This window comes from Oncorhynchus gorbuscha, linkage group LG15, assembly GCF_021184085.1.
Source record: "Oncorhynchus gorbuscha isolate QuinsamMale2020 ecotype Even-year linkage group LG15, OgorEven_v1.0, whole genome shotgun sequence".
Taxonomy (NCBI): Eukaryota; Metazoa; Chordata; class Actinopteri; order Salmoniformes; family Salmonidae; genus Oncorhynchus; species Oncorhynchus gorbuscha.
This window is the reverse complement of record NC_060187.1, coordinates 55273995-55346083: the sequence shown is the minus strand read 5'-3', so window position 1 is coordinate 55346083 and position 72089 is coordinate 55273995. Positions and strand designations below refer to the sequence as shown.

Sequence of the window (72089 nt, the reverse complement as noted above, 5' to 3'; positions counted from 1 at the left end):
ATACCCTTTGTCTGCATCGAAGTAGTGGTCCTTGTACATAGCATTGAGCATGGTGGCAACAGTAAAGAGGCTCAGAGAGAATGACACCGAATCGCTTGTTCACAGCCTCAAGTACTTTCCCAAATTTATTGCAGACATACTGTGGGGTTATGTTGAGCAGGCATTTCAATGCCATGGTAGGGTATCACTTTGGCTGCAGACGTAGTTGATTAGCTTATTTTGAGTCAGTTGTACAAATGGTGCTTGGAGTGTGTTCATGTTTCAAACAAGTTCTCAAATGCCATTGAAAATGGCAGCAGCAGGATGAGAACCAGCACATCCGAGCATGCAATACGGCTTTCCTCAGTATGAAATCTCGTCGATCCACTGTGCTGTCAGACTCAGCATGCTCATGGTGCTGAAGTCGCTGGTCCAAATGTCAGTCGTGAAGCAAATTGCAATGGCACCCATAGCAAGTATGGTCAATCTTCCAATGATATGCCTACAAATAAGTCACAATGCTGCAGACACCTTGGGGAAACGACAGAAAGTGTAGGCTCATTCCTTGCGCATTCACAGCCATATAAGGAGACATTGGAACAAAGCGCATTCAAAATCTGGGGCATTTCCTGTTTGACATTTCATCTTGGTTTCACCTGTAGCACCAGTTCTGTGGCACTCACAGATAATATCTTTGCAGATTTGGAAACGTCAGAGTGTTTTCTTTCCAAAGCTGTCAATTATATGCATAGTCGAGCATCTTTGTGACAAAATATCTGGTTTAACAGGAACGTTTTTTTATCCAAAAATTAAGAGTGCCCCCTATATCGAAGAGGTTAATTAACAAACATTTAACATCTTCTGGCTTCCACACAGCTTAACCTATTTTGTATTGCCTTAACCTGGGCATCATTCAAAAATGATAATGTATAATTCACAAGAAAAAGGCTAATATTTTCACCCATCATACTATTTGATTTAATCTTGTCTATACATATAAATTACTTTCCTAGTTAAAAGGTTTTTCTTTTTATTGTTTGAAATGTGTTTTGATTTAGAATGGACCATTATCATGCACCCGACTTAAAACAGGGGCAAAAAAAATACATGTCATCTGTGCACTTAAATAGCGAACGCTTTTCCTGTGGTTCATTTTCATCCCAGCCAGGTAGGCAATACACCTGTTGTAAAGAAAGCAATGTGCTTAATATTAGGAAAGTTGAGAAATAAGTAGTAGGCTTCGCCTTTAGAAAGCTGGTGGGATCCTTTTTTATAGAAGCCATCACTGTTTTCTCACAATTACATAGCCTATAGAAATGTTGAGCAACAGGAGTCCTCATGAAGTGTTCGATTCGATGTCAGAGTGATGAGGCAATAGTGCCGAGTACCAGGCAATTAGCAAGTTTGGTAGGCTACGAATGACCATCAGCAGCATCAGAGCTTGGAGAAGCGTAATTACTGTGACTAAGCGGCCACATGGAATTTGACTGCCTTCATGACTGCCGGTGTGGTGGTAATATGGTCACCGTAACAGCCCTAGTCTTCACCAAGACCCCAGGTTCTCACATCCACAACTGCCTTGCAAGATACAGGAACAATGGCAAGAAACACCACATATCCAAATGTAAAGATCTACATTGTGCCTTAAACCCTTTCAAAAGAGACAGCATTATATTACTAGCACCAACTTTGGGACCAAAAAGAACAAAGAAGCAATGGAAATTGACAAACTCAAGATCCATGTAATTGTTTAATTTCCTTAACCCATCATCAGAAACAAGGCAATAATCCAGAAAGTGAGTGACAGAATTTGGCTAGGCCTAAATGATATTTGCTTCCTGGAGATTTTAAGTTGAGGGCAGGCCTCCTATTAAGCATGTTGGCAAACAGTGCACCTAAGACAATTCGGAATTGAAAATAGCTGTAGCACAAAAAGTTAGAAGTTACATTCACAAGGCTTCAAATTCCCATTACAATGGTCAGTAGAAGATGCCTGCTTTGATAAACAAACATGTCTCAAAACCAAACCTTTAATAAACAATTCAAGATTGGCAAGTGGATGAAAAGTGTCCTTTGACGAACTGAACTCACTCCTGCCAAGAAGCCAAGTAAAGAATGAGGACTTGAATTTAACCAAACTATTTTAATTACGGCAAAGTCAGCGCCATTCTTAACATTCACCGCAGCATTGTGTATCGGTCTCCTCGTCTGCTGAGTTAATGTAACCCTAAAGCAACTCCAGGGAAATTGATCCAAAAAGTAGGCATATAATTTTTTTGGATTACCATCTCAATTTAACACCACTTGATTCATTCATTAAGCCTGCAAAGTCAGACAGCAAGACCACTACTCTGGGAAATCATGAATTGCAAAAAATAAAAAAGGCATTGTCCATGATTGACCATCTATAAAATGCAAACGACAACTTCAAAACCATCCATTGGTTAAATAGTGGGACAGGAGGATCAAACTCACCTGGTTGACTGCATCTGTTTTGTGGTCTCTGGGTCCTCAAACATCTTCACAATGGGCTCCGTCTCACCCTGCAGCTGCTTCAGCTGAGCCACCACAGTGATCCTCTTCTCCTTTAGGGCTTCACATGGACAGAGAGAAACCATTAGAGGCTTTGACCAAGGCAATACCCGGGAGAATACCATTACATCCAACATTAAAGATTTGTGTCTGTTTATACTAGTTTTTGGAACAGGGTTGTATTAAGCATGACTAAAATGTGAGGGGGATGGTGTGCAATCAGTTTTCACCGCCATCTTGTGATTTATTGATGAAACAGTGTAATCACTGAACAATACATAATCATCACTGTACAGCTTTCTTTAAAAAAAATGTTAGGAGGTAGACTACGCAGTGTGCAGGGTACTTACTGGCGGGGATCTCTTTCTCAGGGAAGAGGTTTTTGTGAACATCCATGGCAAAGTCCACCATGTTGGTCTCGCTAAGGAGATCCAATTTTCCATGAAGCAGTTCCTTCTCATTGTAGATCTGAAAGTGGAAATAGTTAAAGGGGTAAATGGGGTTATTTTGTCATGTACAGTTTCAAATTCTTCACTTTATCTACCCAGTTTAAGAGAACTGCTGACAACGACAAGTTCAGGAGTTCAGCTACTAAGCTGACTAACAAAGTTAGAAAACATGTTTAAGCTGTAATGGATGCCTGGTTGTTAAAAGGCACCCAGAGGGCAATGCCACCCTAATTTTGAAGCAATTCCTGCCCTAGAGGGTAAATGCCCTTTGGTTAAAAGCTACCTGTAAATATTCACGAATTGGAGCTGGGAAAGAATGCTGTGGTGATTTCCACACAGAGTGGAGAAACATTAACAAATAGATTACTGTTAGTGTAGCTAGCTAGCATGCGAACCTTAGCTAGACATCTTGCTAATTGTATCTAGCTAGCTAACATTCTCAGTTGCTCGTTTAAAAAAATTATACTTTTTCTTTTTAAATACACCGTATACAAAAGATTAACCAGCTGTCTAGGCTGAAATCTTTGCCACAGATGGAAACTAGCATCTTTGACTTCACCATCAATTGTGATTCTCTTGGCCTCTTCAATAAGAGACATGCATTTTTTTTTTTACATTACACTGCACACGGTGCAACCTTTGGTAGGTAGGTTGCAGTACAGCAAATCAAAATCAGCTCATGGTTCTCAAAGGGGAAGTGAACTGATAGGCATCAATGACTGATGCACATCGCAAATACCTTGAGGAGCATCGGACACGAAACACCAATACAGATTTAACAGGCCAACAAAATAGATACAAGTTCCTTTAATTTATTTTGCGGGTGCCTGTTCATTATAAGATAGACACTTGTGGTTTAGCTGCACCAATCAAAGCGGCGAAGCATGTCGTGAAGCAATAGTTTAGTGGTCAAAACCATTCATCTTGGGGCGACCAGGGGATCAGGGTTGTAAAAAGCAATCATATCACGCATTTATAAAATGGTCATATATGTTTGAGGAATACAGAGCAGCAAAATAATAAATGGATACTTTACCAAACAAGTTTACACCCCTTATTGCTCCATGGCTAAGGCGGCCAAGTGCATGCTACTTCAAAAAGCATTTTGCTCAGTTGCAACTTGAAGATTAAGAACTTGCAGGTGTTGCTGATTAATAAAAACAATGCCATGCTGGTGGGTGGTAACATTCAAATAAAACCAAAGACCAGAAAATTAACATGGACTGAAAAATATTAGCACATCATATCATGGGAGAAACACAGAAAAAAATCTCATGTCCCCACTTCGGATTTCCCACTTCAAGCCCAAATAAATCATACTTTGACTAAAAACAATAACTTACATTTTAAGAGCTGTCCACACCAAGGACCACAATTATATTATTTTTGTTATAATAATTCAAATGAACAGGAGAGTTCACACAACTACAATAAGAATTGAGAACGATAATGATAGCCATCATTTGGATCCACTTTCAGAGTGATTTTTTCCCTGTCCCTCCAACGACAAAACAATGACAACCAATCAAAAACGGCTTCTATTTTTTTTATTATATTTCACCTTTATTTAACCAGGTAAGCTAGCTGAGAACAAGTTCCCATTTACAACTGCGACCTGGCCAAGATAAAGCATAAAATTTAAGTGTTCTTGGTTCTTGCTGCACGAGGCTGCCCGGAGAGGAGATGAAGCGGAGCGCACCGTATGCTTTCCTGAATAACTGAGCATATTTGTGGACACATTAATTCTAGTACGATTTGGTAGACTGAGCCACGACAAACAGAAGGCCATATTTTCCGATGATAACCCCATCTGTTAACGCCGATACATCCTGACAAAATACACATTATGACTGTCCTGCTAATATGCCTTTCTGGACCTGGTAAAATCTTAAAATATCTAGCTTCTTACTTCAGCTACAAATCTCTAGCCTCTTTTCCAGCTGTTTCCGTGCACAATACGCTATTCAAGCCTCTCCGCTATTCCTCTTAACGTGTAATCTCAGGAAAAGCCATAGGATATTTATTTGTTTAATTGTTTATACTAAGCCTAACAGCCTCTCTTGAGTGAAGGAGGCTTGCCCTTGCTAAATGTAAAATAGTCCTAGGCCAAATGAACTGTCGCATAGGTCAGACATGAGCACAGCGAAAAAGAGCCAAACAAATGGACAGTCATTCGAAAAATGGAATTCACTTGCAAACCAAGCTTTAGTGGCTAAACTGTTTTTGCCCCATTACTAAATTTAAATATGAGTTTCTATATAACATTGTGGCGAAATCTGCTCGGAGCCTTCACCGTGCACTGCCACTTTAAGAGCGCATGAGCAGTAAGGAAGGAGGAAATAAAGAGAGCTCTTCAGCTCTTTGGGGAGGGGCTCTTGGGTGGCGCGACAGTTTGATTGTGTGTGCTGCAGAAGTTTTGTTTGTTTTCCGCGTTTCTAGTTTATAAAGTATTTAACTCAATCATCGGTGTGATCGCTTTAGATCGTGGTTGTTTTTGTTTGGGACCACGCCAGTTATGGATCGCATGGATTAGTAGCAACATTGTTGCGAAGCTTTACAAACAAACCAACAAACCATCGGACAGTCATACATCAGCAGGCCTGAAGACCACAGCTAAGATTTATCTTTTTCTCTCTCTTTCTCTTCCCTCTCATTCCAGTGCTTTACCCTGCAACAGACTATTTTTTTTAAATGCACTTCCCATTGAAGTTCATTAGAGCTGGACTTAATTCCCTGCCAGAAGTATTTGGATGGACATTTTAGTAGGTTACTTGCAAGTTGTATATTATGTGAACTGTATTGAGGTGGGATGTACTAATGACATGTGGCCGAGAAGACTGGACATTAAGGCCTTTGTTGTGTCGATGAACACCCCCCACATTCATACCCTCTGCACTCATCCACTAGAAAATACAGATTATTGCAAATCCTATGTTGACGACTGGGTTCGTTCTTGTATGAAGTTGCTGTTGAATTGCTCTGCCATTATTAGTATTAGTATTATTGTATGAGGTATTCTTGTTTGGGTTACCCCTGTGCTGTGATGTGGATTTCATATGGTGTGTATTCTCTTTTCTCTCCACTGGCTATCTGGTAAACAGGCTACACCCTAGGCAGTCTCTTCAGCTGATGTGTGTGGGTCTGGTAGTGGTACTCTCTATTCTACTCTTTTCCTTTCGGCATGGTTAATACCTGCCTGGCGCCCGAACAATCTTTCTTTACCCCTCTCTAAAAAATACCGCTACAACATGTACATTGAAGTATTATGTGCAGTTGTGACTAAGAACACACCCTGAAGCACTGAAGTCTTGATATGAATGATAAATAATCTGCTGCCCGTTTCATAATATTACCTTATGTCCCAGCTGCTTGCCATAGTTGAAGTAATCACACACAAAGGCCTTATTTTTAGGCATTTTTCACCCTGCCAGCTCCTATTGGTTCTATTGAGTACCAACTCTCCTTCCGAACGTTCTATTCCCAGCCTAATGTTCGACGTCACAATGCCTGCTTTGCCATTGTTGACAATGGGACCTGCTGGTTGTTAAAATGTAAACAAATTACTTGTGGAACTCTGTCGTCCCATTGTTTCCTATAGGGAAATATATGCATGTCTTTCTATTTCTTGCAATGTGTATGGATATTGGATATTTTCAAATTTTACACCATTTTAAACATTAGAATCCCATTCTGATTATGTAAGGCTGTGCAGCATACTGTCACCAAATGCTAGCAACAAAATACCTTTTGCCCTTGGAACGCCGAGCTCCCCCCATTGTTTTCCTATGGAAAGGAAGCCGGTATATTTCGCAAAATCTCGCAATGCGTATAATTCAATTATTTTCTACCTTCTTGCCCTTTGATGTTGTCTGTGCCCAATAACATTTGTATCGTATTGTGCTGCTACCATGTTGTGTGGTCATGTGTTGCTGCCTTGCTATGTTGTCTCAGGTCTCCATGTAGTGTTGTCGCTTTTGCCGTGATGTGTTTTGTCCTATTTATAATACCACCACCATCCCAGCAGGAGGCCTTTTGCAGGCTGTCATTGTAAATAAGAATTTGTTCTTAACCGACTTGCCTAGTTAAATAAAGGTCAAATAGAATGCAGATATAAGCTCACTTGGCACAATCGAGGTGTGGATGTTTAAAGGAGCGCCAAGTCTAGGTCCAATAGGCTTCTAAACAGCTTCCATAAGCCATAAGACTCCTGTACAGCAGGTCAAATGGCTACCCAGACCATTTGCAGTGCACCCCCACCCCACTTCTACACTCTTATTACTGATGCATAGTCACTTTAATAACTCTACCTACATGAACATACTACCTCAAATAACCAGTGCCCCCCTGTATATAGTCTTGCTATTGTTATTTCACTGATGCACTTTAATTACGTCTTACTTTTACCTCTTATTCTTAACTGTATTTTTTAAAACTGCATTGTTGGTTAGGGGCTCATAAGTCAGCATTTCACTCTAAGGTCTAATACATTCGGAGTATGTGACTAACATCTGATGCTTACCTTCTACACGAGTTATTATTTTTCAGTTTAGTCCTAAACAGATTGTGGTAATATAAAAAGGGATCATTTTAGGCGTAACGGAACTCTGAACGTCACTCCAGTTATAACAGACTCCGCGAACGTTCATTTGCTATGAACTCGCGAAAGTGTTCCAGCTTAGCCAACGTTCTTCGCCCATTTTTCAGCATTGGATGAATTTTGACTCGTTCTATTGTCCAACCTACCGCTGGCGTGGATGCTCGCAAAGTTTTATAGCTATGTATAATTTATAGTTCTTGGTGTGAATAGCCATTGACTTAAATCGTTGTGCAACGTCATGGGTAAGCTCTGGTCATCGTGAATTTCTGTTATTGCCTTGTGGTGAAGTTACTTTAAGGCATACCTAGTGTTTATAGTTAACGTTACCTAGAAAGGTTGATGACTAGTTAACGTTACTAACTAACAATAAGAGTTAACGCGTTTGCTAGTTGAAAAGGACACTAGTTAAATACATTCTCGAGACGAAGATCTAGCTAGCATCTAGGAGTCATGTAACTAAGATCTTCATATATATCAATGTTAAAGTAAAAGCACAATACATGTAGCAAGCGTTTGTATACTAGACTAGCCAGAAAACTTGTTTAATTTAAGATGCAGACGACAGTAAACCCGGTTAACGTTTGGCAACTAACTACTGTAAGCCTAAGTTTTAAAATAAAGTTAGCTAGTTTATGTAGCGCGCTGCAGTTAACGCTAGGCCATACGTTAATATAAAGCAAACTGACACCCAACAAAGCGTTTACTAGATCACATATATAGCTAGCTAACAGAAGAAACATATGCTAGTTAGCAAGCTAGCTTGTGCTGCTGGACCTGAAACAGCGCGAGGCCCCAATTCATGGGCGACTCTTTCACGCACGTGGTATTAACATGAGTTATCTACACACTTCTACCGAAAATCTAGATTGTATGTGCAACCTAACATAACACACGCATTTACCTCTTTGACAGAAAGGAATTCCAGCAAAGGAAAGACGAGATGTCTGTCCAAAAAATGGGCAATTTTGGTGGTGAGGTCGTACTCCGCCATTTTCACTGCGAGAGGGGAGGAAGTAGACGCGAGAACGTGTTACGTAAATGACCAATCAGCGTCACTTTCCGCTTCAGTACCTGCACGGATTGGTCATATTGATAACAATTATACTATTTTAATGAGCATAACGACGATTATGACCATGTCTAATTATACTGTACATTATCTGACCTGGCTGTTCCAACAAAGCGAATTGGAGGCATATTGTAGCATTCAAGATTAATTGTAGCGTTCAAGATTCACATTCAATGTTTTTTTTCTTGGACAGTTTCGTAGACAATATAAAAATAAATGAGTGGATTAAGTAGCCTTCAACTAATAAAACAAATGTCCAACACTGATAAAGTACCTCGCGGGTCAGTGCAAACACTGTCTCACAATTTTCAAGTCCTAATTTAGTCTATTTATTTTGAATTGTTCCTGATAATGGCATGTGCATGAAAGCATTTGCTCCTAATTAGACCTTGCAATTAGCTTATTATTAAGTTATCCCTTTGGCAACCAATTTGTTAATATTGTTTCACTTTTGTTGTGAGTGTACAACTCCTTCTCTTGTGACTCACAGGGCTGTCTCATGAAGATGTTGTATAATGTGGTGTGCACTACGTGCACGCTCATATGGAAATGTATATTCAGCTTTTCTCCTGCATAGGCCCACTCAAAAGAAAGCATGACTGTGTAGTAAACCATTCAAGACTACCATAATTTCACTGTAGTGTTGATTCTTTGCCAAGTGAAAACATTGGGCCTCCCTAGAACCCACCAGTATTTCTCCAACAGAGAAGTATCTAATAGAGTTCACCAAGCTCAAAGACTGTGACTCTTCACAAGGAAATAAAGCACATGGGAAAACACAGAGATTCAAATAAACATAGACATGATTAAATAATAATAATAAGGCTAATTAAACATTTTGTTTTTCTGTCTGTCTAAAAAGTTATTGGTTGTCTTGACGAGCCTTTAAAAGCAAACCAGATTTGATTTGATTTGAAAAGCAAACCCTTTTTTCCCTCACTTCAGCAGATGCCTCATAAAGATGCCCATGTGTTGGCCATATCTAGCAGTGAAGAGCCAATATCAGATACTAAAGGGCACATCTCTAATAGGTTCCACTACAACCTTGTTTGCTTGACAACCACATGGCACTGTCCTATAGCACCAAACAATTGTCCCCTTGTTACTCGGAAGCTTTCTCGCTCTCTCACTGCCCTCCGACTGCAGGTAGAAATGAGTCATAAACAGACACCACTCACCATGGCCGATGCTGTTTCAACTGAGGCTTCATACACAGCCAGCCCTGGCATAAATCCAGTACTCTTTAAAACTCGAAGAAGATGAATAAGAAGAAGAAAGAATTCAGCAAAACAATAGCACTGCTCCTTTGTGTCCTCTGCCCAAGAGTTTTGAGTGAGGCTTTTGTTTGAGTGAAGGATCTTTAAGATATTTTAATTGTGTTGTTAATTTTATTGTTTTTGCACTAATTTCACTAATGTCCCTGTATATGCTCTCTAGTTTGTTATTTTGTCCAGGGAGTGATTTAAACCTTTAATTTCCTTCAAGATTTTATGTTGAGCTCTCACAATCATCAATAACTGACACACTGATCATTTCGCATTATTTTGGCCAATGGTAAACTATATTTACCCAGCCAGTTCTGAGGTGGATAAAATATTTGCCAAAGAATAGATCCATCTTTCAAAAAGACAAACATGCCTCCATTTGGCAGCCACGCGCCTCCATTTGGCTCACGTACTTGTAGGCCTAGCAGTGACTTCACTATGAAAATATCTTTTTTTTGTTTTATGATATAGCCTAACCTTTTTAGCATTTGGATCACCACTGACTGACTGAACAGCGTTCCTTTTGTGAAAATGGCACCAAATTACTTTTGCTTACTGCTTTGACAAATTCTGCCTATTCACGTATTTGCCAGTTTTACTACTTGGGAGTCCGTCCATGAAAATGCCTGTGAAATTATTATTCATGGATTATTATGTAGAAATGACCAGCTATTACTAAGTGGTTTGGTTTTACTCAGAAGAAGTGGACTGTTTAGACTTTTATATTTTTTATGTTAAGATTTGTCTTTCTCAGTTTTTTTAATCATAAAATATAGATAAAGATATTTTGCCAAGTGAAAGTGTAAATATTATGACAACCAACCCTAATACGATTGGTGCTTCTCTTCCAACTTTGACAGCAGATTTGATATTTGACCTATATTGTTAACATACCCATGGTTCAGAAATGTACAAATTAATCTGGAGAAGGCAAAACCTAACATTTGCGAACAACAGCCAATAAATATGTTTCAACCATAGGTTGAATACCACAAGCTAAATTATAATTGACAAAGAATCTTGTGTTTGAAAGAGTGATTCAAACACTAAATTGTTTTGTTTTCTCTTATTTCAACCAGCCACTTTTTTAATGATGGTGCCCTTAGAAGTATGTTGAAAAAATCAAGGCAAGGGAATACTCGCTCCTCTTAAGATGGCATCAGTTTTCTGTTGAAGGGAAAACATTTGATTTCAGAAGCTTTTTACATTTCCCCCGTAGTAGAACACTGAGATACTGTGCTGGATTTGAATTATGTGGCATGCACATTTCATTTCATAAAAGTCATCATACAAACTACACAATTTACCCCAAATAAACATCTATTAGGTTTCAGAGTCACACTAAAAGCTGTGATCACCTTCCCTTGCTGGACCCTTTCAGCGGGTTACTTCCCTACTCTGAAAAGCAGAATTAGGCCTATGTGTTTTACAGTGAATCATACCCAATTGTGGCTTGGTGGAAGTTTTAGGAAACTGTGAGAGCTAAGGTGATTAACACATTGAGGTTCCAACTAGAGGGAAACACTTACACAGCAAATAGGGGACCTGCCCGCGTTAGTCATTTGAGGTTACTGAACCGGAGCCTTTCTTGGACCTGAACACTGCTCTGAGGTCTATAGACTTCAGGGCAGACCACATTTTGAATGGTGTTCTTTTATAGGGCTACTGTACTTTACTAATGCACCGAGTGAGCTCATAGCTCAAAGCCCATGCTCATGGGTGCACTGTTGACATACAAAGATATATGCCCTCACTGGCGGGCTGGCTGCGACAAAGGTTTAAAGTGCTATACTGCCCAAAACTAAGGTGGTCTTGCCTATCACATTGGAATCTTCTTGAATGTTGTGTTTACTCACTGTGTATGGAAATGGGTGGTAATGTGACTGCGGAAGACAGAACTATTTTCAATAGTAGCCCTAGTAGTACCGAATGTTGGTACTTGTTTTTACTACTTCTTCTGTCTGGAAACTTTGATGTGGATTCCCCAGAGTGTACTTGTGAATGCAGAATGCACACCTATGCACTCTGCCCCTTTTTGACACCGAGAGGTGTTAGCATACATAAACGTGCACACATAATTATTTACCTCTAATTTATTATATTTTGTTCTCTTATTAGATGGGTTCCAGTCTGGACCGTCCAGAACTGGAGGGCCTAGTCCAAGTTCTTGACAGACTAGAATAGAAACTGGAACCATGGTGCCAGACTCTGGAGACCGCACCAGGAGGTTGGGGTCAACCCAAAGCAGACCTTTCCAGCTGGAGGGCCTGACACCACACACTCTGTCTGTGTATTGCAAGGCCCCGCTGCATGCGCCTCAGTTCAGCTTGTAGCTGTGGGGAGTTATTGTTGAAGCACAAAGTTGAACCTTCCCCTCCCCCATTGTTCTGCATCACACTCAATCTCTGTGGGGGAGGCAGGGTGGTCTCCAAATTAGTGATGGCGGCTGGGCTATATTTCTGACTGTACCTCAGTCTAGTCGACCCCTGCTAAGGTGCTTCTCGGTCAACCAAACCATGTAGGAAAATAAAAAACACATAACTAATGAGGAGATCCCAACAAGACACAGAAATATCACACATCCATGCTAATGAAGAAAGTGATCCAGAGTGGAGCCTTGTAAAACACTACACGAATAACTGACGTAAATACACAGACCCACTTGCTCATTTCTGTTTCCTTCAATTAAAATGAAAAGGTTGTGAATGCCTTTGGAGACTGTGTGGGTTTGTGGCCACACATGATCCATCTGTCAGTATATCCCAGTCCAGTAAAAGGATGCTGTCAGAAACAACAATATATTTCTGCATGCAGATAAATTATCCATCTCTTGATGTGTGTGTCTTTCAGAGGAAAAATACTTTTCAGCTTGTCCTAACTGGATCAACTTAAAGGGCCAATAGTGATATGCTAGGGATTCCATGAAAAACCTCAGCTCTGTAGTTCTCTGAACGCCTCCTCAGTCAACGATTCCAAGAGAGGGATAAAGGCAGACAGTGCCAAAGACACCCACCGCCAGCCTCTCTTCTCTCTATTATCTGTCAAAAAATAAATCAAAACGATCTGAAGACAAATGCCTCTGTGCTGGATGTTGCAAAGCCAAGCATCTCCTCTCAATCTGAATGCCAGTATCTCATGTGAATTTCAATTATTCTTTTAGATATGCATCACCTCGCGCGCAGTCTGTGTCAGGTTATAAATCAGCAGCCCACATTCCTAATCCAGAGCCCAATGCTGACATCAGCAGAGTCCAATTCGATGGCAGTGGGATCGGGGTTATCCACCGAGCCAGGGGGCCAGAAAACAATACAAACTCACAGGCAAGGCACCCAGTTGCACCAAGCATGGCAGAACATCTGCACAGCACATGTCCACTTTTTACACCAAGAGTAACATGTAAATACTTTTCTAACCCCAAAGAATTCTCACATGGCCATGTGTCATTATGTCTAAGGAAACAGAGGAGAAGTTGTGTGCGTGTGTTGTAAGGATGTATGTTCATGTGATGCTGAAATCCTGTAGTTAGTAGAGAATATTTCACCCCCTCGGCCCCAACCCTACAGTACCTCACCAAACCCTGTTTCCATGCTCAGTCCTCATGATATGCATAATTCTAAATGGTAAATCAAGCTATCTCTGAAAACATTACAGGGAATGCAGTTATCTCCAAATGTGTGGTCATGGATATTCTTACTGGAAAAGAAATGTGAAATCCAATAACTCCATGATCATGCCATTTAGCAATGGCTTCCGCCAAAGAAGGGATGGGATTCGTTTATACTTCTTCATCTGGTTTCAGAATTTCTGGAATGATTGCAGTTACATATATTTATGTAAGTTAGTTGAAGGCTCAGAAGAAAACCAGTCTCAAAACAATTGGAGGAAAGTAGTTATGAGTGAACAAGAGTCATAACTTCTCTAAATGGTAAACCTCAACTCGGACCCCCGGGAGGATGTGGAAGTGATCCATGTTTCAAGCTGTAACAATAGCTTTGGGCTAAAGGTCAGACCGCTACTGCTCAGGATACCGTTACCAAGAAGTATCCTCTTTAAGGATACTCCAATTTAGGCTCTATTCAGAGGAAGCATTTTTTGCCCTAATCTTAATCAGTTCCAGTATAAAGTTTTATATGAGAAAATCAACATCCAAACATGAGAGGCTCTCTACAGTAGATGACAGATTGGTCACTGTATGGGGTATCATATGTGCGTGAGAAGTCAACATTCAAAGTGAATCTTTATCCTTTCTTTAAGAATAGTCATTGATAAAGAAAAAATAATGTTCCATATTGCAGCATAATATCAAGCAACTTTTTTATTGCTAACAAAGGTTGGCATTGAAAGATGAAACATTTCTCTCACTATTGTTGAATTAAAATGGAGACCTTTAAGCCTCATACTTAATCAGGGATTTAGTTGATTTTGTACCTCTAAAATCAACCCATATCTTGATGGGACATTTCATACCTGCCTAAATTGCAGTGGGTTACTTGTGGGTGAACACACCTGGACACACACGGGGAATGAGTCTTTTGAGAGTCTTCTCTTGCCTGGTGATGTTAAACTTGTTTAAAATGAATTGAATGAGAAAGAACAGTGACATTAAATTCAATCCAGCAACACATAATGTACTGCATGTGGTAATACACTACTCTACTATGAGCAATCACACTACTACACCAGGTGTCAGGGGAGCCATACATCCTGAGCTTCTAACTGTGTGAGTAATGTCAATTACTTGTGCGGGGGCTGACATTGAGCTGAATATTGTTCTTGGCATTGAAACCTAAGGAGAGGGAGTGAGGTAGCTAAATTGTGATGGGCCACAGTTTTCCCGCTCTGGGCCTCTCACGCAGGCTAAGGGTGAGGTCAAAGGGTGCTACGGAGAGGAGATCATCAGCGGCAACGTGTGCTGAATTCATCTGTAGAGTGATTCTCAGTGAGATGAAAGCAACTTGGTCAGACAGGGGTCGTAGTCAGCTTTCAAAGCATTCACAGCACAGCTGGCTCCAGAGGGTTAAGCCCAAACATTGTTGCTAATTGCGTCTGTCTTCATTTCCCGCAACTGTATGACACCAGTGAAAAATAAAGAAAAGGCTGGAAACTAACAGGAACCTTCTCAAAACCACAGAGCACCTAAACGCCACATTAATTTTCAGGCCGTAACTGTTCATTTTAGTGATTGTCAACTCTGATTGCTTCTGTCAGAAATCAAAATATAATGCCTGTGTAGTGTTTCTACTGTAAGCTTGTCTTTTTGAAGACAAGGAAAGGCGACTGAAAGGAAAAGAATATGTACAGCGGACAAAACATTATAAACATGTTCTTTCCATGACATGGACTGACCAGGTGAATCCAGGTGAAAGCTACGATCCCTTATTGATGTCTCTTGTTAAATCCACTTCAATCAGTGTAGACGAAGGGGAGGAGACAGATTTAAGAAGGGGTTTTAAGCCTTGAGACAATTGAGACTTGGATTGTGTAAGTTTGCCATTCAGAGGGTGAATGGGAATGGTAGTAGGTGCCAGGCACATCGGTTGGTGTCAAGAACTGCAACGCTGCTGGGTTTATCATGCTCAACAATTTCCCGTGTCTATCATGAATGGTCCACCACCAAAGGACATCCAGCCAACTTGACACAACTGTGCGAAGCATTGGAGTCAGTATGGGCCAGCATCCCCATAGAATGCTTTCAACACTGTGTAGAGTACATGCACCGACGAATTGAGGCTGTTCTCAGGGCAAAAGTGGGGGGTGGGGTGCAACTCAATATTAGGAAGTTGTTTTTAATGTTTTTGACACTCAGTGTATTGACTGTCCCATGTGCCGTATGTGGGGCTCTCGGAGCATGAAAACCTACGTAAGGAGCACAATTTGGGTTTTTAGAACAGTTGCTATTGATCTCTCTTCATCGTGACATTCTAGCTGAGTGACCCTCTCCAAGGTAAACATCGAGATTGAGATTTAATCATTTTTCTTTCATTACCTCCAGATGCACCTGCATCTCATGCTGACAACGTTAAAGACAGCTTGTTAAACCTGTGCACAGTACAGAGGGCCTTTACCATCATGGCCTCATCCTCTGAGTCAGGCCCCACCATCTTTTCAGGTTGTTGGTGCGGGTCGGGAAGAGAGCAGGGCCCTCTCCTTTAACAGCACCCTGGCAGAGAAGGGAAGGCCCTTTACCCAGAAGGACAGTGTTTGCTTGTTTTAATGTGGTCGTCTCAGTATTTTGGTTTCCAGCAAAAACCCGAACATATATCAACTGACTGCCATGTGCAGACTTGAAAATTACAAGTCGATGGATCGTTTGAGCTGAACGTAAGTTCAACCGCACATAATGTTATTTTTTGTATCCCTGACAGAGATGACATTTTATAGTCCTCTTGTGCACTTGTACTTGCCCAATAACGACCATGCTCTGCCTTTATACACTGGCAGTGTCCTGTAACAAAACATAGTCCTGTTGACCTCAGACAATAGAACATTAACAAAGTATCTACAGTGCAGTGAGCGGTATTGGGGATGACATCAGGATTCTGAAATGTTTCTGTAAGTGAGTTTGTGTTGAGTCCACCTCAACAAGTGCCTAATGTGGTAGAGGAGTGTGGCATGTAACTTACAAAGTCAGAGACATGGGATCGACAGTCAGAGGCCCCTTGAGAGGGAAATCAAGAAAGGAAAGGGACAACACAGCATCTCAAATGTGCTTTCAACACAAGTCTTCCACTCCTGACATTCTGCTTAACCTACCTCGGAAGAAAATGAATTACATAACTAAGCAAGAGACTATACAGCATCTCTGACCCCTTTCCAGTCCTCCCTGGTAACAACCACAAATCTAACCAGGCCTCATGAAAGCTAGGTGTAAGATGAATATAAATTTAGCGTGAGCAGCATTGCAGAGCTCGGAAAACCTAAACCTCTGGAGAGGGCTAGCGTTACGGTTCAGGCCCTGTTTTGTGGTCAGTTGAAACAAGGTAATTTTCGGCCCAGTTACATGAATAATAACTGGAGGCAGTGTGTTAATCAGCGCTGTCAGATCTAGTACCTGAGTATGATGGGGGAAAGGGTCAGAGCAAGTGCATACATAGCTTTTGTTTACATCTAGTTCTACATCCAGCACTGTCATAACTCTTCTGCTAAACAGTCTGTTATGATCCTCTCCGCAGGGATTCAAGTGAGATTTTGGAAGTGTTGAAACTGTGGTCTGCTCTGAGAGTCAAGTGTTAAATTAAATAGACAGGGACCTGATGTATCTATGCATCAGATAGGATTCAATTACCCCAATGATTGAACAGTTGCCTCAAAGGAAACATCCATGATAGCCTTGCCTGCTCAATTACACACAGCAGTTTGAAGATGGCATGTGAGCAAGACATGCATAAAGTAACATTTTGTCCTTCTCTCTTACCATTCCCCTTCATCATACATGATTTGACTTTCATGAATCTACTCATTTCAATAAAAACTGACAGTTTACACCCCACCACTCAATCACATTACACATGTTAATAGCAGGCAAAACAATAGAAGCAGCAGAAATATTAAAGTCCATAGAAATGAATAAAATACATTGAACAGGTCTCAAAAATATGTTCGATTATTCTCGAGCTTGTACGTAGATTGAATGATCATTTGTTTTTACACTATTTAGAGCACATATGTCAGAGTCAAGGCCCGCGGGCCACATCCGGCCCGCGAGAAGGTTTTTTACGGCCCCTGGGATGATCTTGATTTATTATTAGAACCGGCCCGCAGACCGCAGCAAGCCGGCAGCCCGCAGATCTTTTACACGCACCAATACTACATTTCCCACAATGCAACGGTGACGCACCGAGCAGTAGGCTGCTTCATTTCAATATTTATTGGCACAGCAGTTGTCAGCATCACAGTCAAATTAACTTTCAGATACCCATCAAAAATGGCAAAACGGAAGGTGGACACTGAGAACCGGGGGTTTCAAACAAGGTGGGAGTCGGAGTATTTGTTCACGGAGGTAGCTGGAAAACCTGTGTGTCTTCTGTGTGGAGAAAGTGTGGCGGTACTGAAAGAGTATAATCTGAGACGACATTATGAAACGAAACACGCGGACAAAAACAAGAATATGGACATGGAACAAAGGCTACAAAAGGCAGAGGAATTAAAACGAGGCCTCAAATCTCGACAGGCTCTGTTCAAAAAAGCCAAATCACAAGGCCAGGCTGCTGTCAAGGCCAGTTTTATTTTGGCAGAAGAGATCGCTAAATCAGCCCGGCCATTTACGGAGGGGGATTTCATCAAAAACTGCATGATTAAAGTTTGTGACGAAGTTTGCCCAGAAAAAAGGCAACTCTTTTTAAATGTGAGTCTGAGCAGAAACACCATTGCCGAGAGAGTAGACCAGTTGTCCATCAATCTAAAAGAGCAGCTTGTGAAAAAGGGAAAAGATTTCATTGCATATTCCTTGGCTGTGGATGAGAGCACCGACATTTCTGACATTGCCCAGTTGTCAATTTTCATCCGCGGAGTTGGCTCCAGCCTAAGCGTGACAGAGGAGTTTTTGGCTTTACGTCCTATGCATGGCACAACTACGGGGCATGATTTGTATGAAGAGGTGTCAAGATGTGTAAATGAGATGGAGCTGCCTTGGGAAAAACTCGTGGGTTTGACAACCGACGGAGCACCTGCGATGTGTGGACACAGGAGCGGACTGGTGACGAAGATACGGGAAAAGATGCAAGAGGAAAACGCGACAGGTGAGCTGACAGCTTATCATTGTATCATACACCAGGAAGCGTTGTGCGGTAAAGCCTTGAAAATGGAGCATGTAATGAGCATCATCACGCGCACAGTTAACTTTATCAGAGCCAAAGGTTTGAATCACCGCCAGTTCAAGGCATTTCTGACGGAGTTAGAAACGGAGCATGGTGATTTGCCTTATCACACAGAGGTGCGATGGCTAAGCCAGGGAAAGGTGCTTCAAAGATGTTTCGAGCTCCGTGAGGAGATTTGTCTGTTCTTGGACAGCAAAGGGAAAGACACAACACAACTCCGAGACGAAATGTTTCTGTGTGAAATGGCTTTTCTGTGTGACATTACGAGTCATCTGAATGCAATGAACTTGCAGCTGCAGGGTCGGGATCGTGTCATCTCTGATATGTACAGTACAGTGAAGGCATTTAAAACCAAACTGACTCTATGGGAGACGCAGATGCGGAAAGAAAATTTGAGCCACTTTCCCAGCTGCCAGACCATGAAAGAGAAGCTCTCTACCAGTGCGTTCCCGAGCGCACAGTTGGCTGATAAAATAGGTATGCTTGCCGCTGACTTTCGATGCCGATTTGCTGACTTTGAAGCACAAAAAGCAGGTTGGAACTGCTCGGTAACCCATTTGCTGTTGACGTGGAAAGCTCACCACCAAACCTCCAAATGGAGTTGATTGACCTCCAATGCAATGATGCACTGAGGGCAAAATATGCGGCAGTGGGTGCTGCGGAGTTCGCCCGTTTCCTCCCCGACACAATGCCCCAGCTGCGCATCCAGGCTGCTCAAACGTTGTCTATGTTTGGCAGCACATACCTGTGTGAACAACTGTTTTCTTTGATGAACTTGAACAAAACATCACACAGAAGTCGACTTACTGCTGAACACCTCCACTCAATTCTGAGGATTTCCTCAGCTCAGAGCCTTACCCCGAACATTGATGAACTTGTGGAAAAGATGGGACACCACCAAGTATCACCCTCAACCTCAAACAAGTGAACATTACTGTGCAATCACATATTTAGAGTTTTTACTCAGTTCAAGTTTAAAAGTTAAAGTTTAATATTTGTTTTCACTGCATGTTACTTCTCCTTAAGCAAAGTGTTGTTTTTGATTAATAGATTTTTGCACTTTATTTTATTGTATTTCAATCCAATTATATTTTAAAAATATTTCAGTTGAGTGGATGATAGAAAATTGCTATTATTGTTTTTTTCTTTGAAGTAAATTTAGCCCACTTTTGCTAAAATAGAAAATATAGGCTACTGATGGTGCCTTGAATACCGGTTTCTTTCATTTAATGTTCATGTTATGGGGATTTTTATATAAAGGAAATTTGTCTTTTGTGTCTGTTGAAAATTAAAGATTACTGACAGAGCCATAAGAAAATATTGCTTTATTTATCTGATCATATTGGAATATATTTGTTAGGTTTTCAGTAGGTTCAATTAGGTTCACTAGACTATATGCGTCATTAAAAAAAAATTCAATGAACATTCGAACAGTCCGGCCCTCGGCTTGTAGCTAAATTTTTTATTTGGCCCTCCGTCCATTTGACTTTGACACCCCTGATTTAGAGTAAGGGCTCAGTGAGCAAAATAAACAAGCCACACCCAGTTCAATGACGCAGAACCTGTGCTGCCAAGAAAGATGGCGTCGGTATCAGAAATGTACGATGTAACCTGGGAAGGTAAACACAGACGACTAAACGTTTTAATGTACTGTATGACTGAAAGTGTGCTGTTAAATCCTTGTATAATTCGACGTAGTGCATTTTAACTATCGTTCAGGGGATGTAGCTGCGTATGTCCATCTCATCAAGCCAACTGCTAACTTGTTAGCTCAGCTTGCTAACACGAGAGCCACTTGGCTAGCACATTATTTCTGCCTTTCATTGTTTTAGCAACGTTAGATAGCTAACGTTAAGCATTGATTAATCTGTTATTGCTCTATCCCATTGTCGTAGCTAACAGTCCACAGCATGTGTGAGTTTACATGGATTGCACAGCAGGCTAAGCTAGCTAGCCAGCCTAGGTACCTAACGTCTGTCAGCTGATTATAACTAAGTTAGCTAGCTAGCTACCTGCTGTCATTGTTCTGCATCAATAGATGGCTTGCTAAAATACACGGTCTTGCAAATGATACTACTAATAGACAGGGAACCTGTTTTGGTGATTTTCTTGATCAAAGTAAATCACGGCACCTTTTTGTAATCTTTCAACAGTTAACTGATTAGCTAAGTACAATGCCATTGGAAATTAATGTTGTAAATGTAATTTATGTAACTAAAAATGACACTTAAAATGATGCTGTAGCTGCCTCCTGTTGACTAGACATATTGATAATTAGTACTTTGCCAAAATACTGTTTTAAAGTGTCCAAATCAATATGCAGGAACAGTTTGCGATGCATTGCCTTTGGAAAGTATTAATTATCCTTGACGTGCGTTATTTGTAACTTATTTTATACTTACTGTTTCTGCCACTGTCTCTTATGACGAAAAGGGCTTCTAGAAATTAGGACAGCGATTACTCACCTTGTGTATATAAATACTTTTTTATTTAACAAGTCGGACGAGAGGGATTTACTCCTGACACCCGACAAGGCCCTCATCTACCTACGTTATATAGGTATGCACGTCAGTTTTGACATCGGTGTTAAACTAGACATTGGGCCGATGCCGAAATGCTTACGATATATCGTGCATCCCTAGTACATACCCCAACAAGAAGCCATGGATTACAGGCAACATCCGCACTTAGCTAAAAATGTAGTTATTTTCCGGGTTCCGGTTCTGTTCTTTGATTACCCCTGGCAGTAATACATACTGTCCACATCATGGAAACTCAGATTAAAAATAAAAGAAATCACATTTCTCACTACCATTTTTGATGTAAAAAATGCTCCTAAGCACAATTTAACCAGCCACTGTGTCCATAGGGTCTGTGCAGCAGGCTGGAAGTTTGACGTCCCTACTACTAATAGATAGCTATTACTAGCTAGCTAAAATATAAGCCTGCGTGTTGACACGGAAGGACAGAGCATTGTTATGCGAGTTTTCCAGAGTTTACTTAAGCTTGCTTGCTAGGTATATATTTATATACCTTGCTAATGAGCTTTGTTTTACATGTGTATACAGTGCCTTCAGAAAGTATTTACACCCTTGACTTTCTCCACATTTTGTTACAGCCTGAATTTAAAATTCACTGGGCTACACACAATACCTCAGGATTTTTAAAATTACTATCTCATCTCTGTACCTCACACATACAATTGTCTTACAGATTCAACCACAAAGACCAGGGAGGTTTCCCAATGCCTCGCAAAGAAGGGCACCTATTGGTTGATGGGTAAAGAGAGAAAAAGCAGATATTGAATATCCATTTGAGCATGGTGACTTTAAAACTGTTAGAGTTTAATGGCTGTGATAGGAGAGAACAGGATGGATCAATAAACTTTTAATTACTCCACAATACTAACCTAATTGACAGTGAAAAGAAGGAAGCCTGTACAGAATGAAAAAAATATTCCAAAACATCCATCCTGCTCGTAGTGCTGAACGATTAGGGCTTTTTGAGTTTGATTATTAAAAATGATCACATTCCGGTTTTGTTTTAGACTGTTTTAAAAGCATTATGTGGGTTGAATTCTTTAACACAGAATAAAACAATTAATACAACTCCCATGATGGTAGTGACTGCCCATTACTGCTTACCACATGAACTATTTATTCCCATTTACATTACTTAAAATATTTCAGTTGTGTATATTACATTTGTTTTATTTGATGACTTTTTCTTTTCAATTCATCTCATCTTTATAGAGCTGCTGCCTATGCTGTCTGACAATCACATTTTTTTTGTACTTTAAAGTAAATAAGGCATACTTTTATGACAGCTGAATACCAGCTATCAATCACTTAGATCATGTATTATCAGTTAGAGAACTCACAAAGGAGCAACTGCTCTTTATCACCTCACGATCGCACATTCTTCTGTCTTCCGTAGCAGGCGAAAATAAACTAACCGGACAAGTAGATGCACAATGGATTATGGTCATTGTTGTTAATTACCACTTTTAATGCGCTAAACTATGTAGAATATGGGCCTGTTGGAAACTACAACTTCCTACTACTTCACACAGTTCGGGCATGATCCGATGTATCTCTAGAGAAACTGTGTGATGTACACAATGAGCTCACAGAAAAAAAAAGTAATGTAAAGTAATACTGCAATAAATGTGGCACAGTAATTAACTTCTTGTCCTGAATTCAAAGTGTTGTGTTTGAGGCAAATCCAATACAACAGATTACTGAGTACCACGAACCATACTTTAAAGCATTGTTGTGCAGCAACATGTTATGGGTATGCTTGTAATCGTTACGGACTGGGGAGTTTTTCAGGATAAAAAGAAACAGAATGGAGCAAAAGTGTTGTCAGAATTTCTGTTCGTCATTTCAGAGCGTTTCGCTATCGGAGCGTTCAGAGCGTACTCTGGACACTGACTGAGTAGGGTTGCTCCGAGCGTTCTGACCTCACAACGGCAGTCAAGCACCCAAGCTAACGTTGTCTACTTCCAGACACAAATGAGAATCTCACTCTGACCATTTTACTTGCCCTATCACACCTGGTTTGGATGTTATCGAGAGCGTTGGTAACTGTGCTGCTGGCAACAATTTTAATTGTGCTTCACCAGCGTTTACTGACGTTTTACCGACGTTTACTGACACCGGCCATATTCAACGGGTGTTGAGTGTTCGTAAATTCATCAGTTATTCTGTCGGAATGGGTAGCCAGAGTAAATTTACGAACACACCCCTTGTTCGGTCAGCGTTGTGTCAAGTCACTCCGGTTCAAACTGACTGGCGTATGCAGAAAGTATCCAACTGATCTGTCGATAGCGCCTGCTAAATTTGGGTCATCAATGTTGTTGAGAAAAGTAGCAAAACTTTTGTAGTTCTCGATTTCAAATGTTATATCTTTCAAAAACGGCAAGGTAGAGAGGACTCACAGCTCACGTTATAGACAGAAGCATGCTACATGGCTGACCAATCCAAACTCATCGCCCGGGATGTCCAGCCCAGCAATTATCTCAGCCAACTAATTGAACAGTCCAGGTATGCAAAGCTCTATAGGCCTACCCAGAAACACTCATGAAACTTTCTGATGACACTGTATGTCAGGAACCAGTAGGTAGCCCAGATTTTTAGAGCGGTGGACCAGTAACCAGAAAGTGTGCACTGAACTGCATACTAGAGTAGAGGGCTGCTGGGTCAGGATCATTACCATCCACTACCTTTGTGCTATTGAGCAAGTTAACCCAATTGCTCCAGGGGCTGATGGTGTGCTGCTCACTCTCGTGTGTGTGTGTGTGTGTGTGTGTGTGTGTGTGTGTGTGTGTGTGTGTGTGTGTGTGTGTGTGTGTGTACGTGCGCTCTACCTGATCCAATATGATGTTTTATGAAAGCATGTCATTTTTATATTGCCTGAATCCTGAGAAATGTTTTGATAATTGTGTTCACAGAAATGAGAGACAAGCTGCGGAAGTGGAGGGAGGATAATCACAGAAACAGTGAGCAAATCGTGGATGTTGGTGAAGAATTGATAAATGAGCATGCGTCCAAACTTGGAGATGACAGTAAGTACATATGCATTAAATCAAGAGTCACAGCAGAACAATTTCTAGTGCTGTTGTAGTAGGCAGAATCTGTTTGTACACAATGATCCACAACACTAGCCATCCATCACAAGATGTTTGGGAGACAAGGACTTGATTTGTCAATTTGGTTTCATTCTTGATTTATTTTATTAATTGAAGAAAAAGGAGCATTAAAATAGGAAGGATTTAAACTGATGTAGCCTAGACGTATAGGTAATGGAGATGTATAGTGTTTTCAGGCATCAAAGACATACACAAAGCCAACATTTACAGTCAGGCATGTTCAATATAGACAACATTTAGTGGCAGAAGGGGAAATGAATTAATAGACTGTATTCTCAGTCTGGCAGAAAACATGCAAATACTGCAATCTAGATTTAATATAGACTGCTATGGTTTGTGGTTTCACTGCAACATGATTGCTAGAACAGGTTGTACAGTAGGCCTATGACTGATTCGGTCTTGTCACAGTTCTCTGCTCAAGGAAGGGCATCAATCTCTCAAATGACTGGTTGTCCAATGATTGATTTATTCAGTATGGAATTAAGGAGTACTGGCTGTTCTTTAGTACAGGCATAGAATAGCAGGGAACCAACCTGAGCTCATAAGTATACTGCTGGAGAGATGATTAAGCCTGTGTTATGCTGTGAAGACATTGTATACATGTAGTTCTTTACTCAGTACTTTGTTGAAGCACATTTGGCAGCGGTTACAGCCTCGAGTCTTCTTGGGTAATACGCTACAAGCTTGGCGCTCCTGTATTTGGGGAGTTTCTCCCATTCTTCTCTGCAGATCCTTTCAAGCTCTGTTAGGTTGGTTGGGGAGCGTCGTTGCACAGCTGTTTTCAGGTGTCTCCAGAGGTGTTTGATCGGGTTCAAGTCTGGGCTTTGGCCGGGCCACTCATGGACATTCGGAGACTTGTCCCGAAGCCACTCCTGCGTTGTCTTGGCTGTGTCCATATGGTCGTTGTCCTGTTGGAAGGTGAACCTTTGCCCCAGTCTGAGGTCCTGAGCACTCTGGAGCAGGTTTTCATCAAGGTTCCCTCTGTACTTTCATCCGTTCATCTTTCCTTCAATCCTGACTAGTCTCCCAGTCCCTGCCACTGAAAAACATCCCCATAGCATGATGCTGCCGTCACAATGCTTCACCATAGGGATGGTGCCAGGTTTCCTCCAGATGTGACCCTTGGCATTCAGGTCAAAGAGTTCAATTTTGTTTCATCAGACCAGATAGTCTTGTTTCTCATGGTCAGTCTTTCGGTGCCTTTTGGCAAACTCCAAACGAGCTGTCGTGCCTTTTACTGAGGAGTGGCTTCCGTCTGGCCACTCTACCATAAAGGTCTGATTGGTGGAATGTTACGGAGATGGTTGACCTATTGCAAAGCTCTCATCTCCACAGAGATGCTCTGTCAGTGTGACCAGCCATGGGAGGGCCTTGGAGGGCGTAGGCCCACCTACTTGGCAGCCAAGCCCACCCACTGGGGAGCCAGGCCCAGCCAATCAGCATGCTTTTGTCTCCTCAAAAGGGCTACCCCCCCGCCCCCCCCAGACGATCCGGTTGGACAAACTGCCGACTTCTCTAAAACGACGTTGGAGGCAGTTTATGGTAGAGAAATTAACATTCAATTCTCTGGCAACAGCTCAGATTGACATTTTAGAATGACCTTTTTATTGTCCCCCAGAACAAGATGTGTGTGATCATGCTGTTTAATCAGCTTCTTGATATTCCACGCCTATCAGGTGGATGGATTATCTTGGCAAAGGAGAAATGCTTACAAACAGGCATGTGAATGGTGGTGTGCTGTAGATCAGCTCCTTTATCTTGCGGAGAGAGGGGTTGTTGTCCTGTATCCACACTGCCAGGTCTCTGACCACCTCCCTATAGGCTGTTGTTGCCGGTGATCAGGCCTGCCACTGTTTTATTTTTTGTTGTTGACTTTTTCTCCCCAAATTCGTGGTATCCAATTGTTTTTAGTAGCTACTATCTTGTCTCATCGCTACAACTCCCGTACGGGCTCGGGAGAGACGAAGGTTGAAAGTCATGCGTCCTCCGATACACAACCCAACCAAGCCGCACTGCTTCTTAACACAGCGCGCATCCAACCCGGAAGCCAGCCACACAAATGTGTCGGAGGAAACACCGTGAACCTGGCAACCTTGGTTAGCACACACTGCACCCGGCCCGCCACAGGTGTCTCTGGTGCGCGATGAGACAAGGACATCCCTACCGGCCAAGCCCTCCCTAACCCGGACGACGCTAGGCCAATTGTGCGTCGCCCCACGGACCTCGCGCCTGGTTACGACAGAGCCTGGGCGCGAACCCAGAGTCTCTGATGGCATAGCTGGCGCTGCAGTACAGCGCCCTTAACCACTGCGCCACCCGGGAGGCCTCCGCCACTGTTTTCATCAGCAAACGTAATGATGGTGTTTGAGTCATGCACTTCTTCTTGTAGCTCTTTTTGGAGCATTGGTAACGTGTCTGTCTCTGGCACTTTGAATGCCTAGTTCTCACCTCGGAAAGCTTATACTTCCCATCCAAAACGCCACAATATTGATACATTTGTCATGTAATTTGATCGATTTGTTTGCGAAAATCAATTTGTGGGGCAGTTGGCGCCTCAATACCTTGACTTTTTCCACTTTTTGTTGTTTTACAGTCTGAATTTAAAATGGAATCAAATGAGATTTTTGGTCACTGGCCTACACACAGTAACCCATAATGTCAAAGTGGAATTATGTTTTTCAAAAAAGGCTGAAATGGCTTGAGTCAATAAGTATTCAGCCCCTTTGTTATGGCAAGCCTAAATAAGTTCAGGAATACTAGTTTGCTTAACAAGTCGCATTCTGTGGCAAGGAAAAGTATGTGAACCATTGGTCATAGAATTTGATCTGATCATCTAATTCATAACCATCCAAACACAGTCTGCTTAGACTAAGAACACACCAACAGTTATACATTTTCATGTCTTTATTGAACACACCTTGTAAACATTCACAGTGCAGAGTGGGAAAAGTATGTCAACCCTTGGATTTAATAACTGGTTGACCCTCCTATGGCAGCAATAACCTCAACCAAATGTTTTCTGTAGTTGCAGATCAGACCTGCACAATGGTCAGGAGGAATTTTGGACCATTCCTCTTTGCAAAACTGTTTCAGTTCAGCAATATTCTTGGGATGTCTGGTGTGAACCGCTTTCTTGAGGTCATACTGCAGCGTCTCAATCGTGTTGAGGTCAGGACTCTGGGCCACTCCAGAAGGCCTATATTCTCTTGAAGCTATTCTGTTTTGGGTCGTTGTCCTGTTGCATCACCCAACTTCTGTTGAGCTTCAATTGTCGGACAGATAGCATTACGTTCTCCTGCAAAATGTATTGATAAACTTGGGAGTTCATTTTTCCATCAATGATAGCAAGCTGGGGCCTCCCGGGTGGCGCAGTTGTCTATGGCAGTGCTAGCTGTGACACCAGAGAGTCTGGGTTCGAGCCCAGGCTCTGTCGCAGCCGTCCGCAACCGGGAGGTTCATGGGGCAACGCACAATTATCCCAGCGTCGTCAGGGTTAGGGAAGGTTTAGCTGGCAGGGATATCCTTGTCTCATCTCACACTAGTGACTCCTGTGGCATGCCGGGCGCAGGGCACGCTGACCAGGTCGCCAGGTGTATGGTGTTTCCTCAGACACATTGGTGAGGCTGGCTTCCGGGTTGGATGTGCGTTGTCAAGGAGCAGTTGGGTTGTGTTTCGGAGGACGCATGCCTCTCGACCTTCGCCTCTCCCGAGTCAGTGCGGGAGTTGCAGCGATAAGACAAGACAGAGCACCACTACTACCAATTGGATAACACAAAATTGGGGGAGAAAAAGGGGTGTATTAAAAAAAATGCAAAAAGAATGCAGCAAGGCAGCACTCTACCATACTTTACAGTTGGGATGAGCTTTTGATGTTAGTGTGCTGTGCCATTTTTTTTTCTCCTGCCAAACAATTCTACTTCAGTTTCATCTGTCCACAGAATATTTTGCCAGTAGTGGAACATCCAGGTGCTCTTTCTACAGAGGCAAAAATAATGTTTTCGAAGTTTAAAATTAAGAGAAGGGAGGGCTAGAAATGTAATGTTTGTAAAATATTTGAAGTGGTAAGAGGATGATAGCAGTGCCAGCTATGTTGTGTGAGGATGTTGAAGCACTACATAAATTCAACAGTCACAAGATGGGAGTTCAAATAGGCCTATGGAATGTCAAGGAAACTGTGGTCTACTGTTTAAATGTGTTGAATGGAAACTGAAATCTGGACACTGACTGTAAGTCTATAACATCACCACATAACCTTATTAATAACTCATACAGAATTAAGCATTTCTTGCTGTACAATTATACACCAAATGTAGACCAAATTTGAACTTGGGAACAGGAGTGAGAAATATGATTTATTTATTTCTCTGTCTTGAGAGAATGCAATGCTCAATTATATACCATCTGTAGAGGTGCTGTCTTTATTATAAAAGCTGATAGTATTTCAATCACATAAAATATGCACCAAAGCTGAACTGAAATCTTAAGTCTTTTTCACAGCTTTCTTTTTCCTTCCATCCAGTCAAACTGATGTCATTTGGACATTTAGCGTTATTTTTTATTTTTTTAAACATTATTGTATTTTCTCCCCAGTCCCTAAATGTATTTGCTCCGTGAATGACCGAGAGAACTTGACTGATGTCAACTAAATTGAAGCATTAATTCTAAATCAAATCAAATTTTATTTGTCACATACACATGGTTAGCAGATGTTAATGCGAGTGTAGCGAAATGCTTGTGCTTCTAGTTCCGACAATGCAGTAATAACCAACAAGTAATCTAACTAACAATTCCAAAACTACTGTCTTATACACAGTGTAAAGGGAATAAAGAATATGTACATAAGGATATATGAATGAGTGATGGTACAGGGCAGCATAGGCAAGATACAGTAGATGGTATCGAGTACAGTATATACATATGAGATGAGTATGTAAACAAAGTGGCATAGTTAAAGTGGCTAGTGATACATGTATTACATAAGGATGCAGTCGATGATATAGAGTACAGTATATACGTATGCATATCAGATGAATAATGTAGGGTAAGTAACATTATATAAGGTAGCATTGTTTAAAGTGGCTAGTGATATATTTAAATCATTTACCATCAATTCCCATTATTAAAGTGGCTGGAGTTGGGTCAGTGTCAATGACAGTGTGTTGGCAGCAGCCACTCAATGTTAGTGGTGGCTGTTTAACAGTCTGATGGCCTTGAGATAGAAGCTGTTTTTCAGTCTCTCGGTCCCAGCTTTGATGCACCTGTACTGACCTCGCCTTCTGGATGATAGCGGGGTGAACAGGCAGTGGCTCGGGTGGTTGATGTCCTTGATGATCTCCTAGGAACGCGAAGCGAGGCGGCTATCTCTGTCGGCGCCGGAAGTATCGATCTATTACATTATTCTGTTGAGCAAGGGTTTATTTAGTATTCTCGGCAACATAAAATGACAAAAGGGAAGCTACATGTATCTATTATATAGACAAGTTGACTAACAAATAGCCAACCAAAATGTTGAAAACATCTAAATCAGGCAAAACAAAATTCTGCACCCCCTGTCAAAAAAATCATTCTGCTGTATTTGACTGTAACGCTTTCTGTATTTATTTTTCAATACATTTGCAAGAATTTCTAAAAACATGTTTTCACTTTGTCATTATGCGGTATTGTGTGTAGATAGGTTAGGATAAAAATATATTTCATCCATTTTGAATTCAGACTAACAAAATGTGTAATTCAAGGGGTATGACTACTTTGAAGGCACTAGTTTAGCCTCAAGTTGTTATTTTTAATCCAAAATAATCCATTTCCACCTCAAGGCAAACAGTATAGGCTAGTATCTTTAAAGCTGTAATCCGTTTGAAACTGCCACATTCGTTTGGGTTATAACAACAAATAGTCACTTGAGACACTGTTAGAACAGAGGGGTATACTACAAAGCAGGATCAATAAGTGAGCCAGCTATCATTGAAAAGCAACCAGAAATGACACATTTCTCGTTCATTAACAAAGCCGAACTGGTGTTTTTGTCCATTGAATCAATTAGACCAAGTTTCTTTCTAAAAATGTTGTTATCCAACTATTTAGGCTAGTTAGCTAACTCCTGAATCCTACTTTGTAGTATACCCCGCTGCAGAATATGTACAGCAATTTTTTTTTTTTTGCGATGATGAACATTCCTCCGTTTCATCAACAAGACAAAAACGATAAGACGCTGGGTCGAACAGTGGTGTTTCACCTTATTCACCTCCAGCTTTAATGTATCACAAGTTCTCAGAAGCCTAGGCCTATTCAGTATTTTTAGTAGACTTACCAATGTGACTCAACTTTTTTTTGAATTGAATGATGCAGAAGCTTGGTAAGCCCGTTCTTGATTAAAAAAATAACCCATATGTGATGGTTGGTAGCGGTGCACTCAGGTTTGCATTTTGACTATGTAAAAGCCTGCTAGTATCTCACTATGTAGTCTTGCTGAACGACTCTGTGAAAGTCTATTTTCCTTGTACTCATTATGATTCATTCATTAGTCTTTATAGAGCAGGGTAAACACTTAACACGCCCCAGTTTTATTGAAACCAGTTCTTAAATTGGCTGTGAAACAAGATGGCAATTATCAAACAAGAGTTGGAATCATAAAAAGGCAAGAAACTTCAGGCGTTTTGTTTGTTTTGGCATATCAGTTTTCTTGTTGGGTTTTATTGTCCTTTCTCAGTTTACAGTTAGACAGCATTTGGCAGAGGACGTCTGGCGTGCTTGTCAAAACAGACATTTAGCATTAATTCCATTAATTGGATCCATTAGCCAAGCCTATTATTAATCACTGTCTTTTACTGTTACAGTTGATTGAATAAGCACTTCAATAAACATTTCCTCTTTATTTTAGAACCACTGGATGAAATGTGTCGTGCAATGTTGACAACCGTTGTGAATAAGGCGTGGCACCGTAACTGGTTAGGGGTATCACAGCGAAGTGGGGGGGAAATGACAATATTCTGTTGCCCTGGATAACAGCTGTGTAAGCTTTTTTTCTCTGTGTGTTAGGAAAGGGCTGCGTAACATTGTCTTTTTTATGGAGTTGTACATTATCTTAGAACATGTTCTATGAAGAACGAAATCTTCGAATACCAGCAGAATTTGATCTATAAAGCCTTAACATGGTCAGTGGTCTTTCACCATGATTGATTCTCTAAATTAAGCTTAATATAACTTTTTGTTGTTTTGAACTGCATAAAACATACACGAGAGAGATTTTCCCTTCTCCATCCAGTCCTGTAAATACATGGTTTTATTTCTATGCTGGACATATAGTTGATTATTAATAAAAACGAGTGAGGATTGAGAGAAATTCTAGAGGTCGACCGATTATGATTTTTCAACGCCGACACCAATTATTGGAGAACCAAAAAAAGCAGATGCCAATTAATCGGTCAAGTTTTTATTTTAATTCAATTTTTTACATTTATTTATTTGTAATAATAACAAATACAAGAATACTGAATGAACACATTTATTTTAACTTAATATAATACCTAAAAATAATTTTAGCCTCAAATAAATGATGAAACATGTTCAATTTGGTTTAAATAATGCAAAAACAAAGTGTTGGAGAAGAAAGTAAAAGTGCAATATTTGCCATGTAAGAAAGTTGACGTTTAAGTTCCTTGCTCAGAACTTAAGAACATATTAAAGCGGGGGTTCCTTTTCACATGAGTCTTCAATATTCCCAGGTAAGATGTTTTAGGTTGTCGTTATTATAGGAATTATAGGACTATTTCTCTCTCTACCATTTGTATTTCATATACCTTTGACTATTGGGTGTTCTTATAGGCACTTTAGTATTGCCAGTGTAACAGTATATCTTCCGTCCCTCTCCTCGCCCCTACCTGGGGCTCGAACCAGGAACACATCGACAACAGCCACCCTCGAAGCATCGTTACCCGTCGCTCCGCAAAAGCCGCGGCCCTTGCAGAGCAAGGGGAACAACTACTTCAAGGTCCCAGCGAGTGACGTCACCGATTGAAACACTATTAGCACGCATTCCGCTAACTAGCTAGCCATTTCACATCGGCTACACCAGCCTAATTTCGGGAGTTGATAGGCTTGAAGTCTTAAACAGCGCAATGCTTGAAGCACAGCGAAGAGCTGCTGGCAAATGCAGGAAAGGGCTGTTTGAATGAATGCTTACGAGCCTCCTGCTGCTCAGTCAGACTGCTCTATTAAATATCAAATCATAGACTTAATTATAATATAACACACAGAAATATGAGCATTAAGTCATTAATATGGTCAAATCCGGAAACTATCATTTCGAAAATAAAACGTTTATTCTTTCAGTGAAATCGGGAACCGTTCCGTATTTTATTGAAAGGGTGGCATCCCTAAGTCTAGATATTGCTGTTACATTGCACAACCTTCAATGGTATGTCATAATTATGTACAATTCTGGCTAATTAATTACGGTCTTTGTTAGGAAGAAATGGTCTTCACACAGTTCGCAACGAGCCATGCGGCCCAAACTGCTGCATATACCCTGACACGCAAGAGAAGTGTCACAATTTGCCTAGTTAAAATAAATTAATGTGAGCAGGCAATATTAACTAAATAGGCAGGTTTAAAAATATATACTTGTGTATTGATTTTAAAGAAAGGCATTGATGTTTATGGTTAGGTATACATTGCTTTTTTTCGTGAATGCACTTGTTAAATCATCACCCGTTTGGCAAAGTAGGCTGTGATTCGATGAGAAATGAACAGGCACCGCATCGACTATATGCAACACAGGACAAGATAACTACACATGGTTGATGTTACTAGTTTAACTAGTGATTATGTTAAGATTGATTGTTTTTTACAAGATAAGGTTAATGCTAGCTAGCAACTTAACTTCTTGCTGCACACGCTTAACAGATAGTCAGCCTGCCATGCATTCTCCTTATGGAGTGCATTGTAGTCGGCCACAATCGGTGTCCAAAAATGCCGATTACCGATTGTTATCAAAGCTTGAAATCAGCCCTAATTTATCGGCCATTCCGATTAATCGGTCGACCTCTACTTGAAAGCAATTCCCCAGGATTCAAGGGCTAGATAGCAGACATTACTTTAGGACTGAGTGGTGTTATGAGTTTCTGGGTTGATAGGAAACCATGACTAGATAGCAGGCAGACATTTTCCCTGTTCAAGATATCGTGATATGAAAGTGAAAAGTTTGAAGTGAATGCCCACAGTTAAAAAGAAGCATGCTTTTGGAGAGCAGATGGGGCCTAAATCCCTATTCCTGTTGAGGCATCACTTAGGGCCAGCTCATGTCCTTCCTATGATCAAGTAGAAAAATACGAAAGCACTTTGTTAGTCAGACTGTTAATACAGTATTAGTTCTATGTCAATTGATCATGTTTTGATGTTCCGCCTGACACTGTACTGGAATATTAAAACAGTGCTTTTTCTCCTGTGCCCAGTATGGATAATTTATGAGCAGGTGATGATCGCTGCGCTGGACTGCAGTCGGGATGATTTGGCTTGGGTAAGTGAACTACCGACAACTGCCACACACACCCAGCGACCTCAAAACCCATCTCTCACAGTCATTTGTACTTCATCACCCCCATTGCCAAATGTGAAAATATATTTATTTGGCCAAATATATTACCCCATTTGTCTGTACTTTGGAAAAAAAACATTTGCTGAGCAGTGTTGGAATAATGGAGGGTAAAAAAAAAACCTTTATGGAGTTTAACTCCCCCTTTCCTTGTTGAGTCATCTGCCATCATAGAGTTAACTAATAGATATGTTACAGATTGTGTTACTGAAAGTGCCTTCAGAAAGTATTCACACCCCTTGACTTTTTACACATTTTGTTGTTACAAGGTGGGATTAAGATGTATTTAATTATATTTTTTGTCAATTATCTACACAAAGTAATCTGTAATGTCAGTGGAAGAAAAATGTGTACATTTGTAAAATAATTATGAAAAATAGAACACTAATATAGCTTGATTATATGAGTATCCATCCACCAGAGTCAATACATGTTAGAATCACCTTACGCAGTGATTTTAAGAGTTTTAAGAGTCTTAATGGGTAAGTCTCTTAAGAGCTTTGCACAGCTGGATTGTACAGTATTTACACATTATTATAAAAACACAACAATAAACAACTTGAGAGACTAAAATTTAAATCATTTCTAGACTAGGCCACTCAGGAACATTCAGTGTCGTCTTGGTAAGCAATTCCAGTGTAGATTTCAAGGGCTGTGAATAGTTTCTGAAGACACCATGATTTTTCCTCCCACATATTTTGTTGATTGAACAAGGGGAGAGATTGATACAAATGACCTTGTCCATCCAGTCCGTTAAGTACATGGTTTTATTTCTAAACGGCACATATTGATTATTGTTAATAATAGTGTCAGGCTTGAGGACAGAAATTGTACTTTAAAGCAATTTCTCAGGATTCAAGGGCTTTATGAAAATGTATTACATTTTAATATGACGAGAGCAAAAAGTTAAGACCACCACACTTTTCTAATATAACATTGGGAATTTAAAACCAAAGTTATTTCTGAGTGTTTTTTTATCCAGTTTATTTTTAAGGTCTGATTATTTGCAAATCCAGCACATGATAAAATTAGATTATTCTGTTTTACTCATTTTAGTACTGAATCGTAATTTATGGGTTGATGGGTTTCTGGGTTGATGACGAACCATGCCTAGATAGCAAACAGACATTATTTTAGGACCTAATGGTGGTTGAGCGGGTATGAGTTTCTGGGTTGATAAGAAACCATGCCTAGATAGCAGAAATTCATAATTTTAAAAACCTCTTTCATATCGTCTGAGATCCCTTAAGATTGGAATGCTGCGGCGGTCATCCCCGTCTTCAAAGGGGGAGACATTCTAGACCCAAACTGTTACAGACCTATATCCATCCTGCCTCCCCCTTTTCTCCCCAATTTCGTGGTATCCAATTGTTAGTTACGATCTTGTCTCAGCACTACAACTCCCGTACGGGCTCGGGAGAGACGAAGGTTGAAAGCCATGTGTCCTCCGAAATACAACCCAACTGCTTCTTAACACAGCACGCATCCAACCCGGAAGCTAGATGCACCAATGTGTCTGAGGAAACACCGTGCACCTGGCAACCTGGTTAGCGTGCACTGCGCCCGGCATGCAACAGGAGTCGCTAGTACGCAATGAGACAAGGATATCCCTACCGGCCAAACCCTCCCTAACCCTGACGATGCTAGACCAATTGTGCGTCGCCCCATAGACCTCGCGGCGCGGCCGGCTGTGACAGAGCCTGGGCGCGAACCCAGAGTCTCTGGTGTGCACAGCTAGCACTGTGATACAGTGCCCTAGACCACTGCGCCACCAGGGAGGCAAAATGCCCTGCCTTTCTAAAGTCTTCAAAAGCCAAGTGAACAAACAGATGACTAACCATTTAGAATCCCACCGTACCTTCTCCTCTGTGCAATTCGGGTTCCGAGCTGGTCACGGGTGTACCTCAGCCACACTCAAGGTACTAAATGATATCGTAACCGCCATCGATAAAGATTGTACTGTACAGCAGTCTTCATCGACTCTGTCAATCACCGTATTCTTATCGGCAGACTCAACAGCCTTGGTTTCTCAAATGACTGCCTTGCCTGGTTCAACAACTACTTCTCCGACAGAGTTCAGTGTGTCAAATCGGAGAGACAATTTTGTCCGGACCTCTGGCTGTCTCTATGGGGGTGCCACAGCGTTCAATTTTCGGGCCGACTCTTTTCTCTGTATATATCATCGATGTTGCTCTTGCTGCGGGTGTTTCTCGGATCCACCTCTATGCAGACGACACCATTCTGTATACATCTGGCCCTTCTTTGGACACTGTTAACAAACCTCCAAACGGTTCTGACTTAGAATATGTGGACAACTATAAATACCTAGGTGTCTGGTTAGACTGTAAACTCTCCTTCCAGACTCGTATTAAGCATCTCCAATCCAAAATTAAAACTATAATCAACTTTCTATTCTGCAACAAAGCCTCCTTCACTCATGCTGCCAAACATACCCTCATAAAACGGACTATCCTATTGACCCTTGACTTCGGCAATGTCATTTACAAAATAGCCTCCAACACTCAGCAAATTGGATGCAGTCTATCACAGTGCCATCTGTTTTGTCACCAAAGCCCCATATACCACCCACCACTGCGACCTGTATGCTCTAATCGGCTGTAACTCGCTACATATTCGTCGCCAGACCCACTGGCTCCGGGTCATCTATAAGTCTTTGCTAGGTAAAGCTCCGCCTTATCTCAGCTCACTGGTCACGATAATAACACCCACCGTAGCACACGCTCCAGCAGGTATATCTCACCGGGCATTCCCAAAGCTAACACCTCCTTTGGCTCCCTTTCCTTACAGTTCCATGCTGCCAATGACTGGAACGAGTTGCAAAAATCACTGAAGCTGGAGTCTTATCTCACTCTAACTTTAAACATCAGCTGTCCAAGCAGCTTACCGATTGCTGCAGCTGTACATAGCCCATCTGTAAATATCCCACCCAATCTACCTACCTCATCCCCATATAGTTTTTGTTTACTTTTCTGCTCTTTAGCACACCAGTATTTGTACTTGCACATCATCTGCACATCTCCAATGTTAATTTACTAAATTGTAATTACTTGCTACTATGGCCTATTTATTGCCTTACCTCCTCACGCCATTTGCACACACTGTATATAGACTTTCTTTTTTTCTATTGTGTTATTGACTGTACGCTTGTTTATTCCATGTGTAACTCTGTGTTTGTGTCGCACTGCTTTACTTTATCTTGGCCAGGTCGCAGTTGTAAATGAGAACTTGTTCTCAACTAGCCTACCTGGTGAAATAAAAAAAATTACTCTGATGCACAAGTCATGTCAATGAGTTTGAAGGGCGGGAGAAAGGCACAGCGAGGCTGCCTTTCCCCAGGCCTCCTTGCTCAAATTTGTGAAGTAAGTACATGTTCAGACATCGATTATATCATGCATAAAAAGCATGACAAAATGATTATTGATCAAACATATTTATTTTTCATTAGTTCTATTTTTTTTTTTTTTCAGAGTAGGCCCTGGTTACCCTGACCGCATGTTACTCGGGCTGTGTATGTTAATATATTCAAATTTGCATCAACATGCCCAGACGATCAGGCGGAGTATTTCAATGCCGAAAGGAGGCTCAGGGAAATAAATTATTTTTAAAAATTATTGGGCGGCAGGAAGCCTAGCGGTTAAGTGTTGGGCCGGTAACCGGAAGGTCTTAACCCTAATTTCTTCTGTGGGGCATATAAAATCTGTGTTGCGCAGACGGAATCACGGAATCCACATTGTATAAAGTAATTCAGAAATATTCCAATATGTTTTTAACTTGGTAGGAAATCAACTAAAGGTATTGGAAAATGTGTTAATTTGTTGAAGTTAATCATAAGACATGAATATACATCAGTGATACTTATTTTCCTGCAACCATGGGCACAGGAATGTCCATGTTTGTGCAGTATGTCAAGTCTGCACTTTGTGTAGCCCTTAGCGATAATGATAATCATCTGCTGATAAATGGAAAGGCTTTCTCCAAAACCTTTTTAAACTGAATGTTAACTACAAAGTAGCCTATGCCTACCTGGCAGAATGACATCATTATTTGCATCAATTCAGAGGCCATTTGTTTTGCAAACTCTGCAATCACATGAGTGCTACAGAAACACAGCTAACCAAACAACGGTCTCTGGATGGTGCTCACTTGTGAAAAAGGGTAACTACACCCAAAATGCAACATTCTTTCCCCCAGACCTCAAAAGTGGTATCCTGATGTGGTTTACGTGTTGTTGTGGACTTGTTTTTGTTTTTAAGTGTGATAAAAAGGGAAAAACTGAAACCTGGAAAAACAAAAAGGAGAAAGCGGAATTTGGGAAAAAATGTATTGTAATCAGGCACAAAATACAACAGATTTTAAAGTGCCCTACTCCTGTAAGTCATTCTGGATAAGAGAATCTGCTAAATGACTCAAATGTAAATTTGATTTCTCACCTAACTAGCTGTAAGACATGCTTTGGCACTTTGACACATCCAGCCCTTAGTCACCAATGTGTAGTTCATATATGCATAATCTATGAGCAGAATTACTGTTTTACCTCAATTAGCCATAATATAATAATATATGCCATTTAGCAGATGCTTTTATCCAAAGTAATACGTGCATACATTTTACGGTTAAATAAAGGTGAAATAAAAAATACATTTTTACGTAGGGGTGGTCATGAAATCCCTAGTTTGTGCCATTTTCCCTACATTTCCCCCCCATGTTGTCCAATCCCTTAACAGTTAGAGTTCTCACATTAGAGTTCTTCACATTTGAGTGACCGCTATCAGGAGGCCTGCCCAGCGTTATCTGTGGGGCGGACCCAATGGAACAGTGGAAACCGCAGAGACCGATTTATAGAGCGAGCAATGACGTGGTGCACATATGTGATGTAGTATGCAATTTTCAGGGGACCACTTTTGGTTCGTGAGTGCTAGTTTCAGAACTACTGGCAATAAAGTTTACAAAAGTAGCGGAGAATCTCTAAGATGAATGCACTAACTGTGTAAATTGCTCTGGATTAAGAGTGTCTGCTAAGTGACTAGAATGTAAATGCAAAATGTTTATTTTCATAAAATTAAGAGTGATCATTTGCAGTGATTTAAAAAATACAATTACAAAGACTGCATGGGGGCTTTAAGTAAAAGAAAGTGTATGCGTCCTGACTGTTTGTAGCATGTTGCACCCAGTCAACTCTAATTGCACCTTCCCTCTGCCCACTTCCCTTGCAGACTTGTCTACAGGAACTGAAGAGGCAGTTTCCAGGTAGCCAACGAGTGAAGCGATTAGCGGGCATGCGGCTGGAGGCTTTAGAAAAGTAAGCTTCAGAGTCTCTCACTGTAACATGGCTGAACGACTGCATTCAAATGGATTTACCCTTTAATCAGTTTTTTGACGGCACCCCTTTTGATTTGAACGAAACCTCCCATAAATATTTGCCTGTTGCAGAGGTGGTCAGAAAGTGACTTTGGCCTGAATGCCAAACATTCAAGAGATGAAGGTGCTCGGTTGAATGCATTCAGTTGTGCAACTGCCTTGGTATCCCCTTTCCTTTCCCTTTCAAAGTTGACCCATTGAGACATGTCTTCATCACTGGAAAAGAAACAGTTGAATTTTTTTTAATCATGAACAGATGAAGTTAATGAGAATGAGTTGATGAGCGAGGTGAAGTGAAAGATGCATAATTATGTAATCACCAATTGTGAATTTATAATAGGGCAGGGCTTTCTTTTGTATTAATCTGTTCTCAAAATGGTATGTACCCTACAGTGCATTTAAAGTCTTCAGATTCCTTCCCTTTTTTTCCCATATTTTGTTACATTGCAGCCTTATTCTAAGGTGGATAAAATTATAATTTATTCTCATCAATCTACACACTACCCCGACATGACGAAGCAAAAATGTTTTTTTAGGAACTTTTGCAAATTAACAATAAAAAAAGAATATAACTTATTTACATAAGTATTCAGACACTTGCTATGATACTCGAAATTGAGCTCTAGTGCATCCGGTTTCGATTGATCATTCTTGATGTTTCTACAATTAGATTGGAGTCCGCTTGTGGTAAATTCAATTGTTTGGACATGATTTGGAAAGGCACATTCCTGTCTATATAAGGTCCCACGGTTGACAGTGCAGGTCAGAGCAAAAATCAAGCCATGAGGTCGAATTAATTGTCCGTAGAGCTCAGACGCAGGATTGTGTCGAGGCACAGATCTGGGGAATGGTACCACCTCTGCAGCATTGAAGGTCCCAAAGAACACAGTGGCCTCCATCATTCTTAAATGGAAGACGTTTGGTACCACCAAGACTCTTCCTTGAGCTGGCCGCCCAGCCAAACTGAGCAATCTGGGGAGAAGGGCCTTGGCCATGAATGACCTTGAACGCAGTGGTCACTCTGTCAGAGCTCCAGAGTTATTCTGTGGAGATGGGAGAACCTTCTAGAAGGACAACCATCTATGCAGCCCTCCACCAATTAAGCCAAACAGAAGCCACTCCTCAGGAAAAGGCACATGACAGCCTGCGTAGAGTTTGCCAAAAGGCACCTAAAGATCTCTGTCCATGAGAAACAAGATTCTCTGGTCTGATGACACCAAGATTGAACGCTTTGGCCTGAATGCCAAGTGTCACATCTGTAGGAAACCAGGCACCACTCATCACCTGGACAATTATCATACCAACGGTGAAGTGTGGTGGCAGCAGCATGCTGTTTGGATGTTTTTCAGTGGCAGGGAACTGGGAGACTAGTCAGGATCGAGGGAAAGATGAATGGAGAACAGTACAGTGATCTTTGATGAAACCTGCTCTAGAGCGCTCAGGACCTTAAACTGGGGAGAATGTTCACCTTCCAACAGCACAACGACCCTAAGCTCACAGCCAACACAACGCAGGAGTGGCTTCGGGACAAGTCTCTGAATGTTGTTGAGTGGCCGAGCCAGAGTCCTGACTTGAACCCGATCGAACATCTCTGGAGAGACCTGAAAATAGCTGTGCATTGACGCTCCCCATCCAACCTGACAGAGCTTGAGAGGATATACAGAAAAGGTTAGAAACTCTCCAAATACAGGTGTGCCAAGCTTGTTTGTCATGATGTGGTCTTGTGTGCAGATTGATAGGGGGGGACAATTAAACCATTTTAGAATCAGGCTGTGAAGTAACAAAATGTGAAATAAGTCAAGGGGTCTGAATGTTTAACGAACTGCACTATTTATCATCCACTGAATCCAAATGAAATGTTGAGCGAGGAAGGGACTGCATCGTTTGGATACATCAAGCCGGTGACAATGCTACGATTATCAGCACAAAGTCATCACAGAGTGTATGTGTGTCCAAACTTTTTACTGGCACTGTATATCTGGGGAAGGGTTTAAAACAATTTCTAGAGTGTTGAAAGTTTCCAAGAGCAACGTGATCTCCATTATTGGTAAATGGGAAAAATATGGAGCTACCCAGTTTCTGCCTAGAGCTGGCCGTTCGACCAAACTTAGCAACCAGGCAAGAAGGTAATTGGTCTTTCCGAAGGCATTGTATGTCTTAGAGCAATGTTTCCAAAACGTTTTAATTTACTGAACCAACAATTGCATGTTTCTCTTCCTGGAGTACCCCTGAGGTACTCCCCCTATGAGCATTGTATCAGTAGCGCCTATGGTCTCATGTTTCTAATCAAGTGCCCCTCGTGGCTAGGCCAAGTACCCCCCAGGGGTCCTAGTACCCCTGGTTGGGAACTACTGTCTTAAGGTGATGGACTGTTCCATCCCAACGGCCTCCGCAATGGATTAGTCCACTGAGACTGGCACAAATCAGACAGGTGTCTTCAATGTTTAACAATTTGCGACTGCTCGACTAAAAAATCTCTGCCGACCAACGGCCTATAGACCAAACAATCGACCTGTCAACTAAATGGGGTCAGCCCTTAATGGCAACCACCCTGTATTCAAGCTCATGTTGTGTCTCAACCGATGGCGGGCACAACACACAAACCTCCGACGTTGTGAAATAGGGTCTAAGCTACAACACATGTGAATATGGAAAAAATTGTGTTTTTAGATAATTGACATTAAAGTTTACTTATTTATTATGAAACCTTTTTTTTCTTCCAATAAATAATACAAGTTTGACCACTTTGTAAGCTTTTAAATGATCTATAACTCAACCGTTTATATTTTCCAGTGATGAAGGCATGGATGTCGCATGGTAGGGAATGGGAAATTGTTGCACTTTGAGTACCTTTATCTCCTGAATGTTTTGGCATTCAGCTCCAAGTCACTTTCCGACCACTTATTCCATGGGCGAACATATGGAAAGTTTAGTTTAAAGCAAAAGGGATGCTGTCAAAAAGGGATTGACTTAAACTGAATTTACCCTATAGGCCTGGGGTAAAGGGGGGTGTACTGTAGATCCTAAGTGGTACGATGGTCTGGGTGAGTGTGTGTGAGTGTGTGGTGGGCTCTGTTTGTGTTGGAAACAACCATTCCGCTGGCAAAAAGGGGGAGAAAAAAACAAGTGAATGGTTCAGTGCTCGGCCCTTTTAGCCTGAGCGAGGGATTCCCCAGGAAGGAAGTGGTTTGCTCCCACTGCTATTCTGGGGGTCCCTCAATCTTCTGTTTAAAGAATATTTATATATTTTATCTTGTTGTGCTTTTCGTCTCTGAGCTGAGAGACGAGGTCTTGCCTGGCTGTAAATATTTGCATGTCACCACAGTTTCAGCTTTGTTTCTTCTCAGCACTGTTTATTTGTGCATCTGTAATTGTGATTAATAAAAACCGAAGGGGAGTGAATGTAAGTGAACAAGGGAACCACAGTATTTGACTGGAACTGGGGTAAGGGTAATTCAATTTGTTTACCACCCCTGATCACCATGACTCGTTTATCGGTTATGTCGGAGTTGATGTGATAATTGAACTCCTGCACTGTCAGATTAAATAAATGGCACACACTGGCCTCTAATTGGCTTCAGGCGGAGATGCACTGGAATGACACAGCTTCAAACAACTAACTATCCCTCACCCCTGACACACACACACACTGTGTTTCGTTGAGCCCCCCCAGTAAATAAATCATATCAAAGTGGCTCGTGAGTGGTTGCCTGGTGCCATCTGAAATCTCCCAGAGTGCAGTTGAGTAATAAAGTGGATGTGAGTGAAGGAGTGGCACTGGAAGTGGGGCTGCTCACTGCTAATGGGAAACAGAGTTGCTTCTGTTGTAGGTTGTGGTAAGCAGAACAGGTTTTGATCATGGAGCCCCGGCATTTTGGCTGCTAAACCGTTAGCATTGCAGTTTACCTCTAATAAAAAAAAAAGTTCAAAATCATCCCTGCAGACCCATGATTTGACATGACAAGTGAAGTGAACACACCTCCCCACCTCCCTGTTGCCAGGAAATTTCTGCATGGTTTGATATTTACAGCTCATAACTCACTAATATTAAACAGAATCGTATGGATTGCCCCTTTGCCTCGTAACTTTAAAACACACATTGTGTTGAATATAGCTCTGATCAGACTTGTATGTAATAGAAGGTAGCCTATTCTTCTTACACGGCTCAAAAGAAAGGCCTTTAAAACGCAACTAAACAGATTGATTTGAATCACCTTTTGAGCAAATTACAGGAAATAATTGTCTATACACTCTTCAGATCAGTGTGCTTCCCTACTCTTTGTGTTGGTTTCTTGACTCATTGTTAAGTGGTGTAAGCCTCTCACAATATAGGCTATTTGAGCAGCAACAGTAATGACTGTTTATTTCCTCTTTTAGATCGCTGCTGATTTCGGCAAGGGTTCACTGTGTAACCATAGAGACTGGCTGCATTGTGTACAGAAACTTGATTGCCTTGAACTCTGATTTCAACACCACCTAATTTGTCTTGACTGGTCAGTCTTTTTTTTTCTCTTTTTTTTTCTGCCTTTGAAGGTACGAGGATGCCAGCAAGCAGTATGATTCAATACTGCAAGACGATCCCACCAATACGGTAAGAGAGGGAAAAACACACACTTAATTCTCATTTTGTTACAGTTGCGGTCCAAACATTTTGGACAGCGTTGAATCTGCTGAAAAGCTTTGGTATTAGTGGTGCGAGTTTGCATAGTTAAACTCCCCTTGGCCTTTTTGACCTCAACCACATTGCTGATCAGGCTCTCACCCACACAAATGACAAGTGTTTGAGGGAGTGGGAGAGGGGGGAGTGGTTCATGGTCTTAGGCAGTGTTGGACATGTGTGGTGGAACTAAGGCTAACCTAAATGCCTGCTCTTTGAAGACGGTGATATATAGGTAGTCCTTAGACCCCTCCTGGCTTCAGGTTAGAGGTGTTAATGAAAAGGCATTTTACCGCTCATGCTTATCAGTCTCTATAAGTACATTTTCATAGTTTAGTGGTATTAAATTGGCACTTGTATATTTTTGTTAGTCATCATGTATGTTATTTATTACACGTGCACAGCATACATAACCTTGTTGGAGGAGCGGAATAGCTAATCACCTTTAAAAACAGGGTGAGAGTAGCTCCTCAAAAAGCTGGTACTTGAGTGAAACCAGGGAGATCGTTCAAGATTGACTTCGAAATTGGACGTCTATCAATGTCCTGAGGTTGTCGGGAAATGCCTTCAAAAACCAGCCACTATGGGGCAACAGTGAGTGCTATTACCAAGTTTTTGTTTTACTAGGGCTTTGTGGACGAGGATGGAGGATGTGCCTAATCCCACGACTCGTGTGAGACTGCGAGAGCTTGAGTGAATCACGCTTTTGTAAGCTCATTAAAAAGTGCTAATATTTTTGTTACTCAAATCTCAACTCGTTATTAAAATGCACCTCCCTTTCATCATTTGAGTGCATAGTCTATAATCAACGGTAGGTAGGGTATCAGTGTGTCACACACCACTTTGCAATGTACGCATGAGGCATTATAATCGTATGATACCTGAAAGTTTTACTTTACCTCAAATAATGAGGCATGTCTTACCTTGCTTCAAAGTAGCCCAGTAAGCCAAAATCCATCCATAGAAACATGGAGGCAATTATTTTGACTTCATCATGCCGTTAACCAGCATTTCTCTCCTTATTCATTGGTTTTCATATCAACTTTATTTCATTGTCCAGAAGCCAGTGGCCTTCTTAGTTGTTGCTATTCGACTCCCCCTCGTTCTATGTTTCTAACTGAGATTGTCATCTGTCATATGGAACCGCTCACATTAGGTGTGCTGTTTTAGAACAGGGTTTTCCTGCAAATAGATTTTTGAGAAAGATGAGCTGCTTTCATTACAGGAGTTCCATGTTCAGTAAGGCTAAAACCTTTTGACTGAAAGACGATAGGCTTGTTATTGTTGCATGCTTCTCTTAAAGAAGAATGTATATTTATTGTATGCATGCATAGTATTTTCTGTTAGTTACACAATTTTACTGTCTGGATTTCTAATTTTATTTTTCACAGTTAGTTGACCGGTTAATGAGGGTCGGTTAGTCGACATCGATATGTGCATCCCTTCAGGTGTAAAGCCCAGCGTTCACTTCTGAACAGTAGAAACGGATATAGGAAGCCGTATGGCTTTTACTCGTGTTCTTGTTATGTTATATCTTAAGCCCATGCACTATGCACTGTGAGATTTGTAGAGTATCTGGGCTCTGACAAGGCTGCTACTTTCCCACTATCTTGATCGCCACTTGCTGTGTCAGTTCTATCCACATGTTGTCTTTTGTCAGACAGAAATACAGATGACAATCTGCCAATTAGTCTGCATTATCATAGTGATGTAGCAAAACTGTTAACACAAAACAATTCCAAGAAATGCAACCCTCTGGTTTACGCAGCATTTTACCATTTGAGTCAGTCATATTATAAACCAGTATAGCCTTTAGATATGCACTATTGTTGCCTTAAAATCCATACAATCTTCTCTCAATTTATATTGAATTTCAATGACTTGCAAGACCATGTCTATCCAGTGTTCTGCCAATCCTCGACCACCAATCCAAAACACATTGTACCTGCTGTTAATTGTTTCCATAAGGACATGTGGCCACGCTAGAAAATACATGTTTTAAAGAGTTTTCAAAAGAAACCATGACCTTATTTGTTTTGGCAGTCCTCCTGTAGACATTCAACAAGTTTCTGCGTTGCACCGACACATGGTCTTGCTTAAATATATTAACATTTTCTCTTGGCTGGCAAAGTGCGAGAAACTAAGCATAAACATTTTGTTTTTTGGACACCTTGTGAGGATTCTGCACCTCATCGACTGTCTGTTTCAAACAAACGGAGGCCTTGCTGACAAAATCAATAAACTTGGGTATGCTCTGATGCAGTCACCTCCCCTTCTTTCTGGTGTGGAAGAATTGCCCCCTCATCTCTATCGGTTCCCTGGAATGTAACTCTCTTCTCCCCCTCGTTCAGACCCCTTTTCACCTTCGCTTTGTCATTTACAGTCATTCTTTATTTTTCTGTGTTTCTGTTGGACCAAACCAGTCACCGTTCTTCTATTAAAATGAGTTCTATTTGTTTTACACAGGTTAGATCCACCATGGCCTATTTCAATTATAAGCACATTGAATACTCTGTCACGGAAGACAAGACAGGTGGTGGGAAGGGAAGTGCAAGTTAGTTTGTATAGGCCGTGATGCCTCCAGAGCAACTGCTTTTGGTCGTCAAGTTACCAGTGCAGGCACTTCCACAACCTCAGCAATAAATATACTGAACAAAAATGTAAACACGACATGTAAAGTGTTCGTTTCATGAGCTGAAATAAAAGATCAAAAAAATGTTCCATATGCACAAAAAGCGTATTTCTCTCCAATGTGTTTACATCCCTGTTAGTGAGCATTTCTCCATTGCCAAGATAATCCATCCACCTGACAGGTGTGGCATATCAAGAAGCTGATCAAACAGCATGATCATGACACGTGCACCTTGTCCTGCACTCTACATTGTGCAGTTTTGTCACACAACACAATGCCACAGATGTCAGAAGTTTTGAGGGAGCATGCAATTGACATGTCATTGAATGTTAATTTCTCTACCATAAGCCACCTCCAATGTTTTAGGTTTTGGCAAGCGTCCAACCTATGGAACTCTGGGTCTTTGCGTGTCAAAAAAGATGCACGTCAAATAACACTTTGTTGACCAATCAGGACCTGAATATGACTGCACTTCACATAACAATTTAACGCGTTCATACATGTTTTTACGTAGTTTTTATACATTGATTACAAGATCACTCGTATTTCATATGTCACAATGATTCATCCATTTACGTATGCTATAACGATGCCTCGCTCACCTACAGTGCTGGTCAGAAAAAAAGCTGATGGATGCAAACAATGTTCTTCCTCAAAAACATAGCACAATGACATTCTGTTTCAGTAGCTATAGTAGAGCTAACTATATAGCTATGTATCCTCATCTAAAATAACCCCAATTTATAAAAGTTCTTATTTGATTAATGGTGGTCGGACCCATCTATGTGAAGCTAGCCACAATAAGGATTAGCCTCAATAGTGGTCTAAGCGGTTAGCCTTCAAAATAAAAGTGTCATTGAAATTGACGCAAATAAGTACAAATAGAATTATGCCATAATTGAATAGATCATAATAAACAAGGTTGGAATGTTATATGAAATCAACAAAAGACAATTTGTTAATTTGACAAAAATCTGTTTAAATCACACTGGATGTATTAGACTTTAGAATTGCATTAGGGGCATACTTATTTCACTGTACAGCCTTACCTATGGATTGTGGATCAATGACACGGGGTATCAGTCTACACAGTGACACCCAGCTCTTCTTGCGGGACTCTGAAACAACTGAATTGAGCCACGTTTATTGTCAACCTGCTATGTGTATTAAACATTATTCCAGAGGAGAAACAATACTGCATTTCATGTATGTTTTGGAGTCTGAAAACTCTCCATAAAAATATATTGGGTATTGAGTAGACTGATACCCCATTTCATTGATCCCCAATCCTTAGGTAAAGCTGTTCAGTGCAATTTGAATGTCAATACACACAATAGGATGACTGGGTAGGTGATTTCAGTCACAGTCCCACGATAAGAGCTACAACGCTAATATTTGCGTAAACTCTTCACAGTTGTGTTCTGTGGGTGTCACCGAGTAGACTGCTACACCTTTGTTGCTTCACATTCCAACCTTGTTTAACGTTGTCTAGTCTAAATATGGCATGATTCCACCAATTGTAACCTTCTGCATCACATTCAGAGATACTTTTATTTTTTAAGGAAAAACGCAAATTCTACTGTTGTGCCTAATCCTTACTGTGGCTAGCTTCACAACAACCCGGTCCGGTCGAGCCTCACGAGCCAGATTAAGTTAGCTGGCTGTTTCTAACGTTAGCTTTGGGCAACAGGGTTAAGTAGTTGCTATTTATTTTCATGAACTTCAGTTGAATTTCAATAGGTGAACAAGTGGCTACCTAGCTAATAATTACTCACAAAGCTGGTTGTATTGGTGCTAGCTAGGTACCAAGCTACCACAGATGTAGCGGTCGAATAAATGTAATGCCTTATTACCAACGCGGTATTGTAAACTCATCGTTCGTGGCCGGTGTTTGCAGACTTTTTTTGTACAGCTTTGACAGTGCTACTGATAGTGGTGTTAGCGCTTGGCTTGCATGTGCAAATTCAGCACACACAACATTCTATAGTAGAATTGTGTTATTTGACATGTGAAATTAAAATGTCATTTAACGCGACCCAAACGACGTTCCATACCAACTGGCCTCACAACTGCAGAACACATGTAACCACACCAGCCCAGGACCTCCACATCCGGCTTCTTCACCTGCGGGATGGTCTGAGACCAGCCATCCCGGGCAGTTGATGAAACCGGAGTATTTTTGTCTGTAATAAAGCCCTTTTATGAGGAAAAAAACTCACGGTGATTGGCTGATCCTTGCTCCCCTGGGCATATGCCCTCCCAGTTATGTCAAATCCATAGATTAGGGCCTAATGAATTTATTTCAATTGACTGATTTCCCTAGGGTCTAAAGTTTTAGAAATGGTTTTGTTCGCTGGCTTTTAAACAACAAAATGGCATAAAAATCAGGTCAGGTGTTTGTCAAATGTGTTCAATTGTGGATTGCCCAGCCTACATATTTTGCTGAACTCCTCTGGCGAACTCCAATCCACAAGTGTCTGTGACAGGTGGAAGAGAGATTTCAGTATGTTTCCACCATCTGGTTTATATTTACAAAAGTAATAATGGTAGCTAGATTTAATCTTTCAAGCTAACTTTAGATAGTTGTTTTCCAGTTGGGAAACACTGAACTCTTTTAAATGAATACTTTGGGTGTTTGGCAATGAAGCCCTTTATCTATTTCCCCAGTCAGATTAACTAATGAATACATTAAAAAGGGACATCAAATTTGTATCTCTCACCCAGTATTTTTGTACGCCCATTAGCTAGCTAGCTAGCGTTAGCATTGATCTGTCAATTAGCCTAATTGTGCTTAGTTGTTCGTGCCATTTACTACATTTGAGTATTATGGTTGCAAACTGAACTAAGGCTGGGGGGGGTGAACCGTAAGCGACTTACGTTATATACCAGTATCCATTCATTGACCGATTTGGATTTTTATAACGGTATTTTTATGTATAATTTAGTAATGACAAAGTAATTATGGCAACCTGAATTATCAAAGGCTTTCTAGGAGCTCTACCTGTCATGTTTTGTCATTGATTATCATGTCTTGTCTCTGTGCTTCCCTTCTATTCGTTTCCCTCTGCTGGTCTTATTAGGTTCTTTCCCTCTTTCTATCCCTCTCTCTCCCCCTCCCTCTCTCCCTCTCTCGCTCTCTCTCTCTATCGTTCCGTTCCTGCTCCCAGCTGTTCCTCATTCTCCTAACTACCTCATTTACTCTTTTCACACCTGTCCCCTATTTTGCCCTCTGTTTTCTGCTTCTGTCCTTGTCGGATCCTTGTATGATGTTCGCTGTTCTGTGTCCTTGTTCCGCCCTGTCGTGTTTTACCTTCTCCAGATGCTGCGTGTGAGCAGGTGTCAATGTCAGCTACGGCCGGTGCCTTCCCGTAGCGACCTGCAGTCTGTGGTCGCGTCTCCAGTCATTCCTCTCTACTGACGAGTGGATTTCAGTTTTCCTGTTTTTGCTTTCACCTAGATAATATCCAGGATTATCGCTTTTGTCTAAGACTGGAATAAAGACTCTGTTTTCGTTAAGTCGCTTTTGGGTCCTCATTCACCTGCATAACACTAGCTATGACACATACGAGTTTACTTAATGGGTAAACTAGTTAAAATATGCATTTTCCTTTTCATTCTTTGGGTAGTGAAATCGTCTCCAATGGGAAATTGGAGGTGCCTTGGGAATTGTATCCTTGAGGGATTGGTGGGTACTAGTACTCGCTAGTCAATCAGAGCACCACCCAGGCAATGTCCTGGGGATGTGATCAGTCTGTTTCCTGATCTGGAAAGGCAGGATGGATGTCACCCATAACACCAGCGCCCTTTTTGTTAAACCTGAAGGCGGGACTGGAAACAGATACTCACTGTCCCCTGGTGTCTTCCAGACCAGGTTTTTTTCTCCCACCAACCCGTCCTGGCTGGTGAGGGTGTGGTGTGGATGGGGGCGGACATGATTTAGGTCACCTGTCTTTGATCTCCACTGCTCCCAGTCCAGCATGTTCTCTAACATGTTCTGTACGATGAGGGAGGGGATGGAGCTCAAAGAAATGGCGGAAAATTGGCGACCACAGCAAGGACTTGTGAGGCATCCCAGCATGCTGAGCTGGAGATTGGAAACTGAGCTGTTGTAATTACAGGCTGTGGAATAGATGTGGTACCCATTAACCAAAATTGTTGAATCAACAGAAATTGCTCAAGGTTTCTCTGCCATGGCGGTGTCCAAAGAATGTGTCGAACTCTTAGCCCTTCTATAGTTTTATTGTGTTCCAATACCTACAGCAATGATCTGGCGAAATTCTCATTTGCTTAAGTGAATGCATTTTTGTGCTTCTCTCGTCTTTTTTAAAATATTTTTCTTTGAGAACTTTGACTAAAACTTCATTTATTATTCATTCGGAGTCCAAATGACACTGGATGATTCATCTGATATATGGAATTCCGGCCCTCATTTCATCCTAATTGGTGTGTAGAAACATAGCTAGTATTTATTGAGAAAGCAATTGAGGTCACTGAGAATCCCTTACTGAGGTTAAATGGGAATTGTATGCAATTAGAGTGTAGAACAAGAGTTTTTACGGAGGTCAAGATGCACTCAGTTTTCTACTGAGCTGAAAGTAGATCCTGTTGAAATTGAAAATATTGGCCTTTTGCAACCATATGATTTAGGCACTATTTAGACAATGCTTCTGTATTTGATTTCTGGATGCCTTAGTATACTTTGATTACAAGTAAAACTCCCTAAGCTCTTAGGCATTTGAAACATCTGTAATAATAGTTTATTTGTTAACTGTACACATGTTTTACTCTGAATTTAGTGTAATTGTTGCTTTTAATGCATTAATACCTTCACCTTCTAGCTATTTCACAACAGTGGCACAGAGTGTCGTTCATGGTCCCTCCCTTTTTGTCCCTGTATTCTTCTCTCTCTCTCCATTCTCACCCCCCCCCCTCCCATGTATGTTATGTAACATTATTATAACACAGGCTATCTAGGTGTCCAGTGTAGTCCTCACAGTCAGAGCTTGGGTTGTGGTCAGTCCTCAGCGAGAGCCAGGGGTGATTTTAAACAATCCAGTGCTCCTCGAGAACCCTAATTAAAAAAGAATCATGACAACAGCAGGATTATCCCTGCTGCCAGGTTCGTCTGGATCATTAGTTTGGAGGGGGGAAGGGGGAAGGAGCGGTTTGGAAGAGCTCCGCATTTAATAAAGATCTGTGTGACTCCTTCGGGGTGTGACTCTTTCGGGGCTACCAACTTCCATATGTTCTGAGTGAGCCCCAAGTGGTTCTTTATCGGGAAAGAAGGACTGGGAGAGAAAGAGAGGAAGGGGGAAAGAGAGGGGTGTGGGGTAGGCCAACAATTGCAACATCCACACTGAAAGTTGGTGTTCTGACATAGTTTTGGTATCGGACGGGGAAAAATACATATGTTAGCAATTTGGTTAGAAGTGAGTATAAATTCCTTAATCTCACATGGCATCAAGCCCCAGTAGAATATGGTCCATGTAGAATAGTTTGATCTTTTGAGGAGATATGTGTTTTATGAGCAGAGGGGGAAGAGAAGAAGTAGTTGGTGTCACCCCCTACTCACTCAGATTGCTCTATAAATTAATCTTAATCCTTTTGAATAATATTTTCTTGACAATGCTTGTGTTTAATTGTGTGAGGACCACTCTCAAACAGAAATTCACATGGTATGTGTTTATTTTAGAACAAAGGCAAAGGATAATACAGGTCAAGAATAATCTAGATATTTATCAAAGTTTGCTGACTTAAGGTGAGTGTGTGTCCTGTGTGTGTGTGTGTGGGCTATGTAAGCACCATAGCCAGGCTGTAGTGCAGGTCCCTGTCCCAGGGTGATGAATAAGTGGATTTATTGTGACGGTGGTGTCAGTGGATGCCCAGATTTATGGCAGCTCAGACATGACTCATGCACAGCCCACAATGGCTTTGGTTTTGAGTGTGGGAGAAAGGAAGCCCCACTCAATCAAATGCCAGTCCATAAATAAAGTGGTCCGTGGCAGGCAGGGCAGCACCATTCTAATGGCAACAGCAGCCTGCCGTTAGACACACACACACACACACACACACACACACACACACACACACACACACACACACACACACACACACACACACACACACACACACACACACACACACCCTCCAAAATGCAGCCTGGAAAAGTCAGAGGGGACGTAATACTTTCTGATTCAGATTGATGAGAATCCAATCCACTTTAAGGTCACTTCAACATCAAAATGAACGAAAAGGCAATTGGACGCTGAAGTAAGTTAGCTAGGCTTCAGAAGCTCATTCTGAATGTGCTGGCCATTGGATTTGGGGTAAGGCGCTGTTTTCCCCACTTAGTGGATGACTCACCACTATATCTCAGACTCTAAGCTCACACGCCGACTCTTGAATGTTGACTCATAATTTGTGTTCTTCCTTCCACAGATATAGCCTAGCTAACCATTACCTCTTATGAGATGCTGGCTCATCAATTTTAAAGTTGCCCCTTAACAATATCAATAATAGTAGGGACATCAGCATTTTAAGTAGCGAGGCTTCTCACCGCTGTGTAAATACTGTAACAGAAAAGTGCTCCGTTAGGTTGGATCATGCAGTCAATATCTCTCTCCTAATTTGAAGATATCTCTTAACTGAAATGTTATGATTTGATACTGAACATCACATCACCAACGCTGTTGGCTGATGTTTCCGTAGAGAAAATGTAAAACCCTGATTCCCACCACTACAGTCCTCCACTCCACATAGATTTGGCGTTCTGTGAACTCATGATCCCTATCCCCTGGGGGCTCGGCTAGGAGCAGAGGGGGGTGGCTTTGACCAACACCCCCCCCCCCCCCCCCCCCAACTTCCACCTGAGCACAGTTTCAAGACTCCCAAACTCATTTAACACGTACCCTCCTCCTTTCTCTCCTCTCCCTTTTATTTGTGTGAGCTCTGATGAGACCGCCTCTCCTCGGTCAAACACTTGAGGAGCTAAGACCTTACTAATCCTCTGTTGATGCTGATCTCCACAGGCGGCGAGGAAGAGGAAGATCTCGATTCTGAAGGCCCAGGGGAAGAGTGCCGAGGCCATCCGCGAGCTCAACGAGTATCTGGAGCAGTGAGTAGTGTTTTACAAGGAGATTTGGACGCCCTCCCCTGGTCTTTTTAATTAAAAGGGGGTTTGCATTCGATTTGAGCCGGGCTGGGCCACAACCTGTCTATGAGACCCCCTCAAGTCTACTTAACCCCCCATCTTGGGAGCTCTGCCTGTCTGTCTATGTTAGCCTAGTTATACAATGCCACGATTTGGATTGATTTGAAACGTGGCGATTTCAGCTATTGTACATTACATTAGAGTGGTTATTGTTGATGATCCTTTTGCTAAAGAGGGGTTCTAAATAGCATGGTGTGATGGTGCTGAAAAGCTTCCTCAATGGGAGACTCCCTAAATTTCTCACTGTTTTACAGGTTCGTCGGTGACCAGGAAGCGTGGCACGAGCTGTCGGAACTCTACATCAACGAGCACGAGTGAGCATGGCATTTCCTTATCGCATTCGTTTTAACTCATTATCTACATGACCTGTGACGTTTTGACTGACTTACTCCAGTGGTGAGAAGAACCTGTGATCGTTCCAGATTTTGAGTGTGTTCTCACTCTAGTGCTGTGCCAGCACTCCCTGGTGTCAAGACCTTGAGGCAGCACCTTATCATATCTCCCAGGGGCATCTGTCAGCTTCTAACAGACTCAATGGGGGGGGGGGGGCGAGACGAGAGTGGGGAGTGTCTGTAAGCAGTAACTCCTCTCCTCTCCCAGTCTCGGTGGCTGAACTGACGGCTTGATCCCAGAGGGGATATATTAGGATGGGCACAATGGAGAGGGGCGTTGAAATACCTAACTCAGCCAGGGGTCCGCATTGGGCCCCTGTCTATGTTTGTCACATGGAGAGGAGGGTAATAGGATTTTGACCCTAAGCCCCCCCCCCGCTCATACATATGGGGTGAAGTCAACCCCCTACTGATATCTCTGTTGCCAGGGGTAATTGTCAGCCTCCCAAGACAAGAGCATTGCAAGACATTTTTTTTGTTTGTCACTTTTTATCCCTCCTTAGTTGTCTTGAGGACTTAAGAGTCAGGGAAGCAACCGTCTTTCACGGAAGTGTGCTTGTGTGTGTGTGTGTGTTAGCAGCACACCGGCTCCGTGGTCACCCTGGCAGGAGGGCAGTGTCTGCAGGAATGTTTAGTGCAGTGAGAGAGCTTCTTATTGGATATTTCATGTTTTTGTCCTGAGGGGCTTTATTGCTGTAGTAGAGGGAGGACATCCAGGGGTGAGCGGATTATCTCCCAGCTTAGCGAAACTTTTGTAATATCACCCCATTCACTTCCCGAGCCCCTTATCTACAGGCGTGTCCATTTCTTTTCTTTCTTTTCTTTATTTTGGGTTACAAATTCCCTTTTTTCCCTCACCATCTTCCGGACAGCATGGCATTATCGCCTCTCTTTTCCACAGAGAGAGAGGGAGGGAGAGTGGCTGCAGAGAGATTCCCAGGAGAAGTTGATGGCACTTTCTTTCCAGAGCCAGAAAAAAACAGAGGTTGATGGGGAAGAGAAATAAACGCCTCTGCCCTCACTGTGTAGGGCATGGTTTCTCACCTGACATTGTTACATGGCTCTACAGGCATCAGTGTTCAAACATTGACAGTAATTAATAGCCTAACACAGTGGGAACCTTTTTAAAATAATCCTCATACCGCTGAGTGATATTCAAACATTGAGATTGTGCCTTTCTGTTATTGTTGCGTTGAACCGCTGAGACGCTTCGACTCATTGGGAATCATCTGAGCTTGTAGTGCTGTTGAATTAGTCTTTATTTAACTACTGTCTATCGGTTCAGATTTGCCTGGTCATCCGATGGCGCATGATGACTTTCTGTGGTGAGTTTTCACAGTCTAATGGAGGAATCTTGATCCATTTGCCCAGTCTAGTTGGGAAAAAGCTTTGGGCTGGAATTCAGTCAAACTGGTATTACAGTTGGTAGCACTAAAAACCAACTGTTTGGTGTTCAAAGAAAACAAAGCCAATGTGTGAGTCAAACTAAATGTGCCACCACCACAAGCTAGCAGCGTGGTCTCTGAGCCCAGGCTTAGGGAGTTGGAGCTGAGTGGTGGTGATGATGGTCGGAGGGTGAAGATTGGAGGGTGCGGTACTGCAGTCAGCCAGGGCTCTGCCTGGTGATGGAGGCTGCCTCTCCTCTCGCCGCTGCATGCTGGGGCCACTTCAGGAGCACATCTGAAAGTCTTTATGGGGAGGAAGTGGTAATTGTAAACAGCCCCCCAACCTTCCAAATACCCCGATCTCCCTCCCTCTCATTCGAACTTGCCCCTCACTCTCCCCTACCACTCTAATGCTGCTGTTCTCTGGCTTTTGAAGTCCTTTAGACAGATTCTAAATGGGCCGATAGTCTCTTCATGTCGTGCGAGGCAGCATTTGGGCATCCTTATCTTGCGTCATTTATGATCCCACCACCATAAGCACCATTTTTGTTTTTTTCTGCACATTTCCAAGCACATACAGCATATGCTGGATCACGTACAGTCTCTCTCTACACTACAATTGAGTGCTGGGTTTTGTGTTTTGTCCGATTTTGGTTTAATAGCCATGTTTTAGTGTTCTGGGTTCATGTAGTCTGTCAAGGCGTGGGAAATTGTGTGTGTGTGTGTGTGTGTGTGGACTGTGTAATTCTGAGTGTGTGCTGGAGAGAGAAACTTGCATTCCCTTGGACGGGTCCCCTGAAGGAGAAACTGTGTGTTAGATGTGTAATGGTTGTAGATTAGCGTGAGGTCAACAGCTCAGCAGTCTGCTGAGAAGTGATCTCATCTGAGTAGGGCACAGTGTGCCAGTTTCTACTGTAGCGCTGACCTCAAGAAGGTATTTAACTAGACATTACCAGAGTGAAAAACACATCGCCAGACAGACAGATTGATCCTGTGTGTCTGGAGACCCCCGCTCCTCTCCTTTTCAATGTTCCACTTTCCAAAACTGAAGAGTTTCGCCAATATAGACATAACCACATAGGCCACCAAATCCCCTTAGTCTGCAAATAAACTTAGTTTGTTGGATGCATCTTCCTAGACTCAAACTTGCCAAAATGGACAGTAAACCAAGGCAGCAGTATAACTTTCTGCCGAACAAATTTACACTGATTGGAATAGGTAAACTACGTCACAGATGAAATGGAGCACATTTCCCCCCTTACTATTTAAAAGCTCAAAGATTAAATGTCCATCGCTAGTGGTCATCAATCTATTAATTGTTCCCTTGTTTCCACAGCTATGGAAAAGCAGCTTTCTGTCTGGAGGAGCTGATGATGACTAACCCTCACAATCACTTGTACTGTGAGCAGTACGCTGAGGTAGGTATGACTTCTGCATGTCCGTCATCAATGGAATAAGGTTTTCTCCCAGCCCTCTACGCGAATGCTCTCTCTCACATGGAGGAGCCGGCCACTGCACTTAACGGTCAGCAGGAATACACGCTCATGAATGTCACAATGTTTACACGGCTTGTCATGTCGTCATGCTTATTCAGATGCCGTGTAGGCATTGCGTAAGCCCCCTGGCCGGCACGCCTCATACCCGTATTTGAATGCCTTGTCTCACAGGTGAAGTACACCCAGGGGGGGCTGGAAAACCTGGAGCTGTCCAGAAAGTATTTTGCCCAGGCTCTGAAGCTGAACAACAGAAACATGAGGGCCTTGTTCGGTCTGTATATGGTGAGTTCGCACATCTAACCGTCGCATGATAGAGAAGTGAGGGCGGGGGGTGAAAGAGCAACAACTCATCCTTTTTCTCCTGTTTTTTGTCAAACTGTGCAGGCCTGCTACTGCCTTTGTGTAGCGACCATAGAGCCCAGCTTTCAGATAGGTCAGGTCAATGCTTGGAAAAGTCTGCCCCTTCAAGGTCTCTATTTTGGTAATATTACCCCTCTAAGCTTTCGTACGGGACTTTTTATGACCAAAAATGACAAAAATAAATAAAGATCAGTGGCAGGACAATTTTTTTTTCTTTTTTTCGTCTGAGCCAAATGCCCCCCTTTCATCTCCATATTTATTTAAACAGGAAGTTGTCCGTTAGCACCAATGCATCATATGTAAGTGAGTCCTGACATAAGAACACAAACGGAGAGTGCAGGAATAAGGGTGGGTGGATGGCCAGAGCAGAGCGAAGCAGCGACACAGGCCTTCCAGTGTTTTCTCTCTATTGCAACAGGGGTTCAAGCAGGTAAAACATCTCATACCCGGAAAGGGGCACAACCACTGGATCCGTTCATGGTCTTTGAAGGGATAGCTTCACTTTTATAGACTACCCTTTCATTTTTCTTAAAGTAGTCAATGGGGTTAAAGTTAGCTAATGTTATTTAAACTAATTCAAACTGTAAATGACTGTCTCTCCAGGCCCGTAGACTACTTTCAGGGTAAATGGAGAAAGAGGTAGGTCTAAAAAGGTCTTCAAGGTGCTAGCTAGCCACAGAACATGCTTAAAAAAGCAGCATCAATTCAAGACCTTCAGATCCCTTAACCTCCAAATGTATTCCTGTTCACCTATGGGGGAATTCCGACCCGAGTTAGGTGCACGTAAATGGAACCTAATTATCTTTGTATGCACTTCTCTCTCGACACGTTGGTAAGCGCTAGGTAGATGAGTAAGCCATTCTGATAAGGGGATTGTAAATAAACATGACAATGGTTTTAGATCTATTTCACCATGCCACTGTCAGTTCTACCCACATTTAGAACTGTCACTCTGGTGTTCCTTTCCTTAGATTTTGCATTATTCCATAGTTAGCTTAGCTTTCTTTCTTTCCTCTGTCACATTTGTGTGGTAGTTCCTGAGGATCGCTAGTAGTTGTGGATCATATTGGGCTAACGTATTGCAAGTTCCGCAGTCATTTGGGACATGCACGGTTCGCAACGACTTGACTGTTCTCAACACAGTTCCATGATTAGTGTGGATTATTAGGGTGGACTTAATGACTACTGTTCAACCACTGCGGTACACTTTTCTCACCTTCCAATATTTTATGAATTGAACCATTTGAATATGCCAGCGTTCAGGATGAATCGAACCACTGTATTTTTGATTCACCGATTATAGTTTGTGCGTGTGGTTTTTAAAAATGATTCATAAATACTTTCCTAACCGTAAATAATATACAAGATCAGAATATTTTTGAAATCTAGCAATTGGTGTTGAAAATGTGACAAATATGCATGTATTTAGGCCTACAATGCTTTCTTTCATTGATCCCTAATATTCTGAACCATTCTCTCTATATATATTTTAGTGAATCTGTCGAGACAATTTTGATTAAAGGTACACCACATTTTAAAGGGATCGCTTTAGATTAATGTACTGAAAACTCCACGAGAATTTTATTTTATTTTTATTATTATTATTTTTTTTAAACTTTTTATTTAATCAGGCAAGTCAGTTAAGAACAAATTCTTATTTTCAATGACGGCCTAGGAACAGTGGGTTAACTGCCTGTGGGAGGGTTTGAATTAAATGTATTAAGTGCGCGCAAGGGAACCACGCCTGCAAAGCCCATTACGCACCTGTATAATGTAATGGTCTGAATGCCAACTACTGAAGTGTATAGGAAAGGCATACATAGTTACGTAGAGGACTTTATGTTCCTCTGTCAAATCATCCACTGCCACTATTTTGGCCTAATGCTGGTTTCAGGTTTAAGTTTGATCGTAAAAAAGTTAGTGTCCACAAGGTCCAGAGTTGAAATCCTTGACAAGTGCAAGTTAATTCCTGACATGGGATTTGCCAAGGCAATGACTTTCTGACCATTTCATCTGCTTCTGGGTGACAGTGAAGCTTCGTGAACACCACCGAAGGGCAGCTCCTCACCGAAGAGATTTTTGATTGGTTCAGCTTAGTCGTTCAGAGCACTGGATTACACCTGAGTCGTTGGTAGCCGTGACCACTGTGAGGTTAGTGTTAGCCAGTGCTGTGTCTGCACTAGTTGGGATCTTCACACGGAGGACGACATCGTTCTGGGGTAGTCTGTCGGAGCTGACATCGTAAGCCGGAGGTTATGAAATCCAGAAGCAAAAGCGTTTTTCTTTTTAATAAAAGGGGGGAGCAAGGTTGATTTGGGGTGTAGTTAAAGTTTCAGTATGACCATGGGGACTCCTTTGAAGTGCTGCCCGTTCAAGCCTAGTGGGGTTTGCACTTCGGAGACGATGGCAGTAGCATGGGAAAGACATGGGTTTTGTGGTTCTGAAGAGAGCTGGGATGGGCAGAGAGCATGATTCACATCGCGCTTCGCTCGCCACAGCACCGCGGGTTCTGAAGACATACTGAAGACATGCCGGGCCCTGTCATCACCGGCTATCTATGGTGTTGGAGAAATTAGGGCCCATTAGGCGATACTGCCCTTGGGGGCTGGAGAATTAAATGAAGTAACTCACTTTTTCCTCTTCTGTTAACGTTTTTTACGTGTCGTCGGGCCAATTTTTTTCTCGTCCTGCCCACGGTGGAATTGGTTGCACATTCATCTCAATTATGCTTTTATTACGATTTTGATATGACGACACCTTTCTTTCTTTCCTCTCCTCTTTCCTCTCTCCCTTGCTTTCCACTCCCTTCTTCTTCCCCTGTGTAGTCAGCAAGCCACATTGCTGCCAGCCCCAAAGTGAACGCCACGGTGAAAAAGGCCAATGTGAAGTATGCTACTTGGGCCACCAATCAAATCAACCGAGCCTATCAGGTGAGTTATGCCAGGTGTCTACTTTAATAATGAAAGCTACACTATTTACATTTTAGTCATTTTAGCTCTTATTCAAAGCGATTTACAGTAAAGTGCATACATTTTCCTACTTTTTTACTGGTAATCGAACCCAGAACCCTGGTGTTGCAAGCGCCATGCTATACCGACTGAGCCACATGGGACCTTTCCCACTTGCCTTTTCCACTTAACTGTTCCTATACCACAAGGGTAGTCAACCTTGGTTCTGTACTGCCACAGGTACTTCATGTATTTGATTGAACATTTCTGCTTTAGACCAGGTGATATTAATCTCGCCAATCACTGTTGGTGAGGTTATTGGCAGAATTAAGTGTGGTGCTTAAGGCTGTTACGGAGACCATATTCATCAAAACAGTCATGCTTTTAAAACTCACTGTTAGGAAAAAGATTTCACCTCTCTGTGATGATCAATTTGAAGAAAGAAACTGAGTGAAAACATGGTCGTTGTGGATGTTGTTTCAAAGCCAAACACAACGAAATGGACAGCGCTTTCTAAGGTGATGATTAATTCAAAGCATTAAGAGGTCACATGTAGGACACCCATACATATATTACAGCTTATGCATAAACATTTGCCTATGTATGAGCCCATGCCCGAAAAATAAACCTGAATTAAAATAATGTTTGTGGCATTATACAAGACATAGCCTACCGCATATTATGCAAGGCAGAATGTTTTAAAAAATTAAAAGCACAGGATTTTATGTATTTTGTAAATTTTTTTCTAGCCGATTATTCCCAAATTTAAACAAATCCACTGAGTGTGGACTGTATTATTATGCATACTGGATGGACTGGTTACCATTGCGGTGCTCCAAACGTTCTATCCATGAGTCTGGGAGAGAGTGTATAGGTTTAGTCGATGGTGTTGGTTCATTGATTGTGCAGGGCAGCTTACAGATTTAGCCTACAATTATCATGAATTTGATTTTGAATAGCCTAGTAGGGTTTGGGCGGAGTTTTACCTGTCACGCAGCGAGAGGCTGTATGTCCCCCAAACAATGGTTGATGCGTGTTCTTATAAGTCCAGACATTTCTATATGCAATCCCGTGTGAAAGCAGAGTTTTGATGGTTGCCACTAAAAAGAGGAGGATCCCAGCTGCTACTATATTTAGGCGCATTGCTCAGCTGCTCCACTATTAAACTGGAGTAGCCTACCCGGCATGATTTAACTGCGGGAAAGCGGCCTCCATTCGCATATGGATGACTTGTCTTTTTTCCCCCTTCCACTACTCATTTGATAATGGGCCATTCGAAGTCAAAACCAATTTGACATATTAGTGAAGATTTAATTGAGAATAGTCTGATGGGTGATATATGATCACTTGATGAGAGAACAGGGTGTGCAGCCTGAGGCAAGGAATGGCAAAGTTCTTTTTAGCAATAAAAGAAATATATATTCAATAGCCTGTAGTTTCATCATGCAGCCCATATATGTTTTGATTTCTAAGGTTTGAATCATTCACAACTAACTCTAAATATAGAGTAATAGGACCTGTTTCAATTATCACTTTTACCCCCAACATAGCCACTTCATATGCGCACTGTCCTTTCTATTTTAGTTCAATTATATTATACTTACAATAAAACCATAACATCGTACAGCCAGATAACATACAGGAGGCCGACTCCTATTCGGTTCTTCTGAAATACATTTTCTTCATATCATAATGTTTCTTTAGACCTGCCAAAATAAATAATGGATTTATTGTGTTGGAGTATATTAAATGGATTGATTTGACTTTATGTAGAATGTAGATGTTCCAAAGGTCAGCAGCTTGTATGCATGGAGTCCTGGAGGATGCCTAACATGTTTGTTAATTAACGGTAATTTACCTTGAGACCAGTAGTCTTGACAACATCCAGCTGCCAAAATGTCATGACCACCACAGCCCTAGTGGTGCATGGCTGTTTGGATGAAATCCTGCAGTGGCACTTCAGGACCAGGTTTACCTACCCATGCTATGCAATAACTTAATCCCTTGCATACCCTTGAGTCCTTGGTCTATGCAAACCACCCTACTTACCCTCTGAGGCCACGGCTGTACTGAGAATGGTTTTGACAGGAGGGGGGGTCTCAATTCAGTTTCTTACTGTTTGGGTAGATTTCAGCTAATGTGTTGACTTAAGACCACAAGGCCCACTCTATCTTTTTTTGTTACTGTGCCTGTGTGGAATCATGTAAGATTTGAGTGGAATTTAAATGACCAGTAAAAGTCATTATTATGAGCAATGATTTAGGAATCCTTGTGAGTAGTTATTAGCTAGGTTGCCACTTGTTGTTCGGCTATTGAAATTGTATTTCAGTTCATGAAAATAAATAGCTAGCCAGCTACTTAGCTCTGTTGTCTCAAGCTAACATTATAAGCAGCCAGCTAGCTTAATCTGGTTTATGAGGCTCGACCAGACCGGGTTATGTGTTGTGAAGCTAGCCACAGGATTTGGGCACAATAGTGGAATGTGCGGTTTGCCTTCAATATAAAAGTATGTCATTGACAGTGATGCAAATGAATACATATAGTAGAATTGTCGCGCTTTTATTTTGAAGGCTAACTGCAAAGTCCACTATTCTGGCTAGCTTCACATAGATGGGTCCGACCACCATTAATCAAATAAGAACAGTCTTATAATTTAGGGTTATTTTAGATGGCACTTAGCTTATTATATAGCTATTGAAACAGATTATGTGGTTTTGCTATGTTTTTGGGGAAGATCATACCAGCATCATAACATGCGTATCGATGAAGTGTTGTGATAGTTAATAACTATGTAAAAAAATGTATGAACTCATTAAATGTGACGTACAGTCATATTCAGGTCATGATTGGTCAACAAGCTTATTTGACATGTCAAATAGTTTTAGATAGTATATTTTTTGACATGCAAAGACCCAAACGACGTTCCATAGAAATCCTGGTTGAGAATGAAAGGACTGAAAAAATGAACAACGAAACAGCACAGCAAGTGAGTGAAAGAAATAGGTTTTGATTATGTTTCACTGGTAATGGGGACATATGTAAATGCCAACAAATAACATTTTGGTCAGTGTGTGTTTAATCTTTATTTAACTAGGCAAATTAGTTAAGAACAAATTCTTATTTACAATGACAGCCTACCCCGGAAGACGCTGGGCTAATTGTGCGCAGCCCTATGGGACTTCCAATCACGGCCAGATAGTGACTGTAGTGACACATCTTGCACTGAGATGCAGTGCTTTAGACCGCTGTGTCCATGTGTGTATGTTAACTATTTAACTGTACTAGAATGCTTATAAGGCCGCTATAATTTTAAATATCGGGTGTTGGTATCGTTTTTCTTTTGGCAAGCAACATATTGGATATCGCTATCAGACAAAAATGTCATCGGTGCATCACTAGTATCCAACACTTTGGGTGTTGATTAATCAAGAACACTTAACTGTGTTGGTTTTCTAACACTAAGTGTTGTCAATCAATCAGGCACACTTTACAATATTAAGCTCAACATCGTGGGTGTGGAAAATGTACACTGCTCAAAACAATAAAGGGAAAACACTAAAATAACACATCCTAGATCTGAATGAATGAAATATTCTTATTAAATATTTTTTTCTTTACATAGTTGAATGTGCTGACAATAAAATCACACAAAAATGATCACTGGAAATCAAATTTATCAACCCATGGAGGTCCTCCTCCCAGACCTGGACTAAAGCATCCGCCAACTCCTGGACAGTCTGTGGTGCAACGTGGCGTTGGTGGATGGAGCGAGACATGATGTCCCAGATGTGCTCAATTGGATTCAGGTCTGGGGAATGGGCGGGCCAGTCCATAGCATCAATGCCTTCCTCTTGCAGGAACTGCTGACACACTCCAGCCACATGATGTCTAGCATTGTCTTGCATTAGGAGGAACCCAGGGCCAACCGCACCAACATATGGTCTCACAAGGGGTCTGAGGATCTCATCTTGGTACCTAATGGCAGTCAGGCTACCTCTGGCGAGCACATGGAGGGCTGTGCGGCCCCCCAAAAAATGCCACCCCACACCATGACTGACCCACCGCCAAACCGGTCATGCTGGAAGATGTTGCAGGCAGCAGAACGTTCTCCACGGCATCTCCAGACTGTCACGTCTGTCACGTGCTCAGTGTGAACCTGCTTTCATCTGTGAAGAGCACATGGGGCCAGTGGCGAATTTGCCAATCTTGGTATTCTCTGGCGAATGCCAAACGTCCTGCACGGTGTTGGGCTGTAAGCACAAACCCCACCTGTGGACGTCGGGCCCTCATATCACCCCATGGAGTCTGTTTCTGACAGTTTGAGCAGACACATGCACATTTGTGGACTGCTGGAGGTCATTTTGCAGGGCTCTGGCAGTGCTCCTCCTGCTCCTCCTTGCACGAAGGCGGAGGTAGCGGTCCTGCTGCTGGTTGTTGCCTTCCTACGGCCTCCTCCACATTTCCTGATGTACTGGCCTGTCTCCTGGTAGCGCCTCCATGCTCTGGACACTACGCTGACAGACAAAGCAAACCTTCTTGCCACAGCTCGCATGTGCCATCCTGGATGAGCTGCACTACCTGAGCCACTTGTGTGGGTTGTAGACTCCGTCTCATGCTACCACTAGAGTGAAAGCACCGCCAGCATTCAAAAGTGACCAAAACATCAGCCAGGAAGCATAGGAACTGAGAAGTGGTCTGTGGTTGCCACCTGCAGAACCACTCCTTTATTGGGGGTGTCTTGCTAATTGCCTATAATTGACCTGTTGTCTATTCCATTTGCACAACAGCATGTGATATTTATTGTCAATCAGTGTTACTTCCTAAGTGGACAGTTTGATTTCACAGAAGTGTGATTGACTTGGAGTTACATTGTGTTGTTTAAGTGTTCCCTTTTTTGAGCAGTGTAACATTTTAAGTGTTTCTATTTGTTTTTTTAAGTAAATGCACAAGGGAAAATACCATATGTGTGTTTGGTGTCCACTCTGAGCCAGAGCCACACCCTTATCAGCCAGGGAACAGGAAGAGGGGCCCGGCTAGCAACCGGTTGGGCTGTGTTTTTGTTTTAAGTTGGCTGGTAATGGCAGGGGCAGCAGAGCAGCGGGACCCCACCCTGCGTGTGAGAGGAAAAATGACAAGGCGCAAGGTTGACTTGACTCTTAACTCCAACTCTGAGTGTTTTTATCTCCTCCTTTTTAAATGGGCACTGGGCTATTTGAAAGGGAGCCGCTGTGGAACGTTGTGGGCCTCCGCAGGGCTGGCCTAACTGTTTGTGCTGACTGATTGATGGGGGCTTTAAAGGGTTACTCGTGTCAGCCATCCCGCTTTTATTACCCACTGTACCTGGTGATTGTCATACCTCAGTGCGAAGGAAGGCGGCAGGTGAGTGGTGTTGTGGAAGCAAACGCCACAATGGGGTCAAAGCGACTGGGGCAATGCCGTTAAAACATTTTATTACTGAAAACTGAAAGGGTCCGGCTTTGACATGTAAAGAACCCAGAGGAGAGGAGTCCTGATAGCGTCATATTTTATTTTTTTGAATTTTACCCCTTTTTCTCCCCAATTTCGTGGTACAACTCCCGTAAGGTTGAAAGTCATGCGTCCTCCGATACACAACCCAACTGCTTCTTAACACAGAGCCATCCAACCCGGAGGCCAGACGCACCAATGTGTCAGAGGAAAAACCGTGCACCTGGCATCTTGGTTAGCGCGCGATGAGACAAGGATTTCCCTTGCGGCCAAACCCTCCATAACCCGGACGGCGCTAGGCCACGACAGAGTCTGGGCGCGGTTGCAACAGAGCCTAGGCGCGAACCCAAAGTCTCTGGTGGCGCAATTGGCGCTGCAGTACAGCGCCCTTAACCACTGCGCCACCCGGCAGGCAGTGATAGCGTCATATTGACTCAAAACAAAATAAACTTTTTTAATTACTCTGTCGTTTTTAGAATCTTAATATCACAAACAGAATTTGTGTTTTAAAAGAACATGTCATTTTTATCCAACCTGCCCGTCATTCACCGCCAGTCATTCACTGGCAGTCAAAGTGCACAGCTGATGGCCCATCCAAACTACACCTAAACTATACTGAATGAAAATATAAATGCAACATAAAATGTTGGTTTCATAAGCTGAAATCAAAGATCCCAGAAAGCTTATTTCTTTCAAATGTTGTGCACAAGTTTGTTTTACATTCCTGTTAATGAACATTTCTCCTTTGCCAAGGTAATCGATCCACCTGACAGGTGTTGCATATCAAGAAGCTGATTAAACAGCACAATAATTACACAGGTGTACCTTGTGCTGGGGAGAATGAAAGGCCACTCTAAATGTGCAGGTTTGTCACACAACACAATGCCACAAATGTCGGAAGTTTTGAGAGAGTGTGCAATTGTCATGCTGACTGTAGGAATGTGCACCAAAGCTGTTGCCAGAGAATTGAATGTTAATTTCTCTACCATAAGTCGCTTCCAACATCGTTTAAGAGAATTGGGCAGTACGTCCAACCGGCCTCAAAACCGCAGAACATGTGAAACCTTGCCAGCCGAGGACCTCCATCTGGCTTCTTCACCTGCAGGATCGTCTGAGACCAGCCACCCGGACAGCTGATGAAACTGAGGAGTATTTTTGTCTGTAATAAAGCCCTTTTGTTCGGAAAAACAAATTCTGACATTTGATTTAAGGCAGCCCCCTGGTCATGATGGTAGTATGGCAGGCCATTTTGGGGTCAACAAGACGTGTGACTGTATTTCGGATAAGAACTTCTGGTCTGAAACAGGATGTTTTTTTTCTTACTGTAAATCCTGTTGCGTTTTCCAGTGGACGGGTAAACCGAACCAAGCTGTACCGGTTGCACCTTTGCATCCTATTCTTGCTTTTGATTAACCTTTCAGCAGGGTTCTGGTGGATTTTGTTGGTCTTTTGCCCCAACTGGTAACGTTTCTCTTAACCAACAATGCATTTCAAGAAATAGATGGTTAAGGGCTTGTAAAGTAAGCATGTCACTGTTGTATTTGGCGCATGTGACAAATCAATTTTGATTTGATCATGTGTGCTGACACTCTTTTCCATTCCACTATGGAACATAATTTTGGAGACCAGTTTTGTTTTGGTTGCGCTCGTTCGAAGGGGATGAGAGTTATAGAAGCATATGTGAGTTTTTCGAAAACACTTGTGTGTTAGGCAACTATAGGAAAGAAGATTGAGGGGGCTGTTTTGTCTTGTATTTAATTGTTGACAGACAGTAGATGCCATGTTTATATTGGAGAAGGCGACTCATTTTAGTAGCGATGCGTTTGTTGGTTATGTTGTGCAATAAAGTTGTTTTCTGTTGGTGGTGAGCAACTATAGGATATATTTGTAGTCTGAAGGGGGAAGGTGTTACAGGTTTTGATTTTCCCATTTATGTTATGAGGTTGGTCTTTAGCTTGTTCGCACGCAGGGCGCATCGATTGCCGCCCATTGTGTTACACCTGTGCTGGTTGCCATCTCTTTAGTTGGAAGGTATTTCACCTGTGCTGGCCCAGATGCTAGTTAAGAGTGGCTGGTCCAGTGCTCCAGTTGTTCGACGCAAACAATCCTCTATCTGAATTCCTTGATTTTCGTTTTGCTCCACCTTTTTGGTTTGATTCCTGTCTTTAAGTTTGGTGTGGGTTATTCTTTTGTTTGCCTCTTAGTGGGCAAATTTAGTGGGGAACTCATGGTGGGTGTCTTTTAGGTGCCAGTTGTTGCTATGCATCTTTCAGTGGACACCCCTATGAGTGTCTTTTATAACCCCTCCTAAAACTCCACCTGTTTCGTTTTAGTTAATCATAGGTCTCGTATTGGCACACATTATTTTATAGCCTGAACTGTAGGGGTTATTAACAACATTTAGTTGTGGTATATTGGCCATATATCACCCCCCCCCCCCCAAGGTGCCTTATTGCGGTTATAAACTGGTTACCAACATAATTAGAGCAGTAAAAATAAATGTTTTGTCATATACCACTGCTTTTCAGCCAATCAGCATTCAGGGCTCGAACCACCCAGTTTATAGTGTGGTTTTCATAATGATTTTATTGAGAAGAGGCCAAAGATGTCCTCCGACGTGTTGCTCTGACTTGTCTGTGTGCTCTCCTCCCAGCAGCAGATGTGGCCTTACACACAAGAGACACACATCGACGCTGCTGTCCCTGTGCCCAAGTAGCAGTTATTATAATGAGAACAGAGGTGTAGTCTACCGCACAACTCACTAATGCCAAGTCCCTGTGGGTGTTGTTGCAGGGGTAGGTTCTCTTAGTCTCTGTAGTTTGGGGACAGGGCTGAGAGGAGAGGACCCCCTCCTGAGTTCCGATAATAGCAGGGCTGATTGTGGTTTAATTGGGAGATTGAGGGGCTGTGTGTGTGAGTCACAGAGGAAGTCCAGTCTGGCCCGTGCACACACACACACACACACACACACACACACACACACACACACACACACACACACACACACACACACACACACACACACACACACACACACACACACACACACACACACACACACACACAGAGAGGGAGGCAGAGATTAGTAGCAATGCTTTATGGGTTTGTTTGGTGCTGTCCAGGCGAGGGGCCGTGAGACAATGAGTCATCAGGATGTCCTGGCCCTCCCTCTCTCTCACCTCTCCCCCTCCTCGCACACCCTGACTCCAGGTGGTGCTTCTTTTCTCTTGGCCCCGTTAGTCACTCTGGAATTGCACATGGCCAATCTTTATTCATCATGGTGCTTCATTTGTTTCATTCTCGGTTTGTCAGGCTGCTGATGTGACATTCCAACGTTGCCCCATTATGCTGTGGAGTTATATACACTGAGTATACAAAACATTAAGAACACCTGCTTTCCATGACATACTGACCAGGTGAATCCAGGTCAGGGCTATGATCTCTTATTGATGTCACCTGTTAAATCGACTTCAATCTGTGTAGATGATGGGGAGGAAGCAGGTTAAAGAATGTTCTTTTAAGCCTTGAGATAATTGAGACATGGATTGTGTGTGTGTCATTGAGGATATATGTGCAAGACAAGATTTAAGTGACTATGAACGGGGTACGGTAGTAGGTGCCACCGCACCGGTCTGTGTCAAGAACTGTTACGCTGCTGGGTTTTTCATGCTCATCAGTTTCCCGTGTGAATCAAGAATTGTCCAAAGGACATCCAGCCAACTTGACACAACTGTGGGAAGCATTGGAGTCAACATGGGCCAGCATCCCTTTGGAATGCTTTCAACACCTTGTAGAGTCCATACCCCGACGAATTGAGGCTGTTCTGAGGGCAGCTCGATATTAGGAAGGTGTTCCTAATGTTTGGTATACTCTGTTTCGACCTGATGTGGTGGAGCGCGATATGGGGCTATGCGGTTATCGTGACACTAAGTGTGCGCTAGTGTTTTGGCTTGGCTGGCTCTCCTTCAGCCAGCCCAGTGCTTTGGTCTCTTTAAAGATGTGATGAGCTGATGGTTTTTTCTCTTCTCTCTGTCATGCAGCTGGCCGGTCGCGGGACAAAGGAGAACAAATGCTCCGTGAAGGCCGTGGAGGAGATGCTGGAGTCCATCACCATGTCCTAGGCCCCCCCCCCCCTGTTCCACATGGCTCAACAAGGCAGCTCTGTTGGCTCAAGGCTGTGCACCCCCCCTCCAGACTCGACCACCACCTCCCCTCCCCCTGTTATTAGATGATTTAAAGCAGGACTGGAGCCCTATATAGGTGCAGTACTTTTAACCCAAGCCCAATCTGAGCAAATATTGTGCACTATATGAGATATAGGGTGACATTTGAGATGTAGGACAGGTAGAGGATGCCCCTGCATTGTGATCAGGGACTGAGATGTGAGTAGAGAAGAGGCTATAATAAATGCTAATGAGAGGGCTGAGACGGGTCCATCTGTATGCAGCTAGGCCCTTGTCTGTAAATGAAATAAAATCAAATGTTTTTTATCTTAACTATAGTTTTTTTCTCTGTCAGTCCATCCAGATGTCTTAATAAAGGTTTGAATTGTTTGTTGTCTGGAGCAAATTTTCTCATTTCAGTGGGTTGGTCCTATTAGGTTTTGTGTATAGAACCAATCTTATCAGTACATTGGCTCAACTGTTAATGATAACGGTGGATTCATTACTTTTATGATGATAAAATCCTCTCTGTAAGCTTTCTCTGAACTTATGGCGATTGAGCCCCAGCCACTCTAACCACCCTACCCCACCAGTCGCAACAGCAGACCATTTTCCAGTGAGCGGGAGAGGTGTCATTAAACGGTTAGCAGCGAGGCTAAAGGCCTTTGCTTCTCACACTGGATCCAGCTGTGAATCCCGCCCTTCAATTACCCAGACACCATAAGGGCTCTGTAACTGCAACGCTCGGTGGCGCGGGAGAACACCTCTGTCATTTCAATTTAGGGAGACCCAGAGCACACGGACTGGCTGCCAGTAATTAAAAAACACAGAAAAATCAAATTCATGACTCTGAGAACGTTCAGTGGTGGAAAAAGTACCCAATTTTCATACTTGAGTAAAAGTAAAGATACCTTGAAATAAAATGACTCAAGTAGAAGTCACCCAGTGAAATACTACTTGAGGTAAAGTCCAAAAGTATTTGGGTGTAAATGTACTTAAGTATCAAATAATAATAATTTAAAATGTCTTATTAAGCAAACCAGACGACACCCTTTTCTTGTTTTTTATTTATTTACGGATGGCCAGGGTCACAGTTCAACACTCGGACATAATTTACAAATTAAGCAATTGTGTTTCGTGAGTCTGCCAATTCTGAGGCAGTAGGGATGACCAGGGATGTTCTCTTGATGTGTGTGAATTAGACAATTGTCTTGTCCTGCTAAGCATTAAAAATGTAATGAGTACTTTTGGGTGTCAGGGCAAATGTAAAAGTTGTCAAATATAAATAGTAAAGTACAGATACCCCCCAAAAAACTACTTAAGGAGTACTTAGAAGTATTTTTACTTAAGTACTTTACACCACTGGGAACGTTTATAACTGAAGGGGAAAAAATAGATATTAATGCTGTGAAAAGGAGGTCTGGTTTCCTATACCACACTCATTTGTGATTGTCGGACCCGGTCTGGTCCAAATGAATGTCTTGTTTCTCGCTCACCCGTGCAGGGTCAGCTGGTACTTCGATCGCTTTTTGTTTATTAAGTCGCAGCAATTGTCTCATAATTTCAACTCGCAGACTGATGGAAAAGTTGAGCGTTGAGTTTATTGCCTTTTTTGGACAGCTTTGTGATTTAAAGAGGTCACGGTGCTCTAAGCCGACGTGGAGAAAGCCATTTTCCCCCCAGTTTTTAATACCCTGGTCAGTGTATGACGTGTCTGCCTTTGATTTTGAACACCAATCTGGCAGAACCAATGAAAGCCATGGGACTTTTTCTGAGCATAATCTGATAGTGGTCACTTTTACAGGATTCGCTGAAGGTAAATGACACCTTTGAAGAGCTAAAGGGATGTTTAATTTGAGAGAGGATGTAATTTACTTGCTGACCCAGGCAACTAGGTCTGTTCTTGTGGTGAGGGTAATGAAATGCCTGTAAGTGGTCCATAAAGGCTCATTGTCAATCCTAGTGATGTGTGAATGATCAGCTCAATGCATTGACACAGAGACACTGTCCAATAGTGACTGATGCAATAGTGCCATCTGTAGTCTGGAGGTAGAA

At 42.0% G+C, this 72089-nt stretch overlaps 2 protein-coding genes across 2 annotated transcripts in view; one reads left to right on the top strand and one right to left on the bottom strand.

Annotated features, from left to right (window-relative positions):
* Window positions 1–8582, bottom strand: part of LOC123997526 (eukaryotic translation initiation factor 3 subunit E) — a 45111-nt gene extending 36529 nt beyond the window's left edge. Inside the window, exons 1-3 of the mRNA XM_046301863.1 lie at window positions 8459–8582; window positions 2862–2979; window positions 2455–2572 (exon numbers count right to left, since the gene is read on the bottom strand). Coding sequence (XP_046157819.1) covers window positions 2455–2572; window positions 2862–2979; window positions 8459–8548 — 326 coding nt within the window. The 5' untranslated portion in view covers window positions 8549–8582. The remainder of the gene's footprint in view (window positions 1–2454; window positions 2573–2861; window positions 2980–8458) is intronic.
* An 11620-nt stretch (window positions 8583–20202) lies between these two features.
* Window positions 20203–70424, top strand: emc2 (ER membrane protein complex subunit 2). Its single transcript, XM_046301862.1, has 11 exons — window positions 20203–20326; window positions 24160–24273; window positions 33807–33871; window positions 39181–39266; window positions 43859–43916; window positions 53643–53728; window positions 54079–54138; window positions 56938–57019; window positions 57269–57379; window positions 60283–60387; window positions 69912–70424. Exons 1-11 carry the CDS (start codon window positions 20287–20289, stop codon window positions 69990–69992), a joined length of 888 nt encoding a protein of 295 aa, XP_046157818.1. The 5' UTR covers window positions 20203–20286; the 3' UTR covers window positions 69993–70424.
* The last annotated feature ends 1665 nt before the right edge of the window (window positions 70425–72089 follow it).

Excerpts from the sequence above, each read along its gene's own strand:
- emc2 (XM_046301862.1), top strand. The coding sequence starts at position 20,287 with ATGGCGTCGGTATCAGAAATGTACGATGTAACCTGGGAAG. Across the intron at positions 43,917-53,642 it reads AAGACGATCCCACCAATACG|GCGGCGAGGAAGAGGAAGAT; the intron begins GTAAGAGAGGGA and ends TGATCTCCACAG. Across the intron at positions 54,139-56,937 it reads CTCTACATCAACGAGCACGA|CTATGGAAAAGCAGCTTTCT; the intron begins GTGAGCATGGCA and ends TTGTTTCCACAG.